The 56,565-nt window shown below is 31.3% G+C and overlaps 5 protein-coding genes, 1 long non-coding RNA gene and 1 pseudogene across 8 annotated transcripts; 5 read left to right on the top strand and 2 right to left on the bottom strand.

Moving 5' to 3' along the window:
• The first annotated feature begins 655 nt into the window (after positions 1–655).
• Positions 656–6,536, top strand: LOC100809653 (tryptophan aminotransferase-related protein 3). Its single transcript, XM_003519940.4, has 5 exons — positions 656–979; positions 3,725–4,019; positions 4,574–4,863; positions 5,403–5,683; positions 5,944–6,536. The coding sequence occupies exons 1-5, from the start codon at positions 696–698 to the stop codon at positions 6,330–6,332; spliced, it is 1,539 nt and encodes a 512-aa protein (XP_003519988.1). The 5' UTR covers positions 656–695; the 3' UTR covers positions 6,333–6,536.
• Positions 6,537–8,449: 1,913 nt separating this feature from the next.
• Positions 8,450–14,224, top strand: LOC100802710 (zinc finger protein 830). Of its 2 annotated transcripts, XM_006574742.4 has the most exons (9): positions 8,453–9,024; positions 9,216–9,261; positions 10,224–10,325; positions 10,806–10,905; positions 11,814–12,030; positions 13,102–13,372; positions 13,588–13,663; positions 13,776–13,822; positions 13,931–14,224. In XM_006574742.4, the coding sequence occupies exons 3-9, from the start codon at positions 10,237–10,239 to the stop codon at positions 14,109–14,111; spliced, it is 981 nt and encodes a 326-aa protein (XP_006574805.1). In that variant the 5' UTR covers positions 8,453–9,024; positions 9,216–9,261; positions 10,224–10,236; the 3' UTR covers positions 14,112–14,224. The 2 variants fall into 2 exon arrangements, with proteins under 2 accessions (XP_040867508.1, XP_006574805.1); XM_041011574.1 differs by having other exon boundaries at positions 8,450–9,024; positions 9,216–10,325.
• An 11,283-nt stretch (positions 14,225–25,507) lies between these two features.
• LOC100802179 (vacuolar iron transporter homolog 3) lies at positions 25,508–26,729 on the top strand. Its single transcript, XM_003518555.5, has one exon. The coding sequence runs from the start codon at positions 25,696–25,698 to the stop codon at positions 26,413–26,415; it is 720 nt and encodes a 239-aa protein (XP_003518603.1). The 5' UTR covers positions 25,508–25,695; the 3' UTR covers positions 26,416–26,729.
• Positions 26,730–34,044: 7,315 nt separating this feature from the next.
• On the top strand, positions 34,045–36,298 carry LOC100809109 (uncharacterized). The gene is made up of 2 exons (XR_005889463.1): positions 34,045–35,748; positions 35,973–36,298. It is a non-coding gene; the product is annotated as an uncharacterized lncRNA (long non-coding RNA).
• A 649-nt stretch (positions 36,299–36,947) lies between these two features.
• LOC100306547 (uncharacterized) lies at positions 36,948–41,652 on the bottom strand. Of its 2 annotated transcripts, XM_041005670.1 has the most exons (4): positions 41,172–41,652; positions 39,700–40,009; positions 37,972–38,067; positions 37,039–37,387 (listed from the first exon to the last, which is right to left on the bottom strand). In XM_041005670.1, exons 2-4 carry the CDS (start codon positions 39,814–39,816, stop codon positions 37,307–37,309), a joined length of 294 nt encoding a protein of 97 aa, XP_040861604.1. In that variant the 5' UTR covers positions 39,817–40,009; positions 41,172–41,652; the 3' UTR covers positions 37,039–37,306.
• A 1,054-nt stretch (positions 41,653–42,706) lies between these two features.
• Positions 42,707–49,352, bottom strand: LOC100801650 (general transcription and DNA repair factor IIH helicase subunit XPD). The gene is made up of 12 exons (XM_003518554.5): positions 48,599–49,352; positions 47,297–47,577; positions 46,882–46,964; positions 46,388–46,791; positions 46,054–46,247; positions 45,723–45,903; positions 45,488–45,612; positions 44,631–44,720; positions 44,434–44,512; positions 44,280–44,356; positions 43,585–43,693; positions 42,707–43,129 (listed from the first exon to the last, which is right to left on the bottom strand). The coding sequence occupies exons 1-12, from the start codon at positions 49,130–49,132 to the stop codon at positions 43,010–43,012; spliced, it is 2,277 nt and encodes a 758-aa protein (XP_003518602.1). The 5' UTR covers positions 49,133–49,352; the 3' UTR covers positions 42,707–43,009.
• Positions 49,353–52,716: 3,364 nt separating this feature from the next.
• LOC100808572 (uncharacterized) lies at positions 52,717–55,048 on the top strand (annotated as a pseudogene).
• Positions 55,049–56,565: the final 1,517 nt, after the last annotated feature.

Raw genomic sequence — 56,565 nt, 5'->3', positions numbered from 1 at the left:
TATTTTCATATATTTATTGTCTGAAATAATATTTCCGTGACAAAAATAATTATCTGTAAAACAAACATTAAAAGAAAGGAGATAATAGAGAAAGAAGAAACAGAAGTTAACAAAATAGAAAGAATATATAAACGGAGGAACAACGTGATGAAAATAATAGAAAGAAAGAATAAGTTAACAAAAAGTGTTTTGAAAATATGTGGTAGTATGTGAGACTATATTTTTGCTTTCGTTTTACCAAACATATGTAATCCAATCACGATCTTAAGGACAAGATGCAACATTATTAATAATAAAGACACATTTTCTATATTTATTGAACGCGTTTCACTGTCATCGTCGACTACATACAAAGTTCAGAGAAAACCTCTAGATTAGATATTGATTTCTTTGAGCCAGTTGCCATTATACAAGTGTGGAAAGGAAAATCTTAATCTTCGAATGCGTGTCTTTCATTTTTTACACACATGTTGCATTATACGTAAAAGTTATAAAAATAAAAATTAGGAGACCGAAACAGTATTTCACTAAGGTCAACTAATGCAAAATTAATACTCATATTTCCCACGAGTGAATTGGCAATGAAAAAAAACATTCACTGCCCTTTCCTTGCTGCTTCCCCTCAAATCTTGTATATATATATGTGTGTGTGGGTGTAACTGAAATCCAAAACGAGACAGCATATAAGGGATAACATGGCTAGGGTTCATAGTCTAAAGTATATTCTATCTTTTACTTGTTCAATTGCACTTAATCTCTTTTTAGTTAGCATGTTCATACGCAACAGATGGCAGCAAAATTGGACGCAAGAAGCTATGACAGAAGCTGAAGCTGTATCGTCGATCTCGTGCTCCGGCCATGGAAAGGCTTTTTTGGATGGTTTACTTCTTCATGGCAAGCCTGTTTGCGAATGCAACATGTGCTATGGAGGAAGTGACTGCTCACAGCTCCAACCCGATTGCATGGTTGATGCAGATAGGTATTAATCTTTGTCTTTTATTTTATAAGCAAATGGTTTATAATCTTTGTTGTTTTACTAGATTCTTGATTTCAAACACTCACACACCTTGTCTTATTGCCTGACTAGCTAGTATAGCCATGAAGGTTTTAAATTGTAGTCCCAGTTGCAGTTTTGTCACGATTCTACATGTTGTGGAAAGTTGCATACAAATGCTACTGATGGGGCTGGCAATTGCAATCGCCATGCAGATATAATTAATGAATCCAAAAATCTTGATGTTGCGGCTAAAATTACAGCCACAAACTGTTTTTAAAACAACGATAACCATTCATAGGTTTGAACGGGTTTCGCAAGTGAGGTGTGAAGAAACCTAGTTGTACTATTTAATAAGTTTTATTGCATGTGTTGCATATTTTATTTTCTGTCAGAGCATTTGTGCCCATAACGCCTTAATTTGTCAGTGTCAAGCAACAATAGTGCTATTCTAAACTTGTTCTTTGGCTAACTGTATAAGTCATTATATCTATATTGAGATGTAGGATAAAAAGCTCTAAATGTTTTCCTAAAAAATTACTAATGCTACCGGTATATATGCAGACTAACCTAAAAAATTACTGCACACACAAAACTAAAAGTATTTATATACCCATTTTTAATCAATATATGATCAAAATTAAAGTCTTCTTATACTGAGAGCTTAGAATTGAAAACTTATAATATTAACTTCGTCTATAACTTTTTACAAGGTCAAAAAGTCTTCTCTACTTTTCTGTTTTGGGTTTGCTCGATCATAAAATTAAACATATTAACTTAAATATATTTTTAGTTCTTAAAAATTGAATCATTTTTTTTAGTTTTTTTAATCCTTCAAATCTACAAAATATTATTTTTAATTCTTTTGCAGAATGCGAGTGAAACATGAAATAAAAATTCACAATTTCATAACCAAAATTTGTTTATCATTTTATATTTTAAAGTACTATTTCTAATAATAAAAACCTATCATGATTAAGTTAGAAAAAAAATAAAATAAAAGTCCATTAACAACTTTAAAAATTATTTTATTTTTTTTATTAACTTGATTTTGACGGTTTCAAACCATCAAAAAATCATATTTTAAAATATAAAATAGAAAATCAAATTCTAATGATAAAAAATACCAAAAACTATAATTTTTTTTTATTTTCTATTTGACTCAAAACTTGTAGAAGAACTAAATAAAAATATTTTATAAATTTTAAGAAAAAAAAATAACTTTAAATTTAAAAAACTAAAAAATGACTTATATTTAAGGGATTAAAAAGATATTTAAATTTAATTTCATTCATCTTTAAGAGATAATTAAAATAACTTCCTGAAGCTCTAATGCTTCAATTAATAATTTTTCTTATAATTCTATTTTTCGGTCTTTTACAATTTTATTTCTTCAAAAGAAATTAGCTAAGTGAGTTAACCTAGCTAGCTTCAGCTAGCTAATACGTTTAACAATGTTCTGATTTACCAGAAAAGTGAATCAAGTTATTCTGGTTAATTAGAGTTAAACCCATGGTGGACCAACTAAATGAATTTTTGTTATCCGATTAATTTTTTGCAACACTCGATCTAATTGCCACAAATTTGACGTCGTGACAAATTAAATATCAAGATGCATGAGTTGGGTATTGTTGTTTCAATAGAAGTCACCAGCTTAATGTCTTTAATAGTTTAATAGTTAATTTACTATTGAGGAGTTAAAATTAATTTACTACTTTGGTATGTATTTACTATTTACAAAATAGTAATGAGTCTATTAATTTTATGATATCATTTGTACCACTTTAAAATATTTTTTATGAAACAACCAGAAACCATGCAAACTTTGATTCACACTTATGTTATAATTTCAATTCTTGAAAATGGAATAATCTTTATATAATTTTTATGATATCATATGTACCACCTAATTGAAGATATTTTTTATGAAACAATCAGAAACAAAAACTTTGATTCACATTTAGGTTATAACTTCCATTCTTGAAAAATGGAACAATAATCTTTATATATTTTTTCTTCTCATGCAGCCACGAATTGTCTTTATGATGTGTTATAGGATTCTCTGTCAAATCAATGTATTCTTAATTACTTACCCAGTAAAAGAAATAAATTTCTCTAATTATTTTAATCAATATTTTAATTTCTTGAATTGAAATTAAATATATATAATGAGATATGTACAATTTATTATTAAGAAAAATATTAATTAAATGTTTAATATTTTGAAAAATAAAATTTTAAAAACATTTGTGTTTTATATTTTTTATTCACATACTTTATTATCAATGAAATAATTTTTCTCAAATATTTTAAAAATTTATACATTTATTATTTAATATTTCATATTTATTTATAAACACTTGTGTAATAGTAGCATACAAAATACTTATTAGGTTATATTTTAATTTTTACCTAAATGGAAAACTACATGTTAATTATATTAACACTTAATGTTTTTAGCTTAATTTCCATGTACTGTGGGTATAACATAATTAGACTGTTAATTAATTAAAAATGTGAGAGATTTGGCTTTTTCTGGCGGTTACGATAAAAGTTAATAAACAAATCATATATAATTAGTTAATTTTGTATTAATTAGATTATTGATTGAAAGATGATGTAAAAGTTTTTTCTTAGCCTATATACTATCTACACTTCTTTTTTTGTTTTTATAATAAAAACTAAATTAACTTCTAATTATTAATATATGTATGATATCGATCCATGCAGTGGAGATCCCACTTTTTTGGAGCCCTTTTGGGTGAAGAATGCAGCTAGCAGTGCAATAGTGATTGCAGGGTGGCATCGCATGAGCTATGAATACAGTGATGGCTCTCTCATCTCCGAAGAGTTGAAGGCACACATTCGAAATGTCCATGCTAGTGTTGGAAATGCTATAACAGATGGGAAATACATAATATTTGGAGCAGGTGCCACTCATCTTCTTAATGCTGCAGTGCATGCCCTTTCTTCAAAGGCTTCATCTTCACCCACAAAAGTGGTGGCTTCAACCCCATATTACCCGGTAAATTTGAAAACCATGACCTAGCTAGGCTCCTTAAATTTACAGCTCTCAATATGTCTATCACTCATGAACACTTTAACTAATTTTTTTATGTTAATTAATTAAATTTATTGGAACTTACCAAAGAGACTCACTAAAAATGTTAAATTAATTTAATTCAACATCAAAAGCTAATTATATTCATGAGGTGAGGGTTGTTCACCTCTCCCATTTATATTATTTCATTCATATCATTAATAGGGCAATGACAAGTGATCTAATAGACTTAACATGTCGTATTATAATAAATTCGAATATTATCTTAAAATTTAATTAGATTCAAACTTAATCCAATCTACATTATTTTTTGGATAGATATAATTTATATATATTATTTTAGTTATATATTATTACTCAAAGTGAAATATAAAAAACACGTTAATTAAGAAGTGACACTTATCTTGTAAGTCTTAATTAAAAAATCTTAACTAATTAATAATAAAAGAAAAAAATGTATTGGAGATGAATGCTTCTTGATTGTCTAAACTCAATTTTGTGCCTTCATGACTTGCTAGGTTTATAAAGAGCAAACTGAATTTTTCAATTCTGAGGATTATAAATTCAATGGGGACACGTCAATGTGGAATAATGATACTTCAAACTCGACCTTTATTGAGTTGGTGACTTCTCCAAACAATCCGGACGGGCATATGAAGAAGGCTGTCCTTCAAGGTCAATTTGTGAAGACAATTCATGACCTTGCCTACTACTGGCCACATTTCACACCTATCGTAGCACCTGCAGATGAAGATTTAATGATATTTACACTCTCTAAGCTTACTGGTCATGCTGGAAGTCGATTTGGGTAAATATCAGTTTAATTGTACTAGCTAGATCATAACTTTGCGTGATGAAGTCTCATGCACTTGTACATCAAACTGTTTAAATTGCATTATGCTATTTGACTTTATATTAAGTTTGCTTCCAAATTATTAGCTAGCTAGTCCAAAGACGTAGTAGTATATATAATTTGACAAACACAAAATCTTTAATATTTTCTTTTATAAAATATTTTTTCTTTGCCTCTTAAATATGTCATACTATAGTATCTTTCACATGTTATATAGAAGTTCTCTTTTAAAACTTTTATCAAGCATTAAACAGCTTAAAATAAACCATCTATTTTATGTAGTAGCTATGTACCCGTACGTAGTTGCACAAAAAGAAGATATTCTAAATGATTTCTTCACAAGTAGTAGAAACAGAAATGAGTTATTTTAAACAAAAAAAAAATGTCATTTCAAGAGAGAGAAAATTACATTTTGTGTATTTCATGAACACTGTTTAAATTTGTATCTTAAAGAATTTTCCTGAAAGAATGTATCCATTGATTTGTGTTATTAGGTGGGCAATAATAAATGATGAAGCTGTGTACAAAAGAATGCTAACATACATGGACTTGAGTACCTACGGTGTTTCTAGAGAGACTCAACTGAGAGTGATGAAGCTTTTAAAGGTAGTTCTCAGTGGAAATGGCAGGGAAATGTATGAATTCGGACACAACACAATGAAGAACCGATGGAGTAAATTGAGCAAAGTCTTGTCTCAATCAAAAAGATTTTCTACTCAAAAATTGAAACCTCAACATTGTTCATTTTCCCAGCAAATTAGAACACCTTCTTCAGGTAATTTCCTTTCTAGATCAATGTATAAGTAGATCATCAACATCCATAAAGCAAATAAGGAGCTTTTATCTAATTAAATAAGTAAGAATAGAAGGAAAATAAAGAATTGTACATATATAAAAATTATATAGTGATAATTTCTAAGATAAAGTTACAATTTATTAATTAAGTATATTATATATTTAATCCAATGGTTTAAACATACAAAATAAACATTTTTTTATCATTATACTAAGAATTTCATATTGATGTTATTGCAGCTTTTGCGTGGTTGAAGTGTGAAACATCAATATTAGAAGATCGTTCTTGTTATGAAGTCCTCAAAGAAGTTAACATTACTGGCCGGGAAGGTAGTTTATTTGGTGCTGATAACCGCTATGTGCGTCTTAGCTTAGTTAGGAGCGAAGATGACTTTGATTTATTGCTAAGGCAGATCAACAAGCTAGTTTCTGTGGAAATTAATGATAAACATGTGGCTACAACTTCAACTATTTTAAGGCAAAGCAATGAGACTACACTGTTGTTAACAGCTGGTGTGAATGTTGTGAACAGAACATTGGATTTGAGAATGGAATTAGAGACTTTGAACTCCAATATATTTCCTAGACAAAATGGATTGTACACAACTATTGATCTTTCTTTTAATTAGAAAAATTATTAAATTAATTTGTAGAGTTGTACGATAGAGAGCCATCACCTTATCAATGGAAAATGATGTTTGCTACTTACCTAGCTTGCTACTCGTTTTTCATTTTTGCCCCCTTCTCTTGAGAGTTGATTATTCAAATTTTTGTCTTAAAGTTTAGGCAATAAACAATATTAATTCCTGAGAAATTAAAATTCACATTGATCATGTGACTGGTGTCAAACTTCATGTACTAAAGATGGCCATATCGATCTTCATTCGGTGATCCGATCCCCAATTACTCACGTTTAAATGAGACCTGACAGGTTTAATTTATTAATATATATATATATATATATATATATATATATATATATTAATTTATTTTTAAAAATATCTTTTTTTAAAAATTACTTTCCAAAATTAGTTAAGATTACAACACATTTCAAAAAATACTTTCCAAAAATGTTAAAATATTTTAATACTCTGGCAAGTACCTTATGAAACTGTTAAAATTTTTAATTTGTTTTGGAAGCTAATTTCCAAGAAAAAGAATGGGGCATCAAATTATCTTTAAGGGGACATTTTTTGCATTGTTCGGAGTAGTCCATTAGGTTGATGTCGTAGTTTTCGCCTTCGTGAAAATTCACTTCTCAATCTAAGGAGGGACTTCATTGACCGACAAAACATGATTACTGTTTTGCATTGATTTGTGTTAGTTTTTAAAATTAAATTATAATTTGACCTAATTTGAAAATTAACTATCCCATACAAAAGTCCATAACCTCTTGGCGTAACTTCTTATCATTGATTTTTTAGACCCTTATATATTTGAACTATTTTTTATGAAAAAAATAGAATATACACTTTCCATTATCATCTAATAATAATTTATCATATTTGATATTTTTGTTAATTTTTATGAACTATCTTAAAAGTTATATAAATAATTATTTATGAATGCATTGATAGTTTAAAATCGATTTACACGATTAGGACAAAACCATTTAACTTTTTTTTTTGTATTAAGTTTAGTATTCTTATATTTAAATTTAATAAGAAAAAAATTAAGAAAGACATTATAATGAGATACAACAAATTATAAATTTAAATATAAGTTGATAAAGAATATGATAACATTAGGATATGATAGTAAATTAATAATTTTGTATAAATGTTGTAACATTAGTTTCTAATAAAAAATTTATTTAGGGGCTTTTAGCCCCTCTTGATAAAAAATATATATTAAGAAAAATAATAATATATTAACAATATGAAAGCTTTTTATAATGTAATCTAATCACAAATTATTATATATAATAAATTTATTAGTTTTTATAATAATTATTTAAAAAATTATATTAAAGATAGTATGATCTTAATTTTCCATCAAAGACTAGAAACATATATTTTTAATTATAGAAATTAAAAATATATTTAATTTTCTATATAGATTAAAATTAAATATGAAAATATTTTAAAAAATAGAAACATATTTTTATCAAGAAAAATTTCCACCGTATCCATACTTTGAATTTCAACATTTATATATTGTCCTCCCGTATTAATAATAAAAATCCATATAATATAGTATAATTTAAACAGTTCCATTATTCAAACATCAAATCAAGTTAATACCACACATTTTTTTTATAGAGAAGTTAATACCACATTTACTTATGTCATAAAAAAGATTAAATATATATTTTTCCATAAAATATTAAAGTTTATTTTTCGTCTCTTTGTAAAAAAAATTATCTAACTTTAAATTTTCATAAAATTAAAATTTGTATTTTTTTTATTTAGAATTAGATTTAAATGAGTGTGAATCTTCTTAATATTTTTTATTTAAATATTAAAATATAATTTGTAGAGATTAAAAGTTATCACAAATTACATAAAAAAGGTTAAAAATCAAAACACCATTTCTAATGATTAAAAACTGCTGGACTGCAATAAAGTTAAAAACAAATACTAAGAATGGAACCCCTCTTCTGAAGAATGGATAATCCATGTAATTATCTTATTTTTTCCTAGCAAGTACCAATCTACAATTAAATTGTTCTAAAAAGCAGTAAATAAAAAATGGGGAGAGAATTGAATCGATAGAAAGAGATGAAGGTGTAACGGAAACGAAAGGTTGAAGGACAAAACAAAATTGAGTAATCCTCTATACGCCACTGTCAACAAAACCTATAACATTGAACATTGTCATTTCGAACCCTCTTTGGTTATTGTTTTTCACATTCGCTGAGGAGCGAAAATAAGGGCGTTTTGGGTTGCGACGGTGTTGCCAAGGGTGGCGGCGGCGGCGACTTTGGCGACGGTGTCATAAGTTACGAGAGAGAATAAAAATATATTTTAGCTTATAAAAAATAATTTGTTTTTAATACACGAGTTTCAAAATTCCTCCAAAATTCACTTTAAAAAAAATCCCCCAAAATTAACCAAAATAATTTTCCGAACCCAAAACGACACCCAGTCACAACCCCTAACGCAACGAAGCCAATTTACATAAATCAAAACTCGTAGTATAAATTCGATTGGTGTCATTAACCCCAGTTTCTTCATCTCTGCATATGAATAATCGTATTGATTTCAATCTTTGCTGTATCGAACATCTCTGTACACTTCATTCCCAAAGCCACTCTTTTCTCTGCTGTTTCGGCACTGTTTTGAGTAGGTAGATGAGGAAAAAGGATTAACCAAATTTGAGGTAGAAAATTCCCTTTTTTTGTTTCCGTAATTTGATTTTTCATTTATGGTTCATGCCTATCCCTATTGTACAGTGATTGGATTAGGGTTTCATTGGATTTTGTTCCTACCTTGTTTGCAAAATGCTAAGTCATGTTTTTTTGTATATCCTGTGTTTGATGTTTAAGTCTGATATGGTTGTGTTATATGCAGTGGGCATCAAAGTTGGCATAGCAGAAGTGGAATCAGCTCTTGTTTCATATCCTTAATATATAGTGGTTTCTGTGCTTGGCTTGACTGCATAGTATTCTCTGCATGTGTGAGCAATAGCATCAAGTTTATTTTTGTGTGTGTGGAAACATTTATGTGCAATTTCTGTGTAGTATTGCCAAGTGATTTAAAAAATTTATAGAGTTGAGATTGAGACTAGAGATTGGGTCTCTTTCAAGTCTCCTGTTTTGATGGATACCACCCTGAACTTATGTGCAATTTTGTTGTTTGTTTGATGGTTGGGCGTGATTTATAAATTCCATGGTTGTGTTTTAACTGCATTCTGGACCTGATCACATTTGTTTTTGTGGTTTGAGGCCGGAGTTGCTTTTGGGATGCTTAATGGCAGTGTTATCAATGTAATGGGATGCTGCCCTTTCTTTCTCAATTAGTTTTAGTCTTGTTGCTTCTGGTGATATAAATACTTAGGTTAGTATTTACTATTTAATATTCAGATTTCTTTTTTCCATTACAAGATTTAATCGAGTTGCTGCACTGGTATTGGTTTTGGTCTTGAAAATAAATCTGAATTTTTTTCGGAAAGCATCCAGTGCAACTGCAATCTGCAAGGGAATCCTGTTTTAAAGAATTGTTTTTGCTGTTTATCAGAAAAACTATTATAAACCAATTCAGAACTGATAAACTAGTTTAAAACTATCTCTGATCTAGTTCTGAACTGGTTTTAAGCAGTTAGAACCAATTCTGAACCACTTTCACTTGTTAAACTAGTTTTAAAATGATTACTTGTTGGCTCAGAATTGATTTTGAACCTTTCACCAAAAACAAAACCAGTGTGGCACAAAAATTCTTGTTGCAATTGCAAACCTCTTTTGTTTTTCCTTTTTTTTTTTGAGGTAATGGAAGATTATTAATTCAACTATGTTTTGGGTGTTGAGATTTCTGCACAAAGTTTGTTCCTTTAATCAATTGTTTTCCTATACATGGATGCACAAGCAACAGGAACATGGATGCACAAGCCAAGAAAAAAGCATTGTTTCGTGCTAAATTGAATGCCCAAAAGAAGAAAAAGCGCATAGAATCTCCCCTTGTAAGGTTGGTACTTGGTGCTCATCATGTACTTTTTCATTTCACAAAACTTCATGAATTTGCCTGTGGAATTTTGAATTTGGTATATGCTATACTGCATCAGTTATTAATTCACTCTTCATGGCTTTATTTTTTATTCTTCACATAAGAATGATACTTTAGTTCTTAAATACCTTCTGCTTTTGAATTGAGTTATGCCCTTTTATTGACTTGTTTAATTTTCTGTTGATGTACATGGCATCTATATTTGAATTTGCAACTATATGTACAAATATCCACATTTACTCTGATTATGATTTGCATCTGATTATAGCTACAGCTACTCATATAATTGTTAAGACATGCCTCTTCCTGGCTCATCATAAAATTAAACTTTATTATTTGTGTTTTATTTTGTTTAACATAATTATGCCCTTCTTATTTGGATAAAATTGTATCTGTCATTATTTTGACTGTTTCTGCCTTTATGTGCGCATATACATACAGGTATAATGAATTTGATCTACCTGTTTGCCGGGTTTGTGATGTTGTTCTAAAGTCTGAGTCTTTATGGGATGCACACCAAGTTTCTCGTAAGCATCGTGAGGTAATGATATTTACAATCTTGTTCTTGTTATGTATATGTGCATAGTAGTCAATAGCATGCTATAGTGGAGTAGCAGAGCAGAGAAGCCCTGAGCTGCTATTGGATTCATATATCAGAGCAGTTTTCAACAGCAGCCAAAAGAAGCTTTTTGCATGCTATAGTGGCATAGCCATGATATAATAGGCTTTAAATTTGAAAACCCATTTTACCCCTAAAATAATATTGTTTAGGACTTTGGGGCTTTTTTGGGTATAAATGCTTTAGAAACATGATCAGATTTGAAACTCTTCTTCTTTGATCATTCACACAAAAAGTTACCTCTGATTTGACCTCTGTTACAGGACTTTTTTTCCTGAAAAGTTACTTCTGTAGTTCTGCTTTGATCTTTAATCCATTCTTTCTGCAAACTTCCCAGTTGACGTCTCACCAATATTTATCTAAAGTGTCATGTTTTCTTCTACATAATCTTTCTTTTTTTTAACTCCATTACTATGTTGTTATTGATCCTAGATTGTGTGTATTATTTGTCATAAATTCCTTTAATTTTGTCTTTTATTGTTTTTTGAGTATTTATATTGGTAGTATAATTTTTTTTTATTTGTATTATAATATTTACAATAGTGGTCATCCTGTTCCTGCTGCTATCTTGCTATAGTGTTCTTTGAGCAGGCTTCTATGTGCTGCTATCTTGGATTGATAACTATGTATATGTATTTAAATATTTAAACATCTCTCAATGGTATTTTTGTTTTAGTCAAAATTTTCTTAGCACATATTTAGATGGTCTTATTTTTATAATTTCTGGGAGTCTTGTTAAGGTTTGTTTCCCTTTGTATTTCACAACCTCCCTTACCCCCATCCATACTTCAAAATGAGCTTGCCTTAATAGCTATGATTATTTTGGACAGGCAATAAGTAATCTGAAAGCTAATGCAGCTGGATTAACTCAGCATAACATTGCAAAGCCTGTTGCTGATACTAGCTTTTTCAAGGCTAAACCTGAACATTCTTTGGACTCACAATCCAAAGCGCCAGAAGCTTCACAAGTAGTTTCTAAACCTCAATCATCATCAGTGCTTCCACCAGGATTTTTTGATGACAGTAATTCAGGAAAAACAAGATCTGGTAAGAATTTGGTTTAGAAAATGAAGTACATATTTATACTCTTGTACATTTAAATATATGGAGATGCAATTACATGCAACAGGCACTGATAGTAATATTTGTTCATACATGCGTATTTTGTATGTCAATATATAATGCGCAGCTTGTCCATTAAATATATAAACAATTATTATGCATATAATTTTAAGAGTAAGATTCCTTTGTTGTTCTTGTGCATTCCCACATCTTTGGTAACTTGTTTGAATGATAGAAAATTTTCTAAACTGGTATCTCTTTTTTGGAGTCTCATTCTCAATCTTCATTTGTCTTATTCAGATACAAGGATTTGGTCCCTTGCATCTGTGGTGTTTTCATGCAATTTTTTTTTTCAATTTCAAACTCGTCATATAGAACTTACTTTCTATCTTGAAAATCTCTTCTGAATGTCCAAAGCTCTCTCTAAGGTCTAAACTTTTATTTGGAGTGAGGTGCATAATGGAATTAAACCTAATGGCATATTACATGTTTGTAGGCCACAAAAGTCTCATGTTTGTTTTAAAGTGGTCCCTCATTTGGTTTTACATTATTATGCTTCTGTTTCTTTATGGAATTCGTTGTTTTATTTCCTTATCCTTCACTTTCCTTGTAATTTTCTTCTTTTCATCTTTAATTTCTTCATTTTTAAAAAATTGTTAAGTGTAAGACATGACATTGATGTGCTTGGACTTTGAGATGATTGTAGGTGTATAACAAAATGGTTATTGGCTACAGTTGGCTGAATCCTTCTTGGAAATGGATTAAACAACTTTGGGTTCTTTTTAATGTATTCTGCCAAAAAATTTATTGTGATAAATAGTAAAAACCATGTAACTTTCAGAATTTATTATAGTAGTGGATAAACAAGGTTATTTATGTCTAGGAAGTGGTAACATCATCCTCGTCTTTCACCATTTTTACTGGGTATATCCAATTGGTGCTTTACACACCTTTGGACTTCTTGCTGCTACATGTTTGATAATAACATTGGTTGTTTGCAACACTTACTATTATTATTAACTTAACCTTTTGTTTCATTGACATTTTTGCTTCCAGAACATTTAGTGGACTCTGATTTAGGTAGAAAAGCTGGGGTTTCTGCTCAAAGTCAGGTGTTAAACTTGGAGAAGGAGAAAGGTCATTTTCATGACAATAATGCTGCAAAGTCAAATGTTGGTCAAGCCGCAATGGAGAGTAGACAGACACCAGTCAAGTCTACTGATACAGAGATCCAGCAAATAAAAGGGACTCTGCCTGAAGGATTTTTTGACAATAAGGAGGCTGATTTGCGTGCTCGTGGCATAAAGCTTGTGAAGCCAGATGTCAAGTAGGTTCCCACTTTATGTTGTTGGTTACTACATTTAACTATCATGAATCTGGTTTTTGCATGGAAGTAAAGAACTGAAATATTCTAATTACTGTAGAGACGAGTACTAATTATTCTACTTTATTCTAATTATTCTTTTCAATATCATGGGAGATTTATATATTAAATAGATTGGAACATAGAATGATATCGTATTCTTTCAAATCCTCTCTTAGAGATGAGTACAAGGAATTTGAGAAGTTGATTCAAGAAGACTTGCGGGAGGTGGACGACCGGTTGGAAGAAGAAGAGGTGATGATCATTATTTTCTTTCTGCTATATATTTGAGCATTACTTTCTAACTTTTGAGATGCACATACACTATAGACGTGATACATGATGAAATGTTTGTCATTTTGAGCAGATTGATGCGGCCGAAATGATAGAAGAGGAGGAAGTTGTAGAGCAAAAGTATGTTTAACTGTATTCAATACTACTGTGTTTCGTTTTCATGTGTTCTATTCTCCCATGTGTACTAAAAATACCCCCATCCCTCGATGTCTTTTCATCCCTCTACAGGATACTTAGCGAGAAAGTGGAAATGTTGAAGAAGAGGAGATTGGAGCTAAAAGCTGCTAATGCTGCAAAGCGTAGTAAATCATCTGAGATTGTAGCCAAGGAGTCTAGACGAGAAGAGCCATCCAGTGATGATGAAAGTGAAGGGAATTTGGCCGTGGACTGGAGAGCACAACACTTGTGATTTGTGAATACTTTGCTAATTTTTTCCTTCTATTTCTTTAATTCCATTACTGGAATATAATATCTACACAATTATCAGATGTTGTATGTACAATTCTAGTTATCATTCTCTTATCTATGTTTATCCGATATTTCTTTCCTATTTATCTGATTTTGCTTAGAGCTTTGGACAGACAAGGTGGTTGTCAAGACTCCTTACCGAACCTAAATTTCATTCGTAAGCCAGGGGTGTCAATTGATGTTTTTTTAAGGTTAAAGTCTCATCATCAATGACCATAAAGTAGGCGTTAAAAAAATCATGTTTCTCTAAAGCATTGTATAATGATCCTTCCCCTATTGTTCTCACAAGTCACACCAGCGGGCCACACCTATGTAACCAGCTTGTCATTCTCATTCAGAATGATCAGAGTAAAAAATGAATCGTTGTGGATCATTAGATTTATTAATTAAAAGTATGTATGAATGAGATCGGTTAGTCATTTTTTATTTTTTTTGTTTTTCCTTTCTTCTTTCCTGTTATATTCTTTCTCCCTTTTTTTGTGTTCCTTGATTTCTCCCATTTTCTTTACCAAATTAAAACTGTTGTGAATCATAACTTTGATGCCGATTCTCTTCTTCTTGGGAACCATGAGGCTTGTGAAGGGCGTTTTCTCACACCAGAACTTCATCGCACTTATTATGCGCGTGGTGGATGACGCCAAAGAAGAGTTGCACTTGGTGTTGCTATATATGTTGTCGTTGTTCCATGTGTTTGGCTGCTATGGGGAGACGCAGGGGTTCGATTTCGAAGGGATTTCAAAGGGTTGCTATATAGATTTTGGCAATTTTTTTCTTTTCAAATTTCACACTTTAAGAGAAAAAGAGAATTAAAAAAAAAAAGACTCATTGGCGGTTAAAAACAACCGTAAGACGCAAGACGCAAAACAAAAAAGATCAAAGTAAAAACACTTGGATTCACAATTGATGTATAAATAGGTTAATTTGAGAAACAGAGAGGCTGAAGCTGTTGGCCCAACACCCAATCTAGCCTGCGCTGCAAAGGATTGAAAAAATTGAATGGTTGGGATAATGGGCGAAGCAAAAGGGTGCATTGTGGCGGCGGAGGAAGCATCACATAGGCTCCCAAGGTTGCCCCTTGAGTAATGTTTGGGGTGGATGGAGGAGAAATAAAATATGTGATTGTGATGAAAAAATATAAACAAAAAGAGAAAAATAATGAATTTTATCACAGTTTTTAATCATCAATGTTTTAAAATTATTGATAGCTTAAATTTACATTATCGGAAGGATCAAATTGCTCCTCCTCGTACGTGCTTGCATTGTTTAAATTTTAAATACATTATAGTGATGTTTTTTAACCGTTATTATGTGTTAATTATAGTATGAAGATATATATATATATATATATATATATATATATATATATATATATATATATATATATATATATATAATGTTAAATTATTAATGGTGTTAAATTTACATTGATATAATGACTAAATTAAACCGTTTTAAAAATACAAAGGATTATGATAAATTTTTAAAGACAGGGAGCAAACTGAAAAAAAAAAATTAAAAGAAGTATTTAGAAGAAAAAAAGAAAGAAAGAAAGTGGCCGATATAATAAGTAGTGTGACAGGAAAAAGAGAGAGAGAGAGAGGTGAAAAACAAAATGTGTGTGTAAATTGAATATTTTCCAACAAAAGTGGAATGATACAGGGGTGCCAATATATTTATACACAAGATTAAAGTTCTTGCACTGGTCACATAGAATATTCTTAAATTTAATACTTAATTCATTTAACTTATCTTTATTTTACTTTCTTTCTTTGATATTTCATTTTTTTCCCTTTCATATTTTTCAACCTTTAAGTTTTTTTTAGTCTTTTCTAACTTAAGCAAGATTTTTTGATTTGTCTCCCACAAAAAACTATTTTTTAATTTTTATAAATTAAAAATAACAGTAAAAGTGAATTAATTTTAAGAAATTATAAAAAAACTATATTATATATATTGATCATAAATAAACAATACAAACGCATATCTATTATCATTATAAATGCGCATAGTATATTGTGTGTTCAGGATGGACACATTAGTATATGAAGCTAAAAGTAATTTTTTTATTAAAAAATTATTTATTGAATAAATAATGCAAATGTCATCTCACAAAAAAAGCACACAAATCATTTGATGCATGCTTTATAATAATTTAATGCTTGCACATCATGTGTCCATAGACACAATTAAAATCCTATTTATAATAAACAAGTAAAAGAATAATCTATTTTAGAGTAAAACATATTTTTTTCATCAAAATATCTCAAAAATTCAGTTTTAAACTTTTAGTTCTGAAAATTTTAATATGTTTTTATTTCTTACATTTAAGTAATACATGTTTTTAGCCGTATCTGAAGATAGACTAAAATGTATCACTTTTTATAAAAACTAAAATTGAGTTTTAAGGGTATTTTGAGGAAGAAAAAACATATTTTTAGCATATATTTACTATGGAGCCTTCTATTGTCCTTCGATGAAAATACTCAACTCCTTTATAATTATTCTTTTAAGTTATAATTAACAAAATATTTATTTAATTTTACTATTGGTAATTTGACTTTGATTTCTACTAATGACATCTATAATTTTAATGTTAAATTATTGAAATAAAAATAAACTTATGTGAGGGTCACATGCTATTTTTATAAATTTAATCAAATAAATATATATATATTTTCATATATTTTGATAATTTGATAAGTCTAAGTGAGTTATAAAAATTATTTTTATCACCCCTCTAAGAAAATTAGTAAGCAACTCTTCTAATGCCGAGATTATGCCAAGATTAGACTCCACCAGACAGAGGCTTATAAATCTCGATTGATATTAAGTTTACCCAATGAATGCCTTTTATCGATAAAAGAATCACACGAGCTTTTAATCTTCATGAATATCCTTATTACTACTCAATACCATTAAAATATGCCCGCATGTGTGAATAAGTACATGCAAAACAAGAAGCTCTAGAGTATTTCTTCATCCATTGGCTAATTGTTAGTGCAAAATGACAGTGAAATCATAACAATTTTTGCATGTTGTTCATTATTCGGGTTTAGATCTTTCTCCTAGGTAAAGATATTTTAACTGATTAGTGCTAAACATTTATTAATTAATTACGCTATATGTTTCAAATGAAACATATATATTTATTACTTCTCCGCCCCATAATAATTGTGAATATAAAAAAATATCCTAAAATAATTATCATTTTAATTTTTTAATAAAATATTAATTATTTTTCAACTTATATCTATAACTATTAATAAAGACAAATACATCATTTGGTATACACTTTTGTTATTTCTGATTTATCTTTTAAGTAATTTTAAAAATTACCCACAATCACAAATAATTATTGTCTAATAGCTTTTCAACTACATCTAACCCACAAAGATAAACAGTTAAGACACAACACACAAAGTGTTTGTTTTTCAACTAGTCACTTAAAATATTAATGATATGAATTACAAAAATAAAAAAAAGAATTAATGATGATAAAATTAATTTTATTAAATTGTTATTTTCTTTTATCTATTTTTTTATTTGTGTAAAATAATCTATGACAATAATTATAATGAGACGGAGTGAGTAGAAAATAGTTAAATATTTACTGAATAATCATCAGGATTGTTAGATTTACGGATACATTGAAAAAAAATACTATCATGATCTTTGTATTATTTATGTTTCCTTTTAATGCTTGATAATCTTCCATATATATTAGGTTTTTTTAAGTTATAAGTGTATGTTCTATATATATTAAGATCACGCCTGTTACTATAGGACATTTTTGCTTGCTCAAACCTGACATTGTATAAGAACTCATCAACGACCTAACTCGAACTAATTACTATATATATGCAACTATATGCACGTTACTATAGTATTTTAGTATGTGATATTAGACAGGAATTCGAGTTTACCACGCTACGTTTTTATGGATGTCATTATACTATTAGAACCACTTTTATTACTGGGGACTTACTTTATTTATGTTGTTGTGCTTTAATAATGAGACAAAAGTATGTGGATCTCATTGAATTCTCTCCCTCATGACATCATCCATGAAGCAAGTTGGTGACCAAAATAATGGAAGTATGTTGGAATGCAAAATTCTGATTGAAGAAGATATTGCACGTTGGTGGTGTTCGTGTGGGATGCACACTCCCTCCCATTATTTAAATTATCTATTTTTCACTCTTGCTTTTCTCACAGCACTTAGTGCTTTCCTCTTCAGCAATCCACTAAGCTTCTCTTGAGTCTTTCACTTTTTTCAATCTTCATCGATCTAGTCCTATTTATTAAGTTAAAAGTTAAATTAGGCTAAGTTGCATATGGGTAATTAAAATAACCGGGAATATTCAAATTCTCAAAGTATGAATAGAAATTGGACTTGCACATTATTAAAAGAATAATGTTTTTTTAATATAAATAGAAAGAAATATTTAATTTTATATATTCTTTTACATTACCGTCCAATTAAATATTCTTATATTAACAAAAGAAAAGTTTGACTATGCGTCTATACTTTCTAAAATGTGTCTTTAAAAAAAAAAAAAATCTAAAATGTAATGTGAATTTGGATAATAATAAAATTCTTGTCTGGCATATGTTATCAGCATCATTTCTATCATTGTCACACACTTTTATGATTGTCATTATATTATCTGTTTTCAGAGTTGTCATCCCTCGATTACCACTATTTTTAGTTACCAACATCCTACTGTCACACCATGAAATTATTGCTACTATACTATTATCATCACTGGATTAATTTTATTTTGAACTCCATCCCATTTGATCACATAATCACTCCTAATTAAATTTTTATTTTAAATTAATTTTTAATTATATTTTTATATCTAAACTTTGATAATTATGAAATTAAAGTCTTGTTTAGATAAACTTTTTCACAATCATATATAAAAGAAGAAAACAAAAAATTAAAATGAATTAAAAACTTCTTCTATAATATAAAATTAACTTATGTAAAGAAGTTGGATTAGAAAACTTTATAGAAGTTACAGTGCATAATTAAGTTGATTTTAATTTGCAGGAAAAATTATTTCATTTTATTTTCTTATTTTTTTCTTAATATAAATATATTTATGGAGAGACTTATCTAAATGAAATGTAAATAATTTTTTAATTATAAATTTATAATTGATATTTTATTCTCAAAATTTGGATCTTATATATACTCAATATAATTAGATATGAAATTGAAATTATAATTCTAAATTTAATTCTTTGTGGAATCCAAACATATAAAATCTATGTATAGTTTTGAACTAATTCTAATTTTGTCAGAATTGAAATTATAATTTTAAGTTGTTATTCCTATTTCATCATCCAAATGCACGCTTAATTAATTTGTTTCTTTTTATATTAAATCTCTATTTTCTGTAACTTATACTCTTAAATTAATTTGTTCTTTTGAATTTCTTTTTAAAAATTATACCTTTTTCTTACCTAACTAATTCTTAGTTCTCTCTCTCTCTCTCTCTCTCTATATATATATATATATATATATATATATATATATATATATATATATATATATATATTACATGAATTAAGAAATATAATATTCGTAGTATAAGAAAATTATTAGCTAATAATTTTGATATGCAAGATGCAAGATGCAGAATTAGGGCCAAATTATTGTCAGAATTACCTATTACCTATATATGAATTATTAGAATTAAGAGGAGTAGAAAGATGAGAGAATCTGACAGAGACACGGAATGATCATGGGTAGTATCATGATCTCATACCTCAAACAGAGGCTCAGGAGGCTTGCTGAGGAGTGTCTGGAGACTATCAATGAAAATGAGGCCCTAGAGGTCCATCATTTTAACTCCATCACGTATTTGTTGAACTATTCACAGTTTATTCAATTAAAGTTCTTAGGTTCTTGCTAAATGGTTGTGGTTTTTGTGTAATTGGAAATGGAATATCTAAAACCAAATGTCATAGGCCTGATACTATATTGAAACTCAATTTAAGGGAATGAATCTGAGTATCTTTCACTTACAGCAAACATTAATTTAGGGCTGGGTATGAAAATACAAGCAAACATTAACCAACTTCACTACTTACAGCAAACAAGCAATACACCTTCGAGCTAAAAATTAAAAAGACCACACACCATCAAGCTAGGTACAAGGTTAAAGCAAAAAATTATAAAGAGCACACACCTTCAATAGCGGGGAAGGGTACGACGGGGCGCGCGCAGCACGGGTTACTCGTTTAGGGTTTAGGGCTGACTTTGGCGGGGTGGCACTGCCAAAGGGGTCAATGATGACACACAGCGGGATGACACAACAGACGATCTCAGCTTCGAGGTTCTCAGCTTCGCTTCGGGTTCAGAACGTGTACGCTTCAAATGGTAAACAAACAAGAAATATTTTTTGTCAAAAACAAAAAACATATATGCGTACAAATTTTATTTTTATATTTTTTTAAATTAACAAAGACGGTTTTCTACTTACACCCATCATAGAATGAAGGCTTCAAATTATGAAAATGTCATCGCGCCTTACCTCCAAAGATGGGTGTCATAGACTGTTGTAGTTATATTGGCGTTAATTACAAAAATGTCAAAAATGTCATCGACGCATATTCTAAGACGATTTTAGGAAACCATCTTAATATGTGCGTCGTAAAAAAATGATTTTTTAATAGTATAGTTAAATTTAAAATTTATGAAGAGATATGGTATTGTACAACAGTTGCATGAAATAAATTACTAATATTTATTTTTAGTGCTTCAATATTAATTCTTAGTTTTTAATAGAATATCTTCATAATTCAAATTTAATTTGCTATATATTGCTGGCAAGCTCTGGGGTTGGTGTTACTTTCATGCTCTTCGTAGTGTTTTGATATCCTAATTTGGTGATCCCTCTCCTTCATTCTGTTATTTTGGTTTCCATATTTAGGTGTTTTACTAATCAAGGATGTTGCTCAAATCTTCTAGTGGAACCCTAGTCTTCCTTCCTTTCCTTGCTCTTCGTTTTACAAATTTTAGTAATAATTTTGTTAAATATATATGTCTTTTGTATATGTCATTATGGTTACATACATGAAAAGATTCCTTCTTAGATTTTCAAGTATATGCACTCTAACACTATCAAAGTGGGATTAAGGAGGCGTGGCAAGCGAGAGATCCATAGTCCAAGAAAGAAACTTTATTTATTTGGAAGAAAAACAATACACCCTGGTCTCAATCGAGATGATTGAAATCGGTCCCATGCATCGATTTGAACTAATATAAAGTTAAATATCATAGAGCTCTGATACAGAAAACATGACCTAGGCATATAGTTAATAAGCAGTCTCAATGAAAATAAGACATTTTTTTTTAATTTCCTCTTTAATTACTTCTGTTAGGGTTTCATAGGGCTTATGGCAGCCTAGCTTTTCAGGAGTAGCTAGTGTTGGCAATGTACCTGTATTTTGTATTCCTTTCCCTTCCATAATTACATGGTTAATTAATTGAGAAGAAAGGAGAATATCTTCAACTGAAACACTTTTTATTTTATTTGGGGTCTCTAACTAATAATCAGTTCAATACTTAAACATTTTCATTTTAAAAAAATTCTATTTGTATTTTTTATTGTATCATTTATTTATATATTTTTGGTAATTAAACTGCTCTTGAATGAGCGTGCCGGCTTCATTGTGAACAATGAGTCTAGTACTGAAAGTTGATGAAGCCCAAAGTTACACAATGTATATCCATCTATCTAGCTGTTATATCTATGTTTTAGGTGAAGTGCAGGTTGTGGTTTTGTTACATTTAATTTGTGATCTATCTCTTACATTTAAAGTTACGTACGTTATCAGAATTTTGATATTCTTTACGTATTTCTTTTTAATTCCTTTTATTTATAGTTACATTAATTGCCGCATCTTAAGCACTTATGTAACTATTTACTTAATCTTATACTCAAATGTTAAGCTTTAATTTTATTTTTTTAAAACTATTTGATAGACGCTTCACCATGATTTATCCTAACAACAAAGAGTAATTAAGGATAGTTTTTTTTTTTTGGTGATCACTCTCTTTTCTTATTCTTTTGTTATGGCTTCCTTATGTTCATCTTTTAATTAAGCTGCATGAAAGAAAGTTAAATAATAATTAATATAAAAATTTCAAGAATGCATCAAATACACAAGGGGATATAGAAAATACAGGAGAAGGGGACACTTATGCCTAAAAAAAAATGTGGTCATTCTGGTTAGAGTCGAGTAAAAAAAAAATTGCCCTTTCCTCATAGGATATTATGTATATCATTTTGCTATGTCCTCCTTGTAACATACATGTATTAATATAGCTTTGAGTTTTTTTTAACCTTTTAATTTGAATACTGTATGTTTAGATTAGGCTAGGGTTAATTATATTTATGGACTACGTGAAAGATCTTGAGAACACTATCACTATTTCCAATCTTGCTATTTGTTTATGTCACATTCACTCATGTTCTCGATCGCCACTATTTTGGAAAAAGTATAACTTTATTTTACTTTTTTCAGTCTCATTCTTTTTCAACAATCCAAATTTAAAGAGTTACATGTTAAATGCATAGTAAAACCCAATAATTCATAGACCTTCTATCATTAGTGTGTGGCTCCATCCCTGTTCATGTAGTAGCTTGACGAGGAGAATCTTATAAATTAATAGTTAGTAATGGCTGATATATATTAATTACCAGAGAAAAAATTATTGAGAAATACTCAAATTTCATATAATCTAAAAATAAAGTCACATTAAAATGTATAAATAAAGAGTAATTTTTATCTCTTAAGCTAGCTTTTGAAGTTGAGTTAAACAGAAAATAACTAAATCTCACATCGTGTTTAAAACATTGATATGTAACTTTTACTGTTCTATAAACAAATAGCAAGTAATGCAGGGCAAATATATGTAGTTTTATTATTGGATTTGATATGAAATTAAATTTACGTCTCGAATTATGCAGCTCTTTGATAGTTGGAATTAAACGGAACTAAGGACAAATTTTGGATCCAAAACGGAAACAAAACGTCGTAACATGGTGGCTCCTAAAATAACAATGTAGTGACTGAATTTGCAGTTTCATATTATATTTCCGAAGAAAAATAGAAATTAAATTGCAATTAATTGCAGAATTAGTAGAAGTCAAAAGCATCGTCTGAAGGAAAAAGTCTATCGATACGTATGTGTAGTGGTTTGGTGTCACAGTATTCTCTTTCTACATTGTATATATTCACAATCAAATATCAAATGATGACTGCTGGGGTGGACCTTATCTCATAATTACTCTATTTCTAATTTTCTATATTAGTGGGTGTTTCATTTCAGGTAATGCAGTTTGAATCGTTATACCATGATCAACACATGTAATTTCGTATATTTTAAACTCTAAATTGATTATCGATTACTTTCTTAAATTTTACGAAATCATAATGCTTGGTTTGAAAAACATTTGTTAACTTAATAAATTGTGTGAATTCTGGTAGTAACATCACACTCCCAAATAGCCAAACTGCAATCAAGAAATTATATATCAAATAGTCCAAACATTATGTATCTATAGTTCCGATCAATTTCTACATCAAATGAAATAAAATTTTTTAATTTTTTATAAAAAAAAATTTAATATCTATACATTGATCATGTAAAATAATTTTATATTATCATTAAATTATATATTGTCATTTTAATTATTTAAAAATAATTATTTTAAAATTTAATAAATTTATCATGCATGATAAATTATAATTTAATACTTTTATAAGTTAATGTATAACTTTTTTCTCTTAAAAAATTATTAAGACTCAATTTTGTATATATTATGTAAAAAACGGTCTCATGATGGTCCTGAAACATAAAAATTTCTCCGTGATCTTTTTACCCTATTTATTCACTATCTTTTCTTTCTTTTTTTATTTTACTTTCCTCTTTTATAATTGAAACCGAGAATTACACTCAATTAACTTACTATAATAAAATAAGCATGGTCTATAACTTGCATGTTACACTCCCAAATTTATGTGCTTTTATGGTTTAGAGTTATCAACCGACCCACGTATCCCATGAGGAACAAACGCGTCCATCATTACACCTTTAACTTAAAACTCAGAGTCACGTGAATTTCCAATGTTTCAAAATGCAACACGAAATCCTCTGTGCTTTTGCAACCGAAGGAACAGGAAATATGCCTCAAAATAATATACTTTTGCCCCTTATTTTGGCATGGAGAAAGGAAACCGTTGCATATGGGAATTAACAACACCTTTGTCCTTGTGTGAGTCACGCCATATATATGATTCATGTGTCATGAGTTATAACTGCCTAAAATATATATCCCTTTTTTGATCACTTCTTTAGGGACAAAGTAGATGATGTATAGTAATCTTTATTCTTGTTATTCATTCCTATTATAATATACTTACACACATGTGCTTAGCAAAAACTTCAATTTTTTGGCTCCTATTTAACCTTACTTTGTTTTTTCATCAAATAAATCATTCCCTTATCTTTAATTCATTTGCGTCTTGGATTCAATGATATACTATTGGCTGGTGAAGCTGCTTTTTATCTGATCAACAGTCTCCTCATATATGTTATGGAACTTTATAAAAGAGGAAATCTTTTTTTTTTTATGAACAAAAGCAGTATGTGACATTACATTACATTAATAATAAATATTATTTTTCTGCCACTTGATTATTATTTGTCTGCTGAATTTGCTGTTGTTAAGATCGTTAATTTTGTTTTAAGTGGGTGTCACAGGTCTCAAACAACTTTGTAAACAGTTATTAATCTGTTTTCTATTTCCAACTTTCAGATGCTTTTGATTCAGAAAAACGACGTCACATCTCCAGTTCTGCAAGATTTCCTTCCAAATTATGAGACTTCAAGGATTGCTTTATTCTGTTTTGGTTAGTTAATTGTTTCCTCATACAAATTACATACCCCAACGTAGTGAAAAAAGTATAGATTGTGCTTGCAAAGTGCAACCCAAAACAACTCATGTTCACAAGATTATACGATCTTCTAAATTTATTAGCAGAAAGCCTCAATTATTTGCGAAACCAAAAAGCTTACAGCACTAGTTACTGTAAATATAATATCTCAAAGTATAATTAGTCCCCCACACACCCCTTTACTATATTTACAATTTGAGTAAACTTTCCTCTTCAATTATTCCTCCCCTTTTATAATTTTAATGCAATCTTTAATAAGTGAGACAAAATTTATTATATTTTAAAACCCAATACATAATTTTTTTTCTATAGCATTTGGTTAATATAACATCTTTGTCTTTTAACTAGTGGTGTTGCCCCACTTTTGCCTCCAACATAGACGATTTTCATCCATAAATACCCTTGTTGGTAGCGTGTGTCCTCCACACTTTCTCCACATACCTTCTTCTTCTTGTTCTTCTTCATCACCATCATCATCTTCATCGATCATCCTCTATTAATTGGTTATCTTTTTCTTTTCTAGATTAACTAGCTCAATCTTTCTCATCATGTCATCAAATCAAGCATCCCTTAACCTTAGCCAAGCCAAATTTGTCCTTCCAACCAATAATGACCTTGAGCAACAGCAACAACAACAACAACAAGCAACAACAACTCTAGAGATTGAAGCTGATCATGAGGATATCTTTGACTACTCAAAAAGATCTCAATGGCTCCGCGCTGCGGTTTTGGGAGCCAATGATGGGTTGGTCTCAACAGCATCAATCATGATGGGTGTTGGAGCAGTGAAGCATGACATCAAGGCCATGATCTTATCAGGGTTTGCAGGGTTGGTGGCAGGAGCATGTAGCATGGCCATAGGTGAGTTTGTGTCAGTTTACTCACAACTAGACATTGAGGTTGCTCAAAGGAAGAGAGAAAAGGAAAGGGGACAAAGTAGAGGGAGAGATATTCAAGAGGAAGACACCAATTATGAAGAGAAAGATAGTTTGCCAAACCCTTTGCAAGCAGCAGCAGCATCAGCTTTGGCCTTTTCTGTTGGTGCAATGGTGCCATTGCTTGCAGCATCATTTATAAGGGAATATAAGGTGAGGCTTGGAGTGATTGTTGCTGCTGTGACTTTTGCTTTGGTGGTGTTTGGTTGGTTAGGGGCTCTGTGGGGTAAGGCTCCAGTATTGAGGTCTGCTTTGAGGGTCTTGTTTGGGGGTTGGATGGCCATGGCAATGACTTTTGGGCTAACCAAGTTGATTGGATCAAGTGCACTTTAGTATAGTTTCCTATAATATGTAATTAAGGCTTGTTTTAATTTTTATTTTCATATATGTCATGTTAATTAGTTAACTGTGTTAACTATATGCAGCTATTTAGACTCTCTTTTCATTTTGTAACTTAATTGCACATGCTCTATCTACCTTCAAATATTGAAGGCCCTCATTGTTTTTTTGCTAAAAATGATGAGATGTGATGCATGGGGTTGAAGAAAGTTGTTTAGGTAATTAGCACAAAGCGTTTTGTAATTTGTACACATGCAATGCTCTTTGTGTATGATGATATTGATAAAGCTTTGGAGTTTTTCATTTGATATAATGGGTTGAGATATTATCATATTTGAGTCAGTGAGCCATATGGTGTGTTAGTTGAAAGAGGGAAAGAAAAAACATAGATGATCTTGTTAATATCCTCTCAAATTAAATAATGTAACATGATATGCATTTTATTATATTAATTTTTTAATTTTTCGATGGGATTTCAATGGAGGCTATTTAATGTTGGAAAAAGCATTCAAATGTCATTATTTGATTTAAATATATTGCACAGCAAAGGATATAAAAAATTTGAAAGTTTTTTTCAAGAGGAAATTGCACTCAGTTATAAAATTGTTTTGACCTTGTTGTAGAGAGGAAAAGAGTGATGGCCAAATTCTAGCAATTAACTAAATAGAATTCATATATATAGGAAAAGGATTATGAGATCACCACAAAGATCATCAACATAGGAAAAGGTTTCACTAGTATTATAACCAACATATAGAAGTACTTAGTTTGTTTTTCTTTTCTTTGTGTACGTGTTTATGTGTGTTGGAGGGTTTGTTAAACGATAGGCGTTAAGTTTAGACAAGAGATCAAGATTTTAGATTTTAATTACCATTGATTAATTTTTTGGCAATCATCTCATGCTATTTGATTGCATAAAGTGGTTCTCCATAAGTAAGGAGGAGAAAATTCAGAATCATGCATAATTTTCTTTTTTCTTTTTCTTTAATTTCTTCTCATCTTTAAAGAAAAAAAAGAAAAGAAAAGAACGTGTGTCAAGTTATAAAAAAAAAAAAAGAGTTGAAAGATATTATTGCAAAGACATCCACAATTATTCATGTGGTGATGGACCGATTTTCTTCTTATTTTTTAGATTCCTTTCCTATTTTTAAAAGAAGAGAACATAATCTCCCTAGCCTACTCCTAAATTGTATGTATCAAACAAACGAGAAAAAGAGAACAGAATCTCAATGAATTTCTTTTATGTACTTTCTTTGAGAACTCATGACATTACTTGTACGTGATTCTTTGATTATTATTTTTCAGCTGAACAAGACACGTTTTTCCCTTCGAAGTTATAAAAGACAAATATAGCTTTATTCTGTGTCCAATATTTCATTTGTACGAAAATTGAAACTACCAACTTCTTGATATTCTTTATTAGATATTTATCCATCCAACCAAATATATATTTTTATCTTATTAACTCGTTGTTACTCAAAATATAGTTAGTAAAGGATATATAATCATAATATCTATCATATTTTTTTATTTTCCTAAACAAAATGGCTATGAAAATCTTCAGATATGGCTTTCAAACTTTCAGAGCAACTTATAATGTTAACTTTAAATTTTCGTTAGGAAAATATACTTGTAATATTTATAGCTTTTTATTGTAAATGTGATAACACGTTTTTAATCATCAATTGTAGAGAAAAGTGAGTTTTTAGTTAGAAATTATAGACTTCTAGGCTTTTTTGCATATTTTTCATTTTCTTTTTAAGTGGACATATCATGTTTAGTGATGTATAATATCTTGGAAGTTAGCATTATACTCGTGATTGATGTATTATCAGAGTTACAATGCATATTAATATGGTAAGTATATTGTAATGCTTTTTTGATAAGTTTTTTCACATGTATAGATGTCCATGTTATGACAGAGAGCAAATCAATTGAAACAGTACGTGTTTCATTGATGATGTGAAAAATCTATCAGAAAAGAGAAAATAATGAAACAGTAGTATTAAAGACAGTAAGACATACTTTTGATCTACAACTTCCTCCTCTTCTATCATTTCGGCCTCATCAATCTGCTCAAAATGACAAACATTTCATCATGTGTCACGTTTATAGTGTATGTGAATCTCAAAAGTTAGAAAGTAATGCTCAAATATATAGCACAGAAAGAAAATAATGATCATCACCTTTTCTTCCAACCGGTCGTCCACCTCCCGCAAGTCTTCTTGAATCAACTTCTCAAATTCCTTGTACTCATCTCTAAGAGAGGATTTGAAAGAATACGATATCATTCTATGTTCCAATCTATTTAATATATAAATCTCCCATGATATTGAAAAGAATAATTAGAATAAAGTAGAATAATTAGTACTCGTCTCTACGTTAATTAGAATATTTCAGTTATTAACTTCCATGCAATCAGTTACTAAACTCTATTAAAATCTTTCAATAATAATAATACCAACAATATTACTATATTGTTCATAAGACCATTTCGATCCTTGGAATTGGCAGACAACAACATTGATATTTCCTACTCAGTATGTTAGTCGATCTTCATTTTTGTAGCACCATTCCAATTCTATCTTCTCAATTTTTATGTTTTATGGAATGAGAAGAAACAGGGTACAGGTACCAAGATAGTACAGGCTCAAAATGCAAGATCAGGTGTGGGCAATTGGCATGGCATAATGATGAGATATTCTGTATTATTGGTGGCAATTGGCATGTCTTCCTGTTAACAGTTTTATTCTATCGCCATTAACTATGTAGATCAATTAGTAAACTGCAAGTTCGGAGCATACAACTATGTTGCTATTGCAGTATTATGGTATATGCCCATGGACATGATAAGGGAATGTAAGTATGGTTGGACTCTAGACACTAGGTCTGTAGAATGAGATATTGATACTTTTTCTATTGTTATTTTTACATAAAGATTTCTTATATTAATTTCATCTATTTATAAATATTTTAAAAAGCAATTGTGTATGACTGTAGAAGCATGTTTAGTAAAGGATAAGATGTCCCAAAATATTCAAGATGCCCCAAGTGGATGGTGCATGGATGTCCAGAATTATTTTACATTTCAACATAAAATCACTCCTGTCTCTAAATTTTTTTTCTCTCTCACATCACTCATTTATTACTTTCTATAATATTATTTTTTATACTCTCATCACTCATAATTTCTCTCCTTTTATTGTGTTTTCTATTTATTTTCTTTTTCAAGGGTCAAGGTATGCTTTTTTTTATTTCAATTTTTACTTTTAATTAACTAAAGATAACTAAATACACCAAATTAATTATTTTACTCTTTCATATAAAGCCTATATAATTACGGTTTACTTTCTAACCAAATAAAAGTTGAATATTTTAATAACAAAAATGCAATCAAATAATTTTGTCATGGTAGAACATTAAAATTGTGTCATATTATTAATTGGTATTAATTGTATAATAGTGTTACAATTATTACCAAGTAAATGATAGTTTGAAATTGTATTCAATTAGTCATTATATATATATATATATATATATATATATATATATATATATATATATTTTAATGACTATTAATTTGTAATTATTAAAAGGTTAAATTTAATTAAAATATCAGTTATAAAAAAATATGTAAGGCATTTTTTTTAACCAAAACTTGAAAATTTAGCATTATATGCTTGTGAATAAGATGTTGCATATTTGAAAATAAGAGAACTTATAAAGGAGAGGTAATATGCAATTATTCATTTATCTATTTATAATATATCAATTTTGAGTTGCAGACTGTGGCGTTCCTATGCTTATGTGGCATACTCCTCTCAGTTTATAATTTGTTACCCTCTTTAAGATATAGGTTACTAATGAGGATAATATTTAGAAACATTGACAATAGCTGATATCAATTTTTGTAAATTTCTTAACCTTAAACTTACTATTTATTTTGTGAATTTTATTTTATAATTTATTGGTTTTCTTGGTTTAGTTATTTTTATTTTCTCTGAAGTATACTATTATTATACATTTATTTATAAACCCATACAAGGCGCCGGTTAATGCCTAGTTAGATTTTAATCTCGAGTGTTATTGCTCCCCAACACGTGTATTTAACTTTTAATTCAATCATTATGAAGATGATGTCATGATTTTTTTTTAATATATAGATGATGTCATGATTATTTAGGCTCAACGTGAGTATTTTTTATCCTTGTTACCATTCTCTTATCTGAAAATATCCATTATCTCCTAACAAAATTTGGTCATTTATGTATTTTTGTTTCAATGTTGATGTGACCGAGTTGGTTTTGTGTAGACTTAGATGATTATTTACTCCTAATATAATCTATTTCTTGGGTTAGAAAATTAAGCAGGCCAATCATATGGACAAAAAGAAAAAAAGCTCTAAAACTTGTTGATCTTCGTAGTTATTACATAACATGTACCTCTTCAACCATAAGTATATTATTTCAAAAATGGAAAACATATAAAAAAAGAGAAAAGTACCGTTTATGTCATGGAAATATGCAAAGTATTTTACTTTTATCTTGAAAATAAATCGAAATCTTCTTTAGGCTATCAATTGAATTGTTTCTGCTATGGCAGCCTCTCATTCTTAGATTGTGAAAAGAAAAGTCCCAAAATAAACAATGTTTATCCGCAACATACAATTTTCTAATGATTTACAGTAGTCATCTAAGGCTTAATGATACTTTGTGGCTTCTTAATAGACTACTTAAACATAATATAATCAAACTAACATTAAAATTCTTTACCGATCGTTATAATATTCTTTACCAATGGGATCAACCACTACTCTTTTTTTGGAGTTGTTTTTTACCATTGACATGACTAGCCTCTCTGTCAATGCTGTTTTTGGATTTTGGCAGAGCATATGCAATATGCACATGAAAATAGGCATTAAGTTGAAACTCAATTGACACTGATGACAATATTAGTGCAATCCACCAACATTGCTGAAAGTGCATGGCAAGCTACTAGAAGACATCATAATTCAAGATAGAAGGCAAAACTTTCACATTTTAGATATTAATAGTATTGGCTTAAAGCTAAAATTAAATTAAAAATAGATTGTACATGCAATAGAAAACTATTACATCAACAAGTTTCTTGACACAGTGATTTTGCAAGTCATTACTTTGAAATATGATTTGTCAGATTTTATAATGTAAACTTCAATACTACATATCGTAAACTTCCAGCAATCCACGATGCCTTTGTCCCAGATTAGAATGTTGTAGCTAATCGGCCATAAACTGCAAATTTTGTGATCAATTCAGATTACAGACATTAATGGGGATGAAGAAAAATTAGAGCCAAAATTTTAGTGATAAACTAAATGAAACTGAAAATCCAGTCGGTCATTAGAGTACAAAAAGCATATAACTAAACTTAATTTAAGAGGTTTAACATCGGAGAAGCCATTTGAAAACTAGAAATTTTCTCTAAACAGAACACACCATCTATAATTTCTTTACATCAAGAAAAATAATCATGGTTGAGAAGTAACTACCATTGGTAAAGTCACAAACTAAAGAAAGATGAGATTCAGAAAATGTTTAAGTGATATAATGAAGTAAAGCAATACTTCTTGGAACTAGCACTAAAGGTCTGAAGCTGTCTTCCCCAGGGGATTCTTCCATCGAGATAGTTGTTAGATAAGTCTAACACAGCAATACGATCAATTTTGGAAAGAGTCGAAGGAACTTCAGCAGAGAAATGATTTCTTGATAAACCAAGAAACTCTAGCGAATTTAAATTCCCAATCCCAGGAGGAATCTCTCCTCTTAATCTGTTTCTTGATAAATTCAAAGAAACTAATCCAAGTAAATATCCAACCTCTTTTGATATTTCACCTGTTAAATGATTACTTGAGTGATCAATGCTCTTCAAAAGAAACTCAGAATTCAAATACAAATATTCCTGACCCTTCCACATCAATAACGCATTAGAGTCATAGATATTTGAGTGCATAACTCCATATGTCAATATTTGTCTCCCGACAATTTTTCTTCTTATTACTCTGCTTTCCATCATTGCAGTAAAATTGCTCAGACATGTTGGAATTGCTTCTGACAAGTTATTCCTTGAAAGATCCAAGAGACGAATTTGCCTCAAATAGCAGAGATGTACAGGAACACTTCCAGAGAAGCGATTTACTCATAAGCTCAAGATTTTCAGTCGTTGTAGACTTTCCCCAATCCATGAGGGTATTGGACCAGACAACAAATTTTCACTCACGTCAAATGTAACTAAACTGGTGCAGTTCTTCAATGTGAATGGTAGTTCTCCAATTAAACTGTTGTTTCGTAAGATCAAAGCTTCCAAATTAACAAGAGTATCCATGGACTCTGGAATCTTCCCTGACAATCTATTATTGGTTAAATCAAGAACTTGTAATGAATTGTGATGTTCCCAACAGTCTGGCAGCTTTCCCATTATTTGATTATTTGATAAATCCAAAATGAGCATGTTTGTAGCTGCACCTTTTCCGCACAAGAAGGTATTTAAATCTGAAATCTTATTCTTTGAAAGGTCCAAAATTGTAACTTGTGACAAAAAAGTAGGAATTCCACCTTCAATTTTATTTGAATTGAGCAACACTGATATTTCATAATCCATGGTAAGCCTCATTGGTAAATTTGGAATTGTACCTTTGAGATTGTTGTAAGACATATTCATGGCATATATAGTTGTAACTTGTTCCATAACCAATCTGGTACAAAGTCATCAATCCCAGCATCAGAGACATCTAGAAACTGTAAGTGACTTTGAGTCTGGATCCAACTTGGGAAACTAGGACCCAACTTACAAGAAGCTAGTCCCAAAACATATAATTGGAAAGGTGGAACCCAAGTAGTACCAAACTTGAGAGACAATGAGTTGTCTGTTAAGTCTAACTCCTCCAATTTGGTCAAATTTGTGAGATGTGATTCAATGATGTCACCTACCAAGTAATTCTCCTCCAGGTGAAGAGACATCAACTCATATAGCAATCCAATGCTTTTAGGTATTTCTCTTGTTAAGCGATTGTAGGAAAGATTTAAATTCCTCAAAGACGGCAAATTTGTAAGATTAGGTAGCATGCCAGTCTTGTTGCACCATGAAAAATGTTGAATTAAGCTTCAAATATGCCCACTCAAGTTGTTATTGTGAAGGTATAATTGCTGCAATGTGCATATATTGCCAAGGGAAGCTGGAATTTTGCCTTGCAGTTTGTTAGAGCTAATGACAAGATCTTCAAGAGAGTTTATTACTTTCCCAAATCCGTCTGGAATGGAACCTTCTAACAAGTTACCAACAAGGTGAAGTGTTTGAAGATTGGTGAAGTTGAAAAGCCAATGAAATATAACTAATGATTTCAATAGATTAAAGGAGAGATGAAGGGTGTCGAGAGAAGATGAAGAATTCGTTGTGGAAATAGATGAAACAAGAAAACTTCTATCTGTAAGACTGTGCAGTGTTGTAGATAAAGTTTTTGAAGTTTTGAACTGAAGTTGAAACTACCTTGAAATACTAATGATGTCATGTTATTATAAGAAAGGTCAAGGATCACAAGAGAAGGAAAGTATGAATGGAAAGGAGATGACAAAACAATGTTATTATGACTAAGATAAAGCTCTTCAAGATTAAGGCTAATATTTAACAACAGTTGAAATGTTGAGGATGTCAGCATATTAGAAGAAAGATCAAGGATAACAAGAGAAGTGGAAAAATTGGAATGAGAATGGAACAAAGATTGAATATCATCATCTAAAAGACTACAACCAACTAACCTCAACTCTCTTAGGTTCGCAAAAAGTTTGCTGATCGTTTGTAGCAAGTGGTGAGAGGAGTCAAGATTATGTAAAGAATCCAAGCCAAGATGTGTCAAGGAGTAGAGACTAGACAACCACATTGTATCCATAGATTTGACATCCAAATTCTGACCAAGCTTAAGAGTATTTAAGATAGGAAGATTCCCAATTTGAAAAGGGATTGCTCCAGAAAGATGAGTTCCTTCAAGATCAAGATATTGCAGTTGTGAGAGATTTCGAAACTGACAGGGGATTTCCCCATCAATTTCAAAATTATAACTTAGATCAAGATATCGTAAACTTGTAAGATTCCCGAGTTGCGAAGGGATTGCTCCATCAAGAAAATTTTCTTGAAGATCAAGATACTCCAACTTTAAGAGATTTCCGAGTTCATAAGGAATCCTCCCACTCAAACCTATATATGATAGGTTGAGATATCTTAAGTTTTTGAAGGAGCCAATGTATTCTGGGATTTGCATTTCACTTGAATCATAATTAGAACTGAAATCCAAATGTTCCATATTTTGTAAGTCAATCAATGAAGTGAGATTCCAAATTTTCCATATTCTTGAGTTTTAGGAAGTTGTAATTACTAATACTGTCTTATATTTAGAGAAGTAGTATTATATTTTGTTATTATTATCGAAAGAATATCTGGCAATCCCTTAACCGTCAACTATGGCTCGAAATGCAAACCTGGAACCTAGTGGAACCACTGCATCATCATTTATTAGTTTGAAAATGGATGCACCGCCCTGAGTCACGCGGTGATTTCACCATCTTGCTCAGTCACATTGTTCCACTGTTAACAAGGCTGGTCTTGCTAAGCTTATTGGACTCGCTGGAGAGACCAATGTTCAGGTAATTAAGTTCTTCATCAGTTTTTATTGTTGGGTGTGGCAAGGTTTTAAATGATGGTGTGCAAGGTCACTGCAATTTTGGCGGCTTTGGTCGTATTTGTCTGCAATTTCTCATGATATCAAGAAACGTGATCACAATTTAAAATCTTGTGTATTTGAATTTTATTTATTTTCGTTCCATTTGTGTTCGGAATCAAGGGTGAAGAACAGAAGAAACTGGATGTTTTTTCCAACGAGGTTTTCATCAAGGCTCTCATTAGCAGTGGCCGAACCGTCAGTCATTCATTTGATTCTTTTTTGTTTTAGGTAAAACGTGTTTTAGGCCTCAATTTTCGATCAAAATTGGTCTTAGTTCCTTATACTTAAAAATGATGATTTTAATCCTTGTATTTTTTATAATTGATGAATTGTATCCCTCCTTATAGATTTTAGATACTAAGGAGAGACAAAATTTACCATCTATAAAATATACAGAAGATGGAATTCATTGTTTTTAAAGTGTAGGGAATAAAACTAAAACACATTTTACACTTTTTATTTTATTATTATTTTATTTTGGCTTTTGGTGATGGTGTTGTTTTCTTTGAACTGTGCATCTTGGTTTCTGAAGAAGACGAGGAAGCAATAGTTGTGGAGCCTTCTAAGCGTGGAAAGTTGTTCTTTCTCTCTGTTGCTTAGTACTCTTAATTTAATTTGTGTTCTGTGTACGAGGTTTTAAATTGCAGTTGCAACAACTGTCACATGTTAGGCAATTGTGAGTTATGCAATTTACAATCCTCATGTGACAGTATCTGCATTCTGCAATTTCAAATCTTACAGAAAATGTTTTGCTCTGATTAGTTTGTGTGGATTTTTTGGTTTTTTAATTACTGGGCAGGTACTGTGTTTGCTTTGATCCGTTGGATGGCTCGTCTAACATTGACTGTGGGGTTTCCATTGGCACAGTATGATCCCTCTTTCATTGTTCCTGCAGTAAATAACTATTGCTTCCTCTTTTCACATACCAGGAAATCTATAAAACTATAAATAACCAAGTCCATTCACCCAAAACAACAAAAACAAAGTCCAGGTTATCAAGGGATATGCACATCTTGTTCTTCACAACCTCTTAAATTTTAAAGTATTTTGTTGGACGAGATTAAGATGGAATGATGAAAAAAATTGATATTATTTTAAATAAAATGTAATGTTTCGATTGGCCAACTTTGAATTAAGATCTAAAACAATCTATCCAATTTAATAGAAAATTTATTTGCTTAATTGACTTGAAAGATCTAAATTACACAGTTTAAACTGAAGTAAAGGCTCCAGTTACCCTCGTTATCTCAACAAAAACTAACCACGCAAAAAGTCTGAAGTAGGCATCCCCCTCAACTCTTACAATTTCAAGACAACTAAATGGTTCTACTGTGCTTAGTATTATAAGCTTCCCGTATTCTTCAAATGAAGATGCCAGACTTAGGTGATTATTTTCTTCGAAAAAAATGACTTATTAATTAAAAAATGTTTACAAAATTTATAATAATTAGACCATTTATAAAATCTAAAAAATTATTTTCTTTAATGTTTTCCAAATCAAATAATCTAAAAGAAAAAAATCTTTAAAAAATGTTAGTGTTTACTTCCTCTGGTCTTAAACATTAATAAAAAACATGACACAAACTTTAAAAAGTCAGGTTTTTTTTTCGAATAACTAAAAAAATCAGTTGATCACATTTAATTACATTAATTTTTATTAAAAAATACTTTTTTTTCAACTTACCCTTCATTGAAACTAGGTATCAAGGATAAGAAACAATCAAGGAAACTAACACTTCAATTAAATGGAAGATATTTTAGAGATGAAAGATATTTTAAAGATAATAGCATTAAATTGTATTCAAACGTGCCCAGTTCGCATATCTTCAATGGGAACTAATAGTAAAACACATGAAGGCATCAAATCAGGAATCATGACCAACACTTTTTATGGAGCCACTAATATATAATGTCAGCTCCACATTGCAGCAAAAATCCTTGTTTATGTGCATGCCATGATTCTCTCATGTTACAAAGATAATTGAAAATTGACTGTCTAACAGAAATCTCTAGCACACGAGGCCAATTGAGTAACTAACCTAATCATATGAAATGAGATCACTACTTAAAGTTATACAATTTCATAAACAGTGACACTTGTTATTGAAATGATCACATAGTTCATCAGTCCAGTCATGCGGTCCTCAATGGCGGGGAAACCAATATCACCCCATCTCCCCTGACAAACAGGAAAGGAACTGTCCGCTTTGTAGTCTGCAATCAAAAGGAAAACAAAAAGATCATCCAAGGAAAAGTACCTTCAAAATAAATCTAGCATGTATTTGCCTTCGGTTAGATTAGATACGAGAATTTCAGTAAATATGAATTTGGCATTCCCTAGATATGAACAAAATTCCATGGTGCATTACTGTTTAGGAAAGACAATTTTTTTGTTTTCTCTAACAGAAAGCCAGTCAAGCAAATAGTTCTACTCACATTTTTTAGCATCCAAGTTCCGAAATAATAACGCTAATAGTGGGGTGGGGGGAAAGGCCTATAGTTTCATTTGAAAAATACCCAGAAGTGTCTAGCTTTACTATGCATCACTCACTGATAAGCAATTCATTTGGCCATAGTTATTTTCACTTCATTCAAACAATGTTTCTCCTTAACGTTTAACTTGAACGCTATAACCATTTCTTCCTAAACAGGAGCATGTCATCATAGATGCAGCCCCTCAACAATGCTAATAAGTAATCTAAAATTATTTAAAATTTCCAGCAATTATTCACATTTCTACCATTAAGCTTTGCCAAAAAATAAATGTGTATTTCTCTTAGTTACTGATTCCAACTTACCCTCACAATTTCTTCGTATGTCTCATCATCGATTTCCACTGTAGTAATGATTTCTTCAACATCGCCAAGAATCATATTAAGATGCTGATCATAAGCCTACAAACCCAAATAGAAAACCCAGTACAAAATAAGAAAAGGAAAATCAATATCAAACCAACGAAATTTTAAAAGATCAAAATAATCACCAAGGGCACTTTTACAAGAGACAGGAAAGGAAGCAGATACAAAAATTCTAAAAGAATTCTCCCCTTACAAAATTTTACTTAGGAAATCTAAATATAAAGCAATGCATATTTTCTATATGTGATCACTTTCATTGAAATAGAAGTTTATTACAAAGAGAAATAATAATTTTATGATAGATTTATATCAAGTAATTAAGGAGAAAGAAAGACAATTCTTTCCTGTGTATTTAAGTAATTTATTGTAGATTTATACCAAGAGGAATCCTTCAACAAATTTTTAAGGAAAGGCTATGTTGAGTGCTAATCAGATCCAAATTGAAAGCCAACTTAGAGACTCACAAATTCAATCTTATTCTAGCTAATGTATGAATTATAGACATGTTTGAATATTAGGTAACACAGTACGTCTCAGTCAAAGAGTGCTTTTACACTTTGCACATAAGATGTGAGAAGCAACAAAACCATTAGAGTTCAGATCAAAAAGTTTAGAAGTTAAGAATTTAAGGTTTAATAGTTTTCATTCATGTAAATAATTAAGTAAATTATACCATTAGTTAGATTACAATTAGACATTGACATAGTACTTGGCAACCAGCTGCAAGACAGCAATTTGACAAGGTGAAGCAGATTATTTGACTGAAGTTATCAAGCACATCATTTATTTATGCATCCTTGGTTTTCAGGTCTCATGCTGAAAGTTCATCTCATCAGTCATCATGATTATCATAATAACAAACAGAAAATCTTACAGCATAACCAATGACAGCGATGTGCAACTTGTAAGAATCATTCTGAACTCAAGGAGGGTTAGTTTCAAATAGGAACCCTTCGGTAAATTAAATTACAAGCTCATCAAAATCTTATAGAAATGCAATAACATTAAACAAACACATACATAAAAACCACCACCCAACGCACGCAAAAAGAACCAAATCATTGACCTAGTGTAACATTAGTTAATAGCAGGTCTTTTTTATAAAAAGAAAAGAAAAAACCTTTACAAAACACACAATTATTTCAATTAGTTACTCTCACATAACCAGTGAAATTCCTTACAGCGTAAAACAACTTAAAAACCCCAAAGAGTTCATATTACATTAATCCAATCTTTAACATCCACCATAAAATTCTTAGCCTACTAACAAAAATAAACAAATATATTAAAAACTAACAGCTCATACTTATCATTCCTCATCCCAAACCTGTTTATTTTAAAATATAGTTCAAAAAACACAATTTTTCATTCAGCAACAAACAACTCCTTCCAAAAACCAAAATTTCGAGCCACCAATGATTCAATTCAATCCCCAAACGCAAGTAGTAAACAAACCCATTATTCTCACAGCCGGTATAACATTAGGGCAGTAAAAAAGGCACAAACTTGCAGGAATTGCAACAAACCCAGATTTCAATTACCTTAAAAACTGTATATTTTTCCATCACAAAACATCCTATGTGTCAAAGGGTAGTCACAAAAAGAGTTTAAAAGAAAGCAACAGAGAAATTTGGAGGAAAAAAAAACAAAGAAAGATTGAAGAATTACGTGAAGTTTGCCACGAAGCTCTCTGTCGGAACGGAGTTTGACATAGATACGCTCGTCGAGGCTGAGCCTAATGAGATCCAAAGGCTCCTTCACCGCACTCTCTTCCTCTGTAGACATTGATCACTTCACTACTTTTTAAACCCTTTTCTCTCTTTCAACCCTTTTGAGTGGTTGTGTTCTTGGAGTTGGAGGTATTTCAAGTTTTTTTTCTTGCCTCTTCTAGGGTCGAAGTATTTGTAGGGCGTTTTTGTTGAATCCTGGGCCTAGTAGGTCTTTTAGGGCCCATATCATGAGCTTGAAGATCAATTAACTAAATAATTTGTAAATTTCAAATCAAAATTAATTTGGATCTAGCGTGATAGCATTAATGAGCAACGAATGACTGTTTTCTTAGTAGGGGATTCGATGTTCTAGTTGTGTACATGAGAAAAAAATTTGTTAAAAGAGACAAAATTTATTATAGTAATCGTTACGTTTTAAGGATTAATTGTATGATTTTGAATTATGAAGATACTTGCTTCCAGCAAAAATGAGCAACAAGTATCACTTGTAAATTATAATAATGTTCTCTTATTTATTTGTTTGTTTATTTAGAATAAAACACTTGTTATAATTTTGAAGTTCTGATGAATCAAATTGCTATATTATCGAGCATAGATCCTCTCCAATTAAAAAAACAGTGAGTATACAGTTTAATAAACCTCACCATTCATATTTATATATTTATATATATATATATATATATATATATATATATATATATATATATTAAAATTATTAAATATAAAAAATAAACCAGGGTTGAGATTTCATTTAGTTCAAAACAAAAAACTACAGAGGATCTATTCATGCTAAAGATTTGTCGGCAATGGTCCTTCTAATGAAAAAATATCCTGAGATTTTTTCAAACTACATGAAATCTCAACCCTTGATTAATTTTAATATTTAATAAATTTAATATATATATATATATATATATATATATATATATATATATATATATATAAAGGATAAAAACAAATATATAAACATTGGGATTTGTAAACTAGACACTGTCCAGCTTTTTGAATTGGAGAGGATCACTAAACCTTCTAATATATAGTTGTAAACTATACTCCATATTTCTAATAAAAAAAAGAACTAGACACTACAATTTTTTCGAATTAGAGAGCATTCTCTTTTAAAAAAATAAAAAACAAAATAAATTATTTGATTTTTTGATCTTATTTATTTGATTTGATTTAATTTAATTTTTTATCTTTTAAAAAACTCAATTTAATTATTTATCTTCAAATTGGTTCTTTGTGAGGTTAACACCATTAATAAAGTAACATTGATATGGATGCTTAAAAATGGCCCTAAAATGTGAAATGTTTCCTCGTCCTTTTCTTCAACCTCTGCTTCGTTTACTCCCCGCTCAAACAGAAATCAACTTAATGGAATTGCTCATAAATCAGAAACAAAAGAATAACCTTTGAGGATGATGGAATTTGAAAGAGCAAATGGCATGTTTGGAGCCTTGGATGATGCGTTCATTTTTTCGTTTTCTTCCCAACCAGAAAAAACGAGATCTGGAAATCCTCGACTTCACCCCTCTCGTCGCTGCTTTCTCCTCGGAATCAAGAAAAAATGAGATATGGGTGTATGGTGGTCGTCCTGTGTCTTGTGTCCACGCCGACCTCCATCGCAGTTCTGTACCCCAAAATCACGAAGGAGAGAGCGGGGCAACACAAGGCACATCGAGTGCTCTGAAATAGGACTGGAGGACATCGAAGCCAAAGATGTTGGCGCGTGAAACAGGCTTGTAGGAACCAGAATCGATGATTCAGGGGAGGTATTTGGAGGATCTGGTGGTGATTTCAAAGAGAATATGATTAGGGTTTGTGATTTCCAATTTGGGAAAAAATGGATGAGGAATTGTGGATGATGAAATTATTTTTCGGAAATTTTTCTTTTTCCGGCAACAATATTTTTCGTTTTAAATAGATAAATGAACAAATTTAATTTTTTAAAAAATAAATGATTAAATTGAATAAGAAAAATAAAGAACTAAATAATTCATTTGTAAAGAAAAAAATATAGCAAAGCATAAACCAAGATTCGAAATAGTGTCCAACATATTAATTAAACACATAGTATGGTATGTTATAAGTTTTTTCATATTTGGAGAATAAAATAACAAATAATTGATATGTTTTTTTAATTACATGTATCCTCTATAAGCAATCCTGATTTTAGATGAAACAGTCTTAGTATTATTTTAGATTTAAATATAATTTTAATTTTTCTATTTTGTTCAAGAAAAAACGAATTATACATGAGCAGTGTAAAAAATTTTAAATAATTATTTAATCATAATTCATTATGTATAATAAATTTATTAATTTATAAAATAATTATCTTAAAATAATTCAAACGATTATTTTACATTAATACATAAACATTAAACTTTTTTTTTAATTTATAATTTTAATCCTTTTACTTGATTTCATTATTTTAAAAAATCTACAATTTTAATTTTGTTTATATTTTATTTCTTTTATTTTTAAATCCCAAACCTAACATTAAAAATTGAACCAAAATTTCAATTTTTTTAAAATAGAAGATCAAATATCTCTTTCAAAATATATAAAAAAAAATTGTAAATTTGACAATAGAAAAACCAAGGTGGTATTTAAAGCTTTTATTTTACGGAGGTTGAAAACTGCTAGGAAACGCAAACTTTTGATAGCAATTACGGAAGCTTTTGTTTTATGGAGATTTAAAATCGCCAATAAAAATTAAAATTCACAAGCGAAAATGTAAACAACTTTTGTTCATAAATTCAGTGGGTTTGGTTCAACTTTCGTTACTCAAGTTTATATATACTTTCACGTAAAATGTCCAAAAAAGACAAGCTACTTCATGAAGCTTCAAATGACAGGCGTCTAAACCTTCCCATGATAAAAGGTGTCTATCATGAATCATTATCAAATGAATTTATAAACAAACTAAAATAAAAAATACGTTAAATAATGGTGTGTGTCTCATCATAAGCATGCAAAAGTACCAACCTAAACTCCATGAACCCACAACAAGCCTAAACATGATTAAATAATACAAAAGACTTTAAGATCGAAGTTCAATTCCTCAACTAGATTTCAATACTAACAAGGTGTGTCTCATCATTATGGATTGCTCCATGGAATCATTCTCATCAAAATGACACTTCCTCTATATCTATGAGGAAACGGGAACTGCATATGGAATTAATAACCATATGAAAGCCACCCCGGTTCGGAAAAAAATTGTAGACATGCACAGGGAAGCCTCAATACATCACATCACCCATGCCGCTGACAGCCATCTTCTCCAAGTCTTCCTGGGACAACAAAGTTTTCCTGCCAGTGCCACCAGTTTTATCATATGGCTGGGCCATTTTCCTGAGGAACTGCATTCAACAGATAACAAAAGTCCCATTATGAAATCATATACTATCAGATATTGTATCACTATCATGCAACACTGGCAAGGTCACAACCATTTTTGTAAACTTGTTCCGACATCAACTAGTGTGTACATATGCATGCATGCTTCTGCGCATACATATCTTCTAGTTAAACTGTGAGACAAGGTTTTTATGACATCATTATCAAGTGCACAAGAAGGCATCAGTCTTAATTGCTACTTCCAAACTCCTAGTCTTTGGCAATTTGGCACAATCATACTTCAGATAAAATAGCAGCATAATTTATCTGAAGGGAAATAACCAACAGAAAAAGAGTATAAAAGAGAAGAATGCAACATAAAGCAAAAACAAGATGCCCTAGCATCCATGAGATTTCAGTACAATGTAGTGTATGCAAGTGACTACACAAGCGTCAAACCAGAATTACAAGGACATACATCACGTGCTACATGCAAAGCCATGTCTGTGCTCAAGTTCAGGTGGGCGTCATGTAAATGAGAGAGTATCCAACTCGGCAATTTTGAACGTTTGTCATGACGACTATACCTGCAGAGTGCAAAAGTTATAACCGACAATGTATTACTATTTACTGTCAAAGAGAAAAGTAGAAGCCAAAACCATAAATGGAGCAATCATCATAGGTAGAATAGGCCATTAACTCATGCAGACTTTCATAGTTTAAATTGGTAATTTGCTATATAATATATAGAATTTGTGACTATAATTATTGATACTTATAGACACATTTACCAATTCTTGCTGATTATATCTGTTGGTTATATTGGTTTTTGAAACTAAACATGTCATGGCCCTGAACAAGCATATTTCTTTCTCTGCTTAACAAACTGGATTCTGAAGCTTGTCAAGATTCTTTTTGTTTGCCATTCATTATTAAAGACAACCAATAACTTCCAATCCATTTCAGGACAAATTCCATAAAGTTACAAAGAGAGAGTGCATCGTGCTTTGCGCTTTTTGAATCAAAACTAGAAACTAGCAAGTTGGAAACTATCAGAGGCTTGATCAAATTAAAGCAATTGCTTAACGTCAGCGTAGAATACCATAAGCAACCCTCACATTTTCCCAAATGTGCATTGTGTTCATGGAAGCAAAAGGGCACAAGGATACTAACCTTTTGTCTGCAAAAATCATCATTCCATAATCAGCCTTTGAACGGATAACACGACCCACACACTGAGCAGCTTGTCTCTGCTTAAGCAGAAAAGTTTAGGAATCTGATGATCAAATTATCAGCAGTAATTTATATGAGAGAGAGAGAGTCAAACCAATGCATCAAAAGTCAGAAAATCTCCTTCCTTAATTTGAAAAGTATCCCGTAGATATTCCAGACGTGCAAGCAAAATCCTGAAAATTTATTACTCTATTAAGTTCTGCAATCCGCAATTCAACCTCCATAATTTTGACAAGAAATATAATAGTTCTAAATTATCCTTATTCAAAAATTTAGTCAAATGAAACTCACTTGCTTAATGTGTATTGAAAAGGAACACCAAACATGATTACTAGTCGGCCATAATGTCGATCAAAATCTATACCTTCAGCAACCTTTCCCCTGCAAACAAGTAGACATATTCTTAGGCTCAGATGAACTTAATAGATAGGTAAAGTAGTAAGCAACCGCAGCAACTAGTAGCTCAATTAGTAAATGAGAAAGAAGTTTCCTCTTTTTTTTATAAAGAATGAAACTAATAGATAAGATCATACAACAATATATTAGAGATAAGATCATGAAAGAATGTATTAAGTACAGAAAGTATAGCTAATCATGCCTATGATGCAATATTAGCCCTAGTAATAAGAGTTTATCAAATGAAAGATGAGCCAATAGTTATAGGTGGAAGATATAAAAAAAATAAAAAAACCCTCTAATGAGACCATTTAAAAGGTTAGATCTAATGGCCTCTTTGGCAACTTGATTTTTGGCAAAACACAATGGCAGCATACGACACATGTAGCTAACCCCACCAAATGAGAAAAGGCTTTTTGTTGTTTATAAAAAATCAACCTTAAATTCTGCCTTAATCGGGGGATTTGCACATGCTATTCTAATTTCTAAAATCTAAACAATCTAGTTTGTTAAATGTGCATCAAGCAAGGGAACATGTATGTATATGAGCATGTACATACAAAAGCAAAATACTACTGATAATCGAGAGTTCAAATCTCAAGATCCCATTTTAATGTACAATTCAACAAAAAAGAGCATCAAAGAGACTAAGGAATTCATTAACAAAATCATAGAACACATGAAAAGAAAGTGCAGTTTGATTAATATTTTATCATGCAAGAACCCAGGAGGATACTTTTCTGCTATCATACCTAGCAACAGAAAAAAAGATAGCACCTCTTCCACAATCACAAGCCTTGCGGTAGTTATCAAGAGCCAATGTAGTCTCTACCACATCCTGAGTCTCAATAAAGACAAGTTTATGTTGCATTATTTCCTGGAAAAAAAAACAAAGATGCTTTTAGCACACCACCAAACTATATAACAGATACTACTACTCAACCAGTAAATGGACTGGATATTGAAGAATCTAACTAGTCCCCTCACCTTTAAAATTCCATTTTCATTCCAAGTATTGACTATTCCATCCATATATGAGTAACTAACAAAGAAACATACAATCCCATCTGGAACAACTGAAGCCATTTCCAATAAGAGTCTTCCATAATTCCTTACCACACCCAGATCACTTCTCATATCAAATTTCGTACTGACTGGAAGCTGATCACTAAAACAATAAACATATTAAAACATTAGAAATAGAATAAAGGGGGAAGTAAAAGAGGTCTCTTTCAAGAAAATCAGGGATTTAAAATGTAATGTATTAACAATTAACAAAGTCTGTTTTAAAATACAGGGGAGCAAATTATGGGAATACCTGCCACGGGTAAGCACCATAGGACATATGCAATCCCTTGTTAAGGACATGGTAAAACTTCGACTGACAACAGGATTGAAATTCAAAAGACGAGGGTACAAATCTATTGGGCTTAGTGTACCAGATGTAATCACAACAGACTGAAATCGCTCAAAAACTGGCTTGATAGCAAGAGAAGCATCATGGCAACAAAGCTGAAATGTTATTGATAAAAAAGGAGTAAGAAAAAGAGTACTAGATAAACACAGGAAATAAATAAATGTTGCAAAACAGAACTAATTTTAAGGTTAAAACAGCAAATAGAGTAAATAAAAATCAAAACAACAATGCTAACCTGTAATACAGGATCTGGAATATGTGGCATTCGCTCATCAAAAGGTTCAATTATAATAGAAAAACCACGGGCATACGTTCCTACAAGGGTGGCAAAATCACATATAGTTTGAATATGAAGGAACTCATCAGTGTCTGTAATTTCCAATGTCATCATCAAAGAATGAAGGCGATCATAACAGAACTTTAGTGATTTTTGGTCAATTCCAGCATGGTTAAGAATAGAGACAACAAAGCTAACAGGGCTCTCCTTCTCCACATTCTCAGTATCTAAGCGCCCTTCAAGGTATTGAACTAATCTACGCAAAACATGAATAAAATGCTCAGCCCGGCGAATATTTCCAGGTACAGCCTCCTTTAGTATATCATCAGGCAAGGCTGGATTTGCAAGCCAGGCATCAGTAGCTACGTAAAGAAAAGAAGTTTTAGTTAGTGATGACCAGAGGTAACATTTAAGAATTAAGACATTAAGAACAAAACTCTCATCCTACATACCAGGCAGGTCTCCTCTTAGTGCCAAACCTTCAACAAGCCTGTTGTATTCAGCACGGAGTCTACCTGCATCAGTGGCCTTGAACCTTCCTACCAGTTCAAATTCCGATAGTTAAGAGAATCTGAATCAAATTTCAGCTATGGGTACAAATGGAAAATAAAGCAATAATGGCACTATTGCACAGGAAAAAGGGCAGGAATTCCCCATGCCCCTAGGTAAAGTTTGATCCTTCATAATTCTTCCTTTTATGAATCAACCTAACCAACGTATAAAAGGTTATTTGCATTGTACAGAAGATGCCAAATTCCACAGAATTCTTAAATTCTATTAATTTATTCTCCTGTTCTTCCCTATTTAAGTTGTAATAGTGAAAAAATTGGCACCATACAAAAGGAGAAAGCTAGAAACAGCACATACTTGTCAATTTCCTGACGCATCCTACTAAGGTTTCTTCTAGCACCTTCAATAGTCTGTCTCCTCACACTCACACTAAGTGCTTCAATACAGACATTATCAATATTATGAGCTTCATCAAACACAACAACTGACTCTTTCTGCATTTCTTTAGATATTATTCCAGCCACCTTCGGATCAAGCAAATACTGATAGCTATACACCACCACGTTGGCAAACTGCACCATATGTCGTGCTAAATAGTATGGACACCACCCCTTCTCCTTCCCATATGCTCTCAAGTCCTACAATCACAGACACATTCAGTTTCAAACATTTCAGAAATTCATTAAAATCCAAAAAATAAAAAAGCACAACCATAAGGAACAACTAAAGTTTAAAAAATAAAAACAAAAAGTCAACCAACCAGCCACAGACTCTGAACATTTTAAAATTAGTGAACATTCTGTAGTACTTCGTACCCCATTGCCCAGAGGCTCTTCGCTATGCGAAGGTATGGGGGAGGGATGTTGTACGCAGCCTTACCCTTGCATATGCAAAGAGGCTGTTTCCGGATTCGAACCCATGACCAACAAGTCACCAAGGCACAACTTTACCGCTGCACCAGGGCTCGCCCAAAATTAGTGAACATTCAAAACCTTAAAATTCAATCTTTCAATAAACCACAAAATCCAAACACTCCAGTATAATCAAAGAACAACCGAAACCTACAAAAATTTATCTCTCCTCCTAATCAACCGTGTTAAAAATAACAAAATCAAACATTTCAAAAGTAGGGAACATCCAAAACCAACTGAAATTACACTTCTCAATCAATCACACTAAAAATCCAAAATTACCTGTAAACACCCCTTCACTACACGTAAGCTACTTATGTTGTTCATTAATTTTGTCCAAAAATGATGCAGAAGTTACTTCGTGAAGTGTCATAAACAAGCCAGGATAAGCAAGCTTAAACTCGATAAACCCATTACAATCATAAACATAATTAACACTACAAAATATTTTAAGATTGAAGCTCAATTCCTCAACTAGATTCCATGCTAATAAAAACCCTCCAAGAATTTCAAGCATTTCACAATCAGGTAATTAACATCCTAATTCCAAACCCAATCAAAACCAAACACTTCACCCAACCAAAACTGCGGCCACAATTTAAAACCTTGCTACAGACATTTTCAGAACTAACAAACACCCAAAACCGATCAAAATCAAATTCCTCTTCATCCAAGCTTAGAATTTCAAACAATTCACAATGAATCAGGTAACTAACATCCAAACCCAATCAAAACCAAAAGCCCCAACCTGCAATGTATAAACCCCAGGAGGCAGAACCGCGGACGACCCGGCCCTCTCATACTGCTCAAAGAACTCACAACTCGGCACGCTGGGATTCTCCGCGGCCACCGCCCGGACCCACGAGGCGGTCAGCTTCCGGCAGCCGGCGTCCACGGAGTCGCGATTCTCGGCGGCGAGAACCCGCGGGTTAACGCAGAGATTCTTCCTGGACGAGAGGCCGAGGGCGAGGATCTTGGCGGCGGGGCCGAGGTGGCGGAGTTGGTAATGATGGAGAAGACGGAGCTCGGCGAGCGTCTTCTCCATCTCGTGGACGGTGCGGGTGCAGTAGAGGAGCTTGAGAGGGGAATGGGGCTTGGAAAGGACGTAGCTAGTGATCAATGAGAGGAGTGCGATGGTTTTCCCTGTGCCGGTGGGCATTTCCAGGAGGCAGTGGCCCTTGGCATCGAGGGCGCGCTTGAGCTCTACCATGTACGAGTATTGCTCCGGGTAGATCTTGTCGTAGGGGAAGTACACGGTTATGTCCTCTATCTCCAACTTCATTCTCGAATAATTAGGGTTTTCTACTCGTCTCGGGATAGTGGCACAGTGGTTAGCACACAAAATATAGAGCTTTTCTCGGGACAGAATTCTCAAAAGCACTTTTGTTCTTGGATCAAAGAAACTATGACACAAATGCGTATCCCTTAATCAAATCCTCATTGGTCCATAAGTACATTCATGATTTTTCACAAAAATTTATCACTGTTTTTAATTATGACAACTTCTTACTAATATCAGTAAAAAAGGGGGGGGGAAAACTGACATTGACATTCGTTAAGCAAGAGAGTGTCAAGAGTAGGAAGGACAAAGTTCATGTACAAAAAGGTTGAAATTGATTAACCTCGACATTTGTCATAAAATGAGTAACTTTGTTGGTCTCACTTAATTTATAATGATTATAAAAGGAATAATCTTACCTGATGTCATTTTTTTCATATTTTTAGTTAAACTATTATAAATTATTATAATATTTTATTTTAACTTCCGACAATAATTATTTTTTTCAAAAAAGTTACATCTAACTATCTATCTATATATATATAACTTCCCAATTTAAGTATGAAATATCTTTTTTGCAATAGTATGAATAAAGGAAATAGATCACTCTCTACTAAAAATTGGAAATTTTGCAGCAAGAGGTGGACATACTAATGATGCGAAGGACAGATACCAAAACACACTACCTCAACAACTTTGTATTATCAATCTCGCAATAGACATTGTGGAATCCACAATCCCAAGCAAAAAAGAGGCCATGAAGGAGCGTTATGATTTCATATAAGGGCATCACCATATCCATATGATGAAGAGAACCCTGCAATCCAATCAACATTGTGGCCACGAAGCCAAACCATCAGTCCTTATTGCCAAGGTTGAGGGAATATAGCTACTAGGAAGAGGGCGAGTCCATTTGGGTAAGTAGAGCGAAGCATCTCCCAACTTACCGGACTCTTGTATAGACATGGCAAAAAAAAAACCCGTTGGGTACCGTACGAATCTATCCTGACTTTGACGGGTAATATCTATGTTGACCGGATATGGGTTTGGGTTCAGGTTTTTCCCAATAACCAAAAGTCAGATACAGGTACAGGTATGAAATTACTACATCTGCCCCGATTCCTAACCCAGACCCGTCCCGTCACTTAAAATTTTTAGAATTTTTGCATGATTTAATCAAAAGGCCTAGAATTTTTATTACTTGTTAATTTTATTTTATAATTTTTACATAATTTAATATTTTTTTTCTTAACGATTTTTGAGACACATGCGCTATAATAAATTTATTGACATATAAGTAGTTAAAAATAAATGTTTAACAATCAATTTATTTTTTCTAAAATCAAATTTTTAATATTTCCTTTACAAAAAAAAAATATTTTTCTAATTTGAATCGGATACAGGACAGGATCGGGGATACCTGATATCCAATGGGTACGGGAATGAGATAATAAATTTTAACTCGTCAGATATCGGGTACGGGTATGGGGACATGTTGGGGAGTTAGGGTCGGGGATTGAGGAGACAATACCTGTCCCCACCTCGTGTCCCATTGTCATGTCTACTCTTGTATAGCTGAAACAATATATCATACAAAGCATAAACCCAACAAATGAGTACTCGTTGAATAACCTACTTGTCCACACAAAAAATAAAGACAAAATTACATTTTTAGTCCCTCAGTTTATCTTTAGTTTCGGATTTGATCCCCCAATAATTTAATTTATGAATTTGGTCCTGCTATTTTGTAAAATCGTGCAATGTTGGTCCCCTAGACCACAATTGGACGTTGACAGGTAGTAAGTGATGTTGATTGTCACATGTCACGTTCTTATTAGATGATGACTGTCACGTGTCATATTCTGATTGGTCAATGAAAATAACAATGTATTTCATCTATCATGGAGTTGACAGCCAATCAAAACATGACACGTGACAGTCATCATCCAATAAGAACGTGACACATGACAGTCAACATCAATTGCTAACGGTCAACGTCCAATTGTGGTCCGAGGGACCAATATTGCATATTTTACAAAATAGGAAGACTCAATTCATGAATTAAATTACTGGGAGACCAAATCCAAAACTGGAGATAAACTGGGGGACCAAAAATGCAATTTTGCCAAAAATAAATTGTTGCGCTACTTTCAAATCCACCATGACACAAAACCATAAAGAGAATCTCTGAAGGAGCTAAGAGTTATTGCTTTAGCCAAAGGAGAGGGTGGGAGAGAAAGCCCAAGTGAGTCTAAAGTGAAGTGAAATTTCATATCGAATAGAAGTGAAAAAGTTGAATATCATATAAGTGAGGAGAAGACCTATAAACCTAAGCTTTAAGATTTTGAGTTAAAGTGCGGTGTCAAGTTTCATGATATGGTTGCTCATCTAAACATTTAATCATGGTAAAAAAAATTAAGTAAAAATTCTCATATTGTTTAACAAATGTTTATGCCTTTTTTATAATTAAATAAAAATCAAATAAAACATTTAAATTCTCTATTTATCTCATGCATAATCCGGTAAAAAAAAAATCTTTATACAAATATGTGAATGCCATATGGTACAATTCAACTATTATAAAAACAAATAAAACTAGTGTAAAATTTTTTTATGAATGTAAAAATTCAAAATACTACATAAAATACTAAATATTATAATTTTTTCTGAGTACATGAATAATTTACATAATATTATTAACTACTTCCATTATTGTAATTATAATGAATTTATTTTTAAAATTAAAATTAATAAAAATTATACTTATGTTTAAATATGCTAGAAAATAATTCAATTATTCTATAAATTAAAAAAAATTATTTTATAAATTTAATAGTTAATTCTTCTCACAAAATTAAAAAAGTTCAATATGAGCTATATATTTTTATTTTAATTGACCAAAAGTCCAGAAAAATATCTTTTAAATATGTATGTTAAATTATTAAAATATTCTAATATCAATTTTAGTTAATGACTTAATAGTAGTAGTATATTATAATTGAAAAATAATAGTTAATATTATTTTAACCTTTTGAAAAATATATACTTAGACAGAAAAAAAAGATAGTAATACCAAGTCAAAAATATAAATTAAATATGTGCTTAATCATTTGATTTGAGTGGATTTAATTTTTTTTATATGTAAAAATTAAAGATAATGTGTGAGAATTTATAATAATCCACATATTTTGTTTGATAAACCCTGTCCACAAAATAAATTAAGTTGGACTCAGAATTTGAGATAACTTTTAAACAAAATAAGTTTATTCAAATACAACAAAGAATCACAAGAGCACTTAAGAATTGAATTGCTGCATAAAAAAATTAAGATTCGACTTCAATAACATTAAGGAAAGATTAAATCTTTATTATTAAATTTAAGAAAGGATTTAATTTTAATGTCGAATTCAATTTTTATTATTAAATAAATGCTCCTTTATTTATTGTGCAAGAAACAATGAAATACTTGCATTAGTCCAGACCACTTTCTTCATACATTGAACCATTAAGTTTTTTTCGTTGTTGTCCTTAGTATCTTATATATAGCGTGGTTACATAGGAATGTGCTCACATCACAAACCAACACTTGTCTTTAGTGCTTTCGCTTTTTTTTTCCCCCTTGTTTTCTTGCGGCACTTCTTCACTCCTCAGTTACTGACGATGTTTTATTTTCAGTTGTTGGTCTTTGTTCCAGTATTCCTGACTTGGTTCAAGAAAAAGGTCCAATATTTGCTTCTGGAGGTGTCTAATTTTTTGTAGATTTTGATAAGAGAGTTAAAGTTGTTGAGCTTCCTCACTGGTGAGCCTCTAAAAGGTTTTTGTCCTTTTTTGTGAATGTTTGTTGAGCATTTTTTTTTGTTGCTCGAGGATTTTAGCACTTTGGTGGATGCCTTTGTTGTATTGTGTTGTGAGTTTTTTTTTTTTTTTGTGGATTGGGAATGTTGGTGTATGAAATGATGTTTTCGAGAATGGTTATCCTGGTCTAGTTTGATTTAGGTGCTATTTTTACTTGAAAATCTAGAAAGACTCATAGGTGGGTTTGAAAAAGGAGTTGGAAGATTGAATATACATGGGGTTTGTGTGATTTTGATGTGTGTTTTGTGAAAAGCACTTGAAAATGTGTGTAAAGTAGAATTGGATGTGAAATGGGTTCATTGGTCTGATATGTTTTTATTGACTGTGAGAAGCAATGGAAGGGAATTGGTCACAAGGAGGTATGCTTCAAGGCAGGGGGTTCTTTTGGTGGTTTTGATTTGTGTAGATCAATGCGGATTCATCGACAAGGGAAACATCCTCATTCCATGAACCAACACCAGGCTCATCCTTGCCAAGGGTCTTCAGTTCATGATGGTTTTCCTCATACAATGGGAACCTTTCAGAATTGTGAGCATCAAACTTTGTCAATGATCGAGTTTAGTCAGGGGATAGAAACAAGAACTCACCAAGTGATGAAAGTTTTGTGGAGGAAGGTATTCATGGTCATTATGAAGTGGGTAAAGGGAAAAAAGGGTTGTCTTGGCAGCGAGTGAAGTGGACTGATAAGATGGTGAAGCTTCTAATAACGGTTGTGTCTTACATAGGTGAGGATGCAACTTTTGACAACGGTTGTGGAAGAGGAAAATTTACAGTCCTACAGAAGAATGGGAAGGGGAAGTGGAAATATGTTTCCAAGGTCATGGCTGAAAGAGGTTATCATGTTTCACCTTAACAATGTGAGGATAAATTCAATGACCTAAATAAAAGGTACAAAAAGCTTAATGATATGCTTGGGAGAGGAACTTCCTGTCAAGTTGTTCAAAATCCTTCTCTATTGGATTTGATCGATTATCTTTCTGAGAAAGAAAAGTACGATGTTCAAAAAATATTGAGCTCCAGACATTTGTTTTATAAAGAGATGTGTTCTTAACATAATGGTAGTAGATTGCATTTACCCCATGATCCAGCATTGCAACTATCACTGCAGTTGGCTCTCTGAAATAGAGATGATCACGACAATGATGGTATCAGAAAGTCCCATCACGGTGATCATGACAAAGATGTTCTAGATGTGGAAATTGACGATCATGATGACTCTGAAGAGAATTATACTTCCCCTGCAAATAGTAAAGGTTATAGGGCAACAGGACAACCTTTTAAGAGTTTAAAACTAGGGCAAGGGCAAGAAGATGCTGCTACTTTTGGGAGTGCTTTAAACAATAAAGAGTATAACAAAAGTTCACATCCTCATATGGTCCAATCTGATGGGAATCAAGCTTTACATGAAAAAAATGAGAGCTTGGTTACAAAAGCAATGGGATGAATCTGGTTCACTTCAGTTAGAAGAGCAAAAGCTACAAAATTTTGGCCGAGATGTTGAAGCTAGAGAAACAAAGATTCAAGTGGCAATGAGTTTAGTTAGAAAAAAGACCGGGAAATGGAACAATTGAAGCTGGAGAATGAAAGAGAAGCTTGAAAATGAACGTATTGCTATAGAACTAAAGCGAAAGGAAATAGGTGTTGGCTTTTACTAGGTTTTCGTCTGGCATGTGTTTTTTTTTTTTTTTTTACAAAGACATCAGATGGCATGTCTTTGGTGAGTTGTGTTTTTGTAGTTGAAAGTATACACTTTTATGGGGAAACTTAGGAAAGAATGAAACCCCCTAGTGTTGTTCATATTTGAGAAATTGAAAAATCTAATGGATGATGCACAAAGTTTTACTGATTATTAGGCTTTGTTTTTTTATTGAAAAATCTGTTGCATATATTTATATACTGGATGGCTGAAATTGCTTTAATATTTTATTTTGGAATATTAAATTTTGAATATTATATGTTGTATGTTCTTTCCCAATCATTATCTAGCAGTCGTATAATTTTGATATTCGTGTTATTTATTGTTATTTTTTGGTAAAAGAGATCTATTAAGACTAAGAAGAAGAATACAACATGAAAGGACACATGGTTTTAAATAGCATGCTATAGTGACATGCCAGTGTGGAGTGACCCCGGCTTGCTATAGGGGCTGCCATAGCAGAGTAGTTTATTGTAGCCAACGAAATAATGAACTGAATAGAGACACTATTTTGTGATTTCAATTTCCAAAAATGAAATCTACAGCTGAAATATTAGAGAAAATGATAAAGAAGACTTGGAGTTAGAAGATGATGATTGATGATTCCTATCCAGGAAACTTGTATTTGACTTTTGTTGGTATTTACTTGAATGTTTTGTTTAAAACACCTATGGCTTTTTATTGTTAATTATGAATGTCAATTAATTTTGAGTAATTTTTATCATTTTTAGAATTTATATGTATATAGAATACATTATATTGATTACATAAAAATTTCAAAATAATGCTATAGCATATTTGTGGCCGGTTGCTACATGCCGCTAACCAGGATTCGAAACACTGAAAATGAAGATAAGATAAAAGAAGAGTGTAAACAAGGAAAAACAATAGTAATTGAATGATAAATCTTGGGCCCTGGTCCAATAATGGGACCTGAACCAGTCCGTTAGTAGAAAAATTTGAATAGTCAGAGCACGAAAAACATTGAACACATTAAGAACAAGAACAGCTGCAGTGAGAAAAAGAGATGACCAACGTTTGAAGACGATGAAGAATAACCAGAGAAAAAGAAAAACTTGTTATGCGTCATGTTATTAGCCTTCTTATTTTTTAATTTCTCATTGAAGCCTGGTTCCTTTAGGGAGTGTTTGGTACTAAAGAAGATTTTTTATTTTTTGGGAATTATAGGTTGAAAAATTTAGTTCCTCATGAAAACTAAAATTCTTTATTGTTCCAATAAGGAAATTTATCAATTGATAATGGAGGTTGTATCAGACTATCTTAATCTGTTAGTGGGTTGTCCATCAGATTATTAAAAAAACAAAAAAAAGGGGGGGGGGGGGGGGGGGGAGGGGATAAGAGTGAAAAGAAAATTACTACATATTATGAATTTTTTCTTTTGAACAAAATTGTATTCTAACACTGGCATGATTAGTGTCAAATTCTTACTTTTCTTTTTATCTCTTAATTTATTATTTAACCAGTGGCATACAATTGGTACAAAAATTGTGGTACCATATAGCAATTCTGGAAAATAAAGGGAAGGGCAGAGAACATAACCACTTTTCCCACATGACAGGTGGAAGGGGGAAAATGTAGGAAAATTCTTTGAATATACAATTATGCAATATTGAATCTCAATTTCTATAATATTAGAGTTTCAATCCCAGTTTATATATTTTGCAACCACAATTTTAGCAGCAATCTCGAGTGTTTTTGGGGTCTCCATGACTATAACATGCATTGGCCAGATTTATTTGTAATTTCTTGTAATATCAAGAGTTGCAACAAATTCACGATCTTGACTGGAACCGTAATTTAAAACCTTGCTTGCTTTGCATTACAGTCTACGGTGGGCTGCTTTTGCCATGGCGATTATGGAGGA

The sequence above is a fragment of the Glycine max genome, chromosome 2 (genome assembly GCF_000004515.6).
Source record: "Glycine max cultivar Williams 82 chromosome 2, Glycine_max_v4.0, whole genome shotgun sequence".
NCBI classification, from domain to species: Eukaryota; Viridiplantae; Streptophyta; class Magnoliopsida; order Fabales; family Fabaceae; genus Glycine; species Glycine max.
This window is presented reverse-complemented; position numbering and strand designations above follow the sequence as displayed.

Coding starts and splice junctions, on each gene's coding strand:
- LOC100801650 (XM_003518554.5), bottom strand. CDS start 49,132: ATGAAGTTGGAGATAGAGGACATAACCGTGTACTTCCCCTACGACAAG. Junction 46,248..46,387: donor TTCCAGATCCTGTATTACAG/GTTAGCATTGTT, acceptor ATAACATTTCAG/CTTTGTTGCCATGATGCTTC. Junction 44,721..45,487: donor ATCTTTTTTTCTGTTGCTAG/GTATGATAGCAG, acceptor ACTTGTTTGCAG/GGGAAAGGTTGCTGAAGGTA.
- LOC100809653 (XM_003519940.4), top strand. CDS start 696: ATGGCTAGGGTTCATAGTCTAAAGTATATTCTATCTTTTACTTGTTCA. Junction 980..3,724: donor TGCATGGTTGATGCAGATAG/GTATTAATCTTT, acceptor CGATCCATGCAG/TGGAGATCCCACTTTTTTGG. Junction 4,864..5,402: donor CATGCTGGAAGTCGATTTGG/GTAAATATCAGT, acceptor TTGTGTTATTAG/GTGGGCAATAATAAATGATG.
- LOC100306547 (XM_041005670.1), bottom strand. CDS start 39,816: ATGTCTACAGAGGAAGAGAGTGCGGTGAAGGAGCCTTTGGATCTCATT. Junction 38,068..39,699: donor AGCTTCGTGGCAAACTTCAC/GTAATTCTTCAA, acceptor TTGGGTTTGTAG/GCTTATGATCAGCATCTTAA. Junction 37,388..37,971: donor CATACGAAGAAATTGTGAGG/GTAAGTTGGAAT, acceptor TTTTGATTGCAG/ACTACAAAGCGGACAGTTCC.
- LOC100802179 (XM_003518555.5), top strand. CDS start 25,696: ATGTCATCAAATCAAGCATCCCTTAACCTTAGCCAAGCCAAATTTGTC.
- LOC100802710 (XM_041011574.1), top strand. CDS start 10,237: ATGGATGCACAAGCCAAGAAAAAAGCATTGTTTCGTGCTAAATTGAAT. Junction 12,031..13,101: donor TTCAGGAAAAACAAGATCTG/GTAAGAATTTGG, acceptor TTTTGCTTCCAG/AACATTTAGTGGACTCTGAT. Junction 13,373..13,587: donor CTTGTGAAGCCAGATGTCAA/GTAGGTTCCCAC, acceptor ATCCTCTCTTAG/AGATGAGTACAAGGAATTTG.